Raw genomic sequence first — 71,933 nt, forward strand, 5'->3', positions numbered from 1 at the left:
AAATCTGACCATTATTCTATCCTCCTGTACCAGAGTCTCGCTCAATACAGAAGTGGTCAGATGACGCGGATGCTACGCTACAGAACTGTTTTGATAACACAGACTGGAATATGTTCCGGGATTCATCCAATGGCATTGAGGAGTATACCACCTCAGTCAACGGCTTCATCAATAAGTTAATTGATGATGTCGTCCCCACAGTGACCGTACGTACATTTCCCAACCAGAAGCCATGGATTACAGGCAACATCCGCATCGACCTAAAGGCTAGAGCTGCCACTTTCAAGGAGCGGGACACTAATTATAAGACATCCCACTATGCCCTCAGACGAACCATCAAACAGGCAAAAGCTTCAATACAGGAATAAGATTGAATCCTACTACTCCAGCTTTGACGATCGTCGGATGTGGCAGGGCTTGAAAACTATTACAGACTAATCCAGCCGCGAGCTGCCCATTGACGCGAGCGTACCAGACGAGCTAAAAGCCTTTTATGCTCGCTTTGAGTCCAAAAACACTGAAGCATACATGAGAGCCCCATCTGTTCCGGATGACTGTGTGATCATGCACTCCGTAACCGATGTGAGCAAGACCTTTAAACAGGTCAACATTCACAAGGCTGCGGGGCCAGATGGATTAATAGGACGTGTACTCAAAGCATGCGCTGACCAACTCGCAAGTGTTCTTATTGACATTTTCAACCACTCTCTGACCGAGTGTGTAATACCTACATGTTTCAAACAGACCACCATAGTCCCTGTGCCCAAGAAAGCAAAGGTAACCGGCATAAATGATTACTGCCACGTAGCACTCACGTCGGAACTCATGAAGTGCTTTGAAAGGCTGGTCATAGCTCACATCAACAACATCATGCAGGAAACCCAAGACCCACTCCAATTCGTATACCGCCCCAACAGATCCACAGATGATGCAATCTCAATCGCACTCCACACTGCCCTTTCCCACTTGGACAGAACGGACAGAACGACAGAATGCAGTTCATTGACTACAGCTTAGTGTTCAAGACCATAGTGTCCACAAAGCTCATCACTAAGCTAAGTACACTGGGACTAAACACCTCCCTCTGCAACTGGATCCTGGACTTCCTGACAGGCTGTTTATTATCTATGCATAGTCACTTTACAAATATTCTCAGCTAACCTAGCCCATCGGCCTATTAAGATATTCTTTCAAAATGTTTGCCCAATTTCTCTCTTATACTAATCTACAATGAGCCATTGGCTGATCTGTGGGCAATGGCCGGCTCCCCCCTACCAAGATGGGCCGGCCCGGTTTTCTGATCGACCGAGTTGAGATCAAACTCAGTAACTCACATTGACCAGCAAAGAGACCTGCCCCGACTCTGAAATCAGTTAGGCAGACAAGATCATGGATCGTAAAAAAGGGAAAGGGTGCCTATAAAATGTAGAAAGAGCTCATTCTACATTGTCACCTCACTCAAAATGTCCTAATTTTGGGGGCGGCTAAAACCATGATTTGGTCAAACATTAAAATGCATTATCCTCATGATTCCTGTAATGAAAGTGTGCCCTGCACCTGCCCCTGTCTCCCTGTCTCAAAATGTGATCTGATTGTATAACATAAAAACATTGCAATTGCAAGAAACACAGCTTTGGAAGCTTTGCCCCCTTGTCCCTGTTGAGGAATGGAGGGTCTCAGCTTTCTGTAGGCATCTTTTATATTTCTCAACTTTCAATATTCAGCTCATTAGCAACTATTTTACAACCAAGATATTGGATATGGCTTTGAGCTATGGGGCTCTATTTTCAGGCAGCACTGATAGGGATATTTAAGACCAATCAAAAGCTGGTTTTAGCGGTAACGCAGTTGGTTATGGCATGCATTATGACAGTAGAAACGCAGCCTATCCAGCCGTGATGCACATTGCCCATGGAACAACAGTAGACTAATGTGCTTTTAATGTTTAGAAACATTTTAAAAATGGTTTTCTTTCCCCATTTTGTTTTATTTTATTAAAAACCAAGCATAGCCTCCCCTCCTCTCAATAAAGGCTTTTTTTTGTCTGCCCAATGCAATTGCGAAGTAGTCAAGACTGTTGATAAAGGGTTTAGCTCCTGAGACCGCTTGGATAAAAATCTTAATCACCAAAGCTTTATTAAACTATCAAGTTTGAGAGGAGTAAAACAGTGAGCTGACATTCCCTTTTTATCTATGCATTGTAGGCAGGCCCACATTATTTTAGCAATACAGGTCCCGTTTTGGATGTGTGTAAAACCCTCCACAGTCTGCGTTGTTTTAATATTATATGCCCACAGGGAGAAATGATGGTGTCTTTAAATGTGACATAACTTATTTAAAACAAGTTGTTGTTTTGTTTAGAATTTGATTATAATTATTTGTTCTCTTTTTAGGCCTTATCAATAATGAATTTAATCTTGCTTATTGACAATGTTTGGCATGTCCATGCTCAGCAATAATGCAATTTACAGTAGGCCTGGCCCCTATATCTGTGTGAATGCCATGCAATTACTTAGAACAATGTTGACCGCAAATGGGTTCAAGTTAGCCTATTTAGCAAAGATGGGATAGTTCTACATTTTGTTATTTTGTTTCTGTTAGCCAATGAACAAACTATACCTGACTAACATTGGAATTGACGTTGATTCCAAGGCAATACCTAAAAGTTTGAAAATACACAACCTGAAGCAACCACATATTTCACCATAGAGAACGTTCTGATTGGCCAGTGAGGGGCCAAGCCTCGACACGCCCACAACTTGTTTGTTCATCAAAACCCAGCCCTTTTGCACCAACGCCAGCAAGTGTGCCAATAATTGATGGTGAAAATAGTATAAATATGTTTGATACACCCCTGAACCTATAGCGCTACTGCATGCACTTAGATTCACCATTGTGTTAGGTTTGTTCAAATAGAGCCCATGGAGCGGCACGTGCCCGAAATGCGCACTGGCCATTGCAAGGTCTCATGGCTAGTAGCCTACAACTGTAAAGTTATTTTGGGACATTACATTTACTGTTGGATCAATACATGGCTACTACCAGAGTGTATTATATTTAGTGTTAGCAATCCAGTTAAAACCTCTCAAGGATCGGACCCTTTTTTTTAATTTTCGCCTAAAATGACATACCCAAATGTATCTGCCTGTAGTTCAGGACCTGAAGCAAGGATATGCATATTCTTGATACCATTTGAAAGAAAACACTTTGACGTTTGAGGAAATGTGAAATGACTGTAGGAGAATATAACACATTAGATCTGGTAAAAGATAATACAAACCAAAAAAACGCATTTTCTTTTTTTTCATCATCTTTGAAATGCAAGAGAAAGGCCATAATATTGCAGTTAAGGCGCTATTTAGATTTTGGCCACTAGATGCAGCGTGTGTGCAAAGTTCAGATTGAGCCAATGAAGCACTGCAATACTGCACAGTATTTTGAATCAAGTCTGCCCAAATGTGCCGAATTGGTCAGTTGATACATTTTCAACTACATAAATATAGAGAACTTACATTTTGTATTACCATATCATTTTTGTAAGTTTACATACCCAGGAATGTCATACATGATGGATCATTTAGCTTATACACTAACTTTCACACATCTAGATGGCCGGGCGGGGTGGGTGTGGAGCCAGAGACAGCAGGGGTTCAAACTACAGAACCCACTTCCTACATTTGAATATAAAAATGGATTTTATCAAACAAAACTATGCTACATTTTTTTCTCTGGGACCCTCAGGATGACAAATTAGAGCAAGTAGAATGTAAGTACATTATTTACCTTCAGAGGTGAATGTATCAAACCAGTTGCTGTGATAAAAGTTTTTTGTTGTTGTGCACTCTTCTCAAACAATAGCATGGTATTTTTTCACTGTAATAGCTACTGTAAATTGGACAGTGCAGTTAGATTAACAAGAATTTAAGCTTTCTGCCCATATAAGACGTCTATGTCCTGGAAAGTTTGCTGTTACTTACATCATTCTAGTCACATTAGCGCATGTTAGCCTCAACTGTCCCACTATAGGGACACCGATCCCATAGAGGTTGTGTTTTAAGTTTCCACTTCCTCAGGTGTTGAACCCCAAATTAATTAGCCTATGTTTGTAGTTAGTTCACATAAAGATGTATGTAATTCATCTCTATTGAAAAAGTTCTATATATTTTATTTTTTACCCCAAATCGGGAATTAGTTTTGTCTCATTGCTGCAACTGCGATATGGACTCCGGAGCGGTGAAGGTTGAAAGCCATGCATCAAAACACAACCCTGCCAAGCCGCACTGAAGGAGGAAACACCGTACAACTGGTGACTGAAGTCAGCATGCATGTGCCCGGCCTCTCATAAGGAGTCGCTAGAGTGCAATGGGACAAGGACATCCCAGCCGGCTTAACCCTCCCCTTACCCAGACAACACTGGGTCAATTGTGTGCCACCTCGTCAGTCTCCCGGTCTCGGCTGGCTGCGACACAGCCTGGGAATGAACCTGGGTCTGTAGTGCCCCCTTTAGCACTGTGATGCAGTGCCTTAGACTGCTGCGCCACTCAGGAGGCACTGGAGTTCTATTTTGACAGTGGAGTCTAGCAACTATAGTCTAACAAAATTCATGACAATCACTGGATTATGTTGCACAAAATATCTTGAGTCATGCATTCCTGCTTGGATGCGTTAGATGAAACAACTTATTACACTTCTTAATAAACCACTATGAATGACTTTTTGAGATGATTACTCATGATCTAGGTCCTACCAAATCATGGGCTGGTGCCACCAACTGTAACTGGGGGTGAGTTGGCAGTGCTTGCAGTGATGTGGGCTGGTGTGGAAAAAATGCTAGGGTCGAATTCTTGTCCCTGTCCGCCACTGGCAGAGCCCGTTGAGGAGGAGTCTCAGAGTGGCTGTGTTTGTCTCACGTCTCTTCCTGAGCCCAAGAAGCTGCTCCAGAACATTGACCTATAGTCCAGGATGTTGGTCCAAATGTTCACGTTCTCCCCACGGCCACCGACTGCTCTGGTTCTGCTGTCCAGAGCTATGTGAGTGTCAAGAAGGGCAAAGAATCCTCAGAAAAAGGTGTCCATTGAGCCTCTACTCGGTGCCACTCTGACACAGTTTCCTCAAGACCCAAGTTGGCTAACGTCATATCTGCCTGATGGTCCGGGCTATATTGTGATGGGGAGTCAGTAATCCGAGCACACTCCTCCTCTAAACGTGTGAATTGAATGTCCCTGTATGTTTTGAATAATGTATCTACAGTCCTGGAAAGAAGAATAACACATAGACAGTCAGACAGAGGTCATAGCCAGCCACCACGTTATGTAAGATGTTATTGTGTTTGAGTACAACATTTATAATCAGTGCAGGCTGTCATTAATTGTGTTATATTATCATGTCAAGAGGATGAAGGGAGGAAAATAGTTGTGTACCTGTGTTGTATGTCAATGATTCCCTTCTATATATTTTAGTCTACGGGGAGGGACAGACAGACATATTTATGAACATTTTCAACATTATGAACATTATGAAATTAGTCTTGAGTCAAAGTCCCTTGTGTTGCACACATAAACGCACACACGCGCACACACACACACACACACACACACACACACACACACACACACACACACACACACTCCCAGCCTCCGCCCCTCCACACATTTCTTTGAAATCCACATTACCAAGAATTCACATTCTCAGGTTCCCAATCTGTCTCTTTCCAATAAGGACACAGATGTCACACTATTGGCATCTAATGTCTCCCCACTGGACACAGATGACAATTCAATGTCTATTCCACACTGGTTCAACATAGTTTTATTGAAATGCAGTGGAAACAATGTTGATTCAACCAGTGTGTGCCCAGTGGTTCACTACTCCTAAACCATCGACAGCCATATGTTCCGGATACTTCCCACGAAGGAGGAACCAATCAATCTATTCTGGGCATCAACTACCAGCTAAAGAGGAGTGGTGTGTCCATGTCCATGAGTGGTAGATCATCTGATATTCCCTGTACAGTCAAAATTAGTGGAAATTATGTAACAACCAATCGTATTGCAATGCATAATTTAAACCTTATAACACTACACAGATATCTTGCAGCTGTCATGTTGTACCTTTGCCTGTGGACTTGGACTGGCTGGCTGCCACAGTGGTCATGTCAGATGGCAGACCTACGTACACCCCGCCATAGTTCCTGAGAGAGGTAGTATGAAAAAAGATCCAAGGTCACATGACATCCAGACACTATACTGTGGCAGACTCTCACCAACAACAGGGTATGATCTGTGTTAGCACTGCAGTGTGTGTGTACAGTATGTAACCAAAACACATTAAGGAAGCAGCAGTGCCAGAGATGAAAAGACGTCTTTCCGGACTCAAAAATACTAATATTTTGGAAGTTGAAAACACATATTTTCCAGACGTTGAAATCAGGTGCATTTTAGGTGCTGAATGAAAGGCGAAGACATCTTTTACGGATGTAAAAAATAAACACACATATTCCAGACATTGAAAATAAGTAATTTACTTATGTTAAAAACATATTTTCTGTCATTGATTCTACAGCAAAATATCAACTGCTACCTTAGTTGAATGCACTGACTGTAAGTCACTCTGGATAAGAGCGTCTGCTGAATGACCTAAATGTAAAAACAAACACTTGCAAAGCATTCTGGGTATTATTCCAAACAAGTACAAATTTGATCGGTGCAGACCAGATCCAAATCTGAACAAATCATAGACGTCTAGGCTGTGTTTCACAAGTTTGAACAACACAGTACTGTATGGCACAGTAGAGCACAGTACAGTAGATTAGAGTACAATACAGTAGAGTTTAATTCAGTAGAGTACAGCACAGAAGAGCACAGTACAATAGAGTAGAGTATAGATGGTATAGTTTAATTCAGTAGATTAGAGTACAGTATAGTTTAACTCAGTAGAGTACAGCACAGTTTAGTTCAATAGAGTACAATATAGTACACTATACTCTACTGTATTGTACTGTATGCTTCTGTACTGTACTATACTGTACTTTTCTTTACTTTACTGTGTACTGTAATGTACTCTGCCTTGCTCTACTGTACTGTACTGTGTTGTCCAAACATATACGTCTATAATTGGTTCAGATTTGGTGCAGTCTGGACCAAATCTGAACCAATTATTGACGTATATGTTTAGGCCAAATATAGGCCCGTCCGGACCAGACAACTGTGGACGTTGAAATCAAGGCCGGACGGTATATGCTTAGTGAGATCTAATGACTGTAAGAACACACATGGTTTGGATTGTGTTTGGGCTAAACCTTTTGCAGAGGAGTAGGACGATAGGACAATCACTTACCTTCTTTTCTCATCGTCTGGTGAGGGTTCTTCTGTCCTGATTAAGACAATAATCACAGATCAGCTCACATGACCGGATAGAATGCTCAAAGCACAAACATATTGTACATAACAGCCAACACAACACAGAGAAATTATTAATATAGTTGACCTGGATAGCGAATGTGACTTGATTATGAGATGGGCAAGACTTGGGGTGGCAGGTAGCCTAGTGGTTAGAGTGTTGGACTAGTAACTGAACGGTGGCAAGATCAAATCCCTGAGCTGACAAGGTAAAAATCTGTTGTTCTGCCCCTGAACAAGGCAGTTAACCCACTGTTCCCCGGTAGGCCGTCATTGAAAATAAGAATTTCTTCTTAACTGACTTGCCTAGTTAAATAAATAAATAACTTGATATAGGTGTTCTGTGAGGCCAATGATCATAGGGAATCAACAATGTGGATGATGGTTTTCTACCTACAATGAATGCAGGTGAAATGGTTACTGGACTATGCCATGGACATTGTCATGTTTCTTCTCTGTCCACAAAAGAGGCATGAAAAAACTGCCAACTGTGTCAACTGCCAGTCAAACCGCGTGGGTGTGTGTGACAACAGGGCATAGCAGGCCTGGAGTTGTGTGACTGACTGGCTGTGGTTGGCAGTGTGCTGCTGTCAGTCCCCATGGGTTCTGGAGTTGTGTGACTGACTGGCTGTGGTTGGCAGTGTGCTGCTGTCAGTCCCCATGGGTTCTGGAGTTGTGTGACTGACTGGCTGTGGTTGGCAGTGTGCTGCTGTCAGTCCCCATGGGTTCTGGATTGAGCACTTTAACTGCTCAGATGTTTATCATAAAGCACACACACTGATTGATTTTGAAAAAATTGGGGAAATGGCTGCCTCCTCCCTCTGCCCACGTTGTGATGCTGATAGTGGCACACTGCGTCTGGTGGAGGACAGGGCAGCAGGACGTGTTGCACATATTGTTGATGTACAGTGAGTCAGTTCTTTACTGAACAAGGCTGATTCATTGTAAAACCAGTACTGGAACGTATTTTCATTTCTCTACACACTAATATTCTATACGTAAAATATTTGAAGGCCTTGATATGAAAGACTGAACAATTTACCAGAGGATTCACATTAAATGTTTGCATCATACATATACCATATTTGAAAGTAGGCATTTTGAGGTATTGCAAGGGAATATCAGTATAAGATGCATGTATGTATACATTTGATTTCAGACAGATTCTCTCTCTCTCTCTCGCACTCGCACTCTCTCGCTCTCTCTCTCGCACTCGCACTATGAAGCAGAGGTCGACCGATTATGATTTTTTTTCACCGCCGATACCGATTTATTGGAGGACCAAAACAAGCCGATACCAATTAATCAGCCGATTAATTAATTTATTTGTAATAATGACAATTACAACAATACTGAATGAACACTTATTTTAACTTAATATAATACATCAATAAAATCAATTTAGCCGCAAATAAATAATGAAACATGTTCAATTTGGTTTAAATAATGCAAAAACAAAGTGTTGGAGAAGAAAGTAAAAGTGCAATATGTGCCATGTAAGAAAGCTAACGTTTCAGTGCCTTCCTCAGAACATGGGAACATATGAAAGCTGGTGGTTCCTTTTAACATGAGTCTTCAATATTCCCAGGTAAGAAGTTTTAGGTTGTAGTTATTATAGGAATTATAGGACTATTTCTCTCTATACGATTTGTATTTCATATACCTTTGACTATTGGATGTTCTTAAAGGCACTTTAGTATTGCCAGTGTAACAGTATAGCTTCCGTCCCTCTCCTCGCTCCTACCTGGGCTCGAACCAGGAACACATCGACAACAGCCACCCTCGAAGCAGCGTTACCCAAGTAGAGCAAGGGGAACAACTACTCCAAGTCTCAGAGCGAGTGACGTTTGAAACGCTATTAGCGCGCACCCGCTAACTAGCTAGCCATTTCACATCGGTTACACCAGCCTAATCTTGGGAGTTGACAGGCTTGAAGTTATAAACAGCGCATTGCATTGCAAAGAGCTGCTGGCAAAACGCACGAAAGTGATGTTTGAATGAATGCTAACGAGCTTGCTGTTGATTACCACCGCTCAGTCAGACTGCTCTATCAAATCATAGACTTAATTATATTATAATAAACAAACAGAAATACGAGCCTTAGGTCATTAATATGGTAGAATCCGGAAACTATCATCTCGAAAACAAAACATTTTTTTATTTCGGTGAAATACGGAACCGGTCCGTATTTTATCTAACGGGTGGCATCCCTAAGTCTAAATATTCCTGTTACATTGCACAACCTTCAATGGTATGTCATAATTACGTACAATTCTGGCAAATTAGTTCGCAACGAGCCAGGCAATGAACGCAAGAGCAGTGACACAATTTCATGTTAGCAGGCAATATTAACTAAATATGCAGGTTTAAAAATATATACTTGTGTATTGATTTTAAAGAAAGGCATTGATGTTTATGGTTAGGTATATTGGTGCAACGACAGTGCTTTTTTCGCAAATGCGCTTGTTAAATCATCACCCGTTTGTCGAAGTAGGCTGTGATTCGATGAGAAATTAACAGGCACCGCATCGATTATATGCAACGCAGGACACGTTAGATAAACTAGTAATATCATCAACCATGTGTAGTTAACTAGTGATTATGTTAAGATTGATAGTTTTTTATAAGATAAGTTTAATGCTAGCTAGCAACTTACCTTGGCTTCTTGCTGCCTATCGCGTAACAGGTAGTCAGCCTGCCATGCAGGCTCCTCGTGGAGTGCAATGTAAGGCAGGTGGTTAGAGCGTTGGACTAGTAACCAGAAGGTTGCAAAAACGAATCCCCCTGAACAAGACAGTTAACCCCCGTTCCTAGGCCGTCATTGAAAAGAAGAATGTGTTCTTAATCTGACTTGCCTAGTTAAATAAAGGTGTAAAAAAAATATATATATATATATATATTATATTTATATATATATATATAAAAAAAAAATCGGCGGCCAAAAATACCGATTGCAGATTGTTATGAAAACTTGAAATCGGCCCTAATTAATCGGCCATTCCGATTAATCGGTCGACCTCTACTATGAAGGCAACACCTTGTTGAGTCTATGAAGGAGTAATCGGATGAGACAGTTGCTGTACTTACAAATCTTTGGAAGTTTCTGCAGGTCCTGTGAACTCAAGAAAAATAATATAAATACTCAACTATCATTATTTTGTTCTGGATGCTACATGACGTGTGGAATAAAATAGAAAAGTACATTTTATTTAGTAGGCTAAGTGAGGGTGCAGATTTGAGGTGATCTTGTCTCACATCAAGCCCAAATTTACCAATTCATTCGCATTGTCTATCTCTCCTCTGTGTACTGTGTGCCTGCTTTATCTATAGCAGGGCTGTTCAACGTTGGTCCTGGAGAGCCAAAACACTTCTGGTTTTCATCCTCTTCTTCTAATAAGGGACTGATTCAGACCTGGGACACCAGGTGAGTGCAATTAACCACCAGGTAGAAACAAAAAACAGAAGTGTTTCGGCCCTCCTTACCATCCACAATATCAGTAATCACAGAGCAGACAGAATCATTGACAGCTAATCACTATACCCATCTCTACAGTACCTTTCTGATGCTATCGGAAAGGAGCCATACATCACTATTAACACAACTACCTGCCTTAACAGCTCCCTTCCCACTCTTAGAAGATGTTACAGAAATCAATGCGCCACAGCTTAATGACCGCCACTTAAGGCCAACTTTAAGGGAGTGAAAGAGCACTGTGGGTGATGTTGGCTGGCTGGGCTCGTAGGGCTGTCTGTGATTTGACAGTTGTTGGTGGCTTTCAAGTGGAGTTGTTGGCGGCTTTCGAGTGGCACTCCAGAGCTCTCCTAAGGGGACTGTATGTACCAACTCCATGCCACACAGAGAGGGACCTTGATATGGATGTGTAGGACATGTAGGGCCAGAGTGAGAGACAGGTAGAGGCCTCAGCGCAGATAGGACTTGCTCTGGGAGAGAGGAGGGAGAAGGTTGGAGTGGCTCTGAGAGAGAGGAGGGAGAGAGAGGGTTGGACTGGTTCTGAGAGCGGAGGGGTAGGGAGGGTTGGACTGGCTCTGACAGAGAGGAGAGGTACGGAGGGTTGGACAGGCTCTGAGGGAGAGAGAGAGCGGGTTGGACAGGCTCAGAGAGGGGTAGGGTTGGACGGGCTCTGAGAGAGGGGTAGGGTTGGACTTGCTCTGACAGAGAGGAGGGGTATGGAGGGTTGGACTGGTTCAGAGGAAGAGAAGGGATAGAGTGGGTTGGACAGGCTCTGAGAGAGAGGATAGGCTCTGACAGAGGAGGGATAGGAACGGTTGGACTGGCTCTGAGAGAGCGGACAGGCTCTGACAGAGGAGAGATAGGAAGGGTTTGACAGGCTCTGACAGAGGGATAGGGAGGATTGGACTGGCTCTGAGAGAAAGGAGGGAGGGTTGGACTGTCTCTGACAGAAACGAGGGATAGGGAGGGTTAGACTGGCCCTGACAGGGATAGGGAGGGTTGGACTTGTTCTGATGGAGAGAGAGGAGGGATAGGGAGGGTTGGACTGGCTCTGACAGAGAGGAGGGAAAGGGAGGGTTGGACAGGCTCTGATAGAGGAGGGATAGGGAAGGTTGGATCTGTATTATGGAGGTTGTCAGAGAAATGTAGAGGTCATAACAACCTGCACTGGCTCTGGGAGACAGGAGGGATAGAAAGGGTTGGACCTTAGAAAGGGTTTGACCTGGGAGAGGGTTGGACCTTGATGGATATCAGGTATACTCTGTATCAAAGGCAGCTAACTTTGAGAAACAAGGGTCAAATAGACCAACAGCTTGCAGTGGATGTAACTGGAAAAAGTTTACAGTGGACATAGATTACAGTGGACGTAGTTTACAGTGGACGTAGTTTACAGTGGACGTAGTTTACAGTGGATGGAGATGACATTGGACATAGATTACAGTGGACGGAGATTACAGTGGACGGAGATTACAGTGGACGGAGATTGCAGTGGGCGTAGTTTACAGTGGACGGTGTTCACAGTGGACGGAGTTCAAATAGAGGGTCAAATAGACCAGTGGATGTAGTTTACAGTGGACTGAGATTACAGTGGACTGAGATTACAGTGGACGGAGATTACAGTGGACGGAGATTACAGTGGACGGAGATTACAGTGGACGGAGATTACAGTGGACGGAGATTACAGTGGACGGAGATGACAGTGGATGTAGTTTACAGTGGATGTAGTTTACAGTGGACATAGCTTATGTCAGCTCGTTTGCATCATGTAGCTATGATCATACATCATCTAGCATACTGTATGCTACACTGTATGAATTTATATTACATCACAAACTGAGTTCCAGTCCATTCAAATTGTCTTCATTCACCTTCCTCATCTGCATCTAAATTCTTAGAAACACAATGGTTTCTACTTTATTATGCAAGTAATTGAATGTTCTGTATTCACTGCTGTGTCAAAAGAATCTGTCCTTGTATCAAATGGAACATTATTTAACTTTTAATGGTAATGAAACCACCTCCCCCGTCCTCCATCTCCTCTGTTACCACACAACATGACATTGACAGAGTGTACACCTACGGAGGCCATACTTGTTAACTTTACAAAAAAGTTGTAATTTTAGTTAACGTTTAAGCGTCAGCCAATTAAAATTGTCCACGTAGTTGCTTGTGATCAAAGGCTACATGTTAACTGTTCGGGATTTGAACCATATATAATCATGGCCACCTGGTGAGGTTAGCATAGGGCAAAATGTGCCATGTTATGTAATAGGAACAGCTAAAATGTAGCCTCAACTACGTCGACAATTTTAATTGGCTGATGCTTAAACTTTTTCTCATGTTTACAAGTATGGCCCCGTCGTGTCCCAATGCTATTCTAAAATGTTGACATCTACTAATACTTATGTTATTTGTATTTAAATATGAAATGTGCATCTTCCAGTTCACAACAAACACCACCATTTTATCCTCATCTATAGAAGAGGAGACCAAAGCCTTTATACAGTAACAATGCAAGTGGAGAAGACAGAGTGGCCATTTCACAAGCCTTAGAAAATGGTATTCATTATTAAGGGGACTCAGATCTGGTTTCACAAGAGGAGGGATGAGAAGCACCATATCCAGTACATTTAGGAGGTCACTGTCCTATTTAGCTGGACAAACACATGGGTGTGGAATAAAAACGGAGTGGGAATCGAAACTTCCCTTACCTGATCATTATAAAGATAAACCATTAGACAACAGGTTAACCAGACTCACATATAGAGTACAACTGGTAATTTGACCTCACAGCTGTGTTGTGCAACACTGCTGATATGATCACATTTAGTCTACAATACTAACGATTCCGATACTGTTACGGATGGGTGTAGGGTCATTTTAGCATTGGCCAAATTTAGGTTGCCAATAGGCTATGGAAAATCCCCTAGACCTTTGTAATGAATAATGACAGACATCTGTGACAAAAAAAAGGCAGCCTCTACCACACACTCATCATAATGACATTGTCACATGTCTTCACATCCTTGTCCCTGAGCTGGAGATTGACCTCTAACTGTGGGCTTAAAGATCCTTCACAGAGAATCTCACACGTTTCCATTGTATAACATACATAATCATAATTCTCACGTCAAGTTCACATTATTTTCCTCTGGGGACTCCTTACCATGAACTAGGGTAGATTCAGAGAAGAGAAAACATGAAGCTGTTTGTCCCATTAGCTTCCTGTGGTTCTGTTAGACAAGGAGCCTGTCTGGTCTTTGCTGATTAGATAGATATATATATAAACACATACATACATACATACATCTTTAAAGCGTTTCAGCTTTAAATTCCTAAAGACACTTTGCTGTCTCCTGGCCACCAGGGGTCAAAGTCTGAGCTAAAGACTAAAGGCTGCTGTTAACCCTTGAGACCACCATACAAAATTCAGCAAACAACTGTATAAGCATACACACACACACACACACACAGGCACACACAGGCACACATGCACACACACACATGCAGAAAGAACAAGAATGACCCTAACACACGATCCACACAACATCACCTCCCTTGGGCATGAACCCCCCCCCGTCACACACACACAAACACACACTGTAAGTTATGGAACAAGAACACTCACCCCCTCCTGACGTGCTGGCGGCTGAGGAATTGCCACAACCCATTCTGCATGGATGCAGCTATCGTCCAAGAAAACGAGAGGAGCTCAAAGAGGAGGGAAAGGAGAAAAGAGCAACAGCCATGTGGAGATGGAAACAGATGAAAGAGGGATGAAAGAAGGAGTTGTTTTATGTCTCTGTCACACTGATTTCCTATTTGTTGGTAGGCTCCTGCGCTCTGTGTCCATCCCCTCTGCAGAACTGAACTGAGTGGTGTGTGAAAGCATGGAGATGCTGTTTTATACACAGAGGGAGGGAGAGAGAGAGAAAAACAGAGAGAGGGAGACAGACAGAGAGAGATGCTCTGCCCTCATATGATTTTCTCTTTTTCTCCAACCTGACAGGGTTGCCCAGGAAACGGGGGAATGGGGAGGAGGGTGTGGAGCAAGCAGGCCAATGGAGCTCCCAGTTTGGTAAGGAACACATTATGTATTAAAAAGGGGACATTATAAATGTTCCAGCTTGTATGTGTGACTTTCCAAATCCTGATGTGGTAACATGCATGTTAAAATACACAGCTGAAAAGCATACTCCATTGACACTCAAAGCCCGAAAGCCTTTGAGAAGCCTGACATATCTCACAAATAATATTTTCTTCAAAACCTTCAACTAGGGTCAAACTAAGTTCAGCGTTGTGTGATCCTCTTATAAAGCACAACAGCTCCACTAGCCTTTCCTTCTCTGAATGTTTTATTATGTTTCACAAGCCATTTTGGTAACAAGACCTGAGTTTGGAATGCTTGCTGTGTACTACTAGCCTACTAGACTTACTCTCAAGGCTCAAATTCCATGGAACCCGCATTGTAGTATTTACGCAATAGCTCCTTTCCCTATGGTCAAATAAACACTATACAAAAAACTAGCTACCACTATCAGATAGACTTTCCTCACAGGTAAATGCATCTAGTTTTCACAATAACAAGTGTGTGCATTGGCAGTAGTTTGTAGGCATAGTAAACCAAAAGAACCTGTGTAAGCTACTCATCCCCCTTAAGATAATGGTTCTTATGGTTTCCCGTAGCAACAATGTTCTATGGTCACATGATGTTTCAGGTGTTGATGATACAGTGTTTTGTAATGTCTGGAGTCCATGCTTAAAATGAGCTGGAGCTATGTAGTCCAATTCCTTAATAAATACAGATGTCCTCTGTCCTCTCCAAACCCTGAGGGTAGAACTTTCATTAACTCTGGGTACACACACACACACACACACACAGGAGCTGCAGTCATGAGAATTAAGCTGAATATGCATTGACTGTGAGTGAAGATAAACCCATTATGTCCACATCACCAATGAACGAACTATCATGGTTCAAACACACCAAGCCAGTCGTGAAGAGGGCAGGAGACTGAAAAGATTTGGCATGGGCCCTCAGATCCTCAAAAGGTTCTACAGCTGAACCATCAAGAGCATCCTGACTGGTTGCATCACCTCCTGGTATGGCAACTGCTCGGCCTCCGACCGCAAGGCGTTACAGAGGATAGCGCATACGGCCCAGTACATCATTGGGGCCAAGCTTCCTGCCATCCAGGACCTCTATACCAGTTGGTGTCAGAGGATGGTCCTAAAATGACCAAAAACTCCAGCTACCCTAGTCATAGACTGTTCTCCGGCAAGCGGTACTGGAGCGCCAAGTCTAGGTCCAAAAGCCTTCTTAACAGCTTCTACTCCAAGCCACAAGACTCCTGAACAGCTAATCAAATGGCTACCCGGAGTATTTGCATTGACCCCCCCCCCCCACCCCCATTTTTATGTTGCTGCTACTCTCTGTTTATTATCTATGCATAGTTACTTTGCCTTTACCTACATGTACATATTACCTGTGCCCCCGCACATTGACTCTGTAGCCTTGATACTGTTTTTATTGTTGCTCTTTAATTATTTGTTATTTTTCTATTTTCTTATTTTTTATTTACATTTTTTATTTATTCATTTTTTGCTTCAGTTTATTTTAGTAAATATTTTCTTAACACTTGTTTTTCTTAAAACTGCATTGTTGGTTAAGGGCTTGTAGGTAAGCATTTCACTGTAAGGTCTACACCTGTTGTATTCGGCAAATGTCACAAATACAATTTGATTTGACTTGATTTGAACAGCTCGTCTCAATCCTCACCTTTGTGAAATATTATAAATAGACTGCAAGGATGATTAGAGAGCTAGATTACTTTACAAGTTTGCAATTTCAGGAGCCATGACCTTTTTTTTATCTCAACGTGTTTTCGAATGACTCATCGCTCAATGTTCTTTTTTGTCGTTTTTGGTGTTCATTTCATAAGCCACTGAACAGAGTTCAACGGAAGTGTTGGGATATAATTGCTACAACTGAATCAAATCAAAGTGTATTTGTCACATGCACCGAATACAACCGGTGTAGACCTTACAGTGAAATGTTTACTTACAGGCTCTAACCAATAGTGCGAAAAAAAAAGGTGTGTGTGTGTGTGTGTGTGTGTGTGTGTGTGTGTGTGTGTGTGTGTAAGTAAAGAAATAAAACAACAGTAAAAAGACATTTGAAAATAACAGTAGCGAGGCTACATACAGACACCGATTAGTCAGGCTGATTGAGGTAGTATGTACATGTAGATATGGTTAAAGTGACTATGCATATATGATGAACAGAGAGTAGCAGTAGCGTAAAAAGAGGGGTTGGTAGGTGGGACACAATGCAGACAGCCCGGTTAGCCAATGTGCGGGAGCACTGGTTGGTCGGGCCAATTGAGGTAGTATGTACATGAATGTATAGTTAAAGTGACTATGCATATAAGATAAATAGAGAGTAGCGGGGGCACACAATGCTAATAGTCCGGGTAACCATTTGGTTACCTGTTCAGGAGTCTTATGGCTTGGGGGTAAAAACTGTTGAGAAGCCTTTTTGTCCTAGACTTGGCACTCTGGTACTGCTTGCCATGCGGTAGTAGAGAGAACAGTCTATGACTGGGGTGGCTGGAGTCTTTGACAATTTTCAGGGCCTTCCTCTGACACCGCCTGGTGTAGAGGTCCCTTCAAACTGAATAGTCCCTCAAAATGAGGTCATATTCAGGCACTTTTTATGATTTGATTGGCACTAATTGATTACAGTAAATGTAATTACCCATGCATCCAGGGGGGGACACTGTTGTCTTGTTTCTCATCCCATTGACAGTGAGCCTACAGGCTACAGAGAAAGCCTAGAACAGCTAACAGGAGTTCAACATTCAAAGACAGCTCGTTTTCAGGACAACAATATTCTTGTAACTTGGATTGCGGGTGGCCTTAAGTACGCGTGTCTGATTCTGAATTGTGTCAGTGGTCAGAGCAGAATGCTTGCACGACTGCTCACTGGTTGCTCTAAGACTGGCTGGCCAAGGACCGCCTGCAAATGACACGTGTCACCCACATCCGCAGACAAAGCTCTCTGGGAAAGAGAGTCCACGCACTAAATAATTTAAGTCCGTTCTCTTCGCTGTGAACAAGATGCCAGCCGTCCATACGTTGCTTTTAGAAGAGGCTTTGCAGGACAGTCCTCAGGTGGGTCGATACTATGTTTATGTTATATGCCATTATTGAGAGGAAAGGTCTTGTAGGAGATGTGAAATTGGCTAAAACAGATCCACTGTTGTAGGCTATTTACTCAACTCGAAGATGACAGCTTTGAATTGGCTCATTGTTTTGGAAATGTACACTATTCCGCAGTTGCACGCTAGCGCATTGGCTATGTATCCGATACAAAGTTGATACAATGTGTCACAAGTCGTACCTAATTCCTATCAGAAACAAATGTCGCCTATAATTTGCATATTGCTCGAGATTCGAGAATGCCTTACCCTTTCTAGTGTGAGTAGTGAGGTGATGAGTTGCGCATCGCCCGGCCTGTAGTTGGCTGTTGATAAAACAGTGTGCCTCAGAACAACGACTGGTTGTTTATTGTGACAGACAGTCTTCTGTAGTGTAGACCATTATGTTTTGCGAATTACATGGATGATTTGTTTGACGGAAGTGTTCATGCATGTTGTTTTTTTAAAAGCCCCCGAGTTGGGGCCTCGGCCTATTTTACGGGCTAGGTAGGGGTTTCTCAGTATGGGAATCCATTGGAATTGGTCAATAGCCTAAACTTCCCAGCTATGGGTCTGCAATCTGAAATATCTTTCAGTCAGGATTTGAGGCACTGACTAAACCTAATTGTCCCCAATAGCTTTGGTGGTGCGGGAATGTAATTCAGTTAATATTTGTAGCTGACTGTTATTAATCAAACTCGTAATCAAACTGTATAACGCTGTCTTAATTACACGTATTCTAATACTACATAATAACAGTTAGGCAAAGAGTCTTGATATTTTCCACTTGCATATACAACCAAATTTAGGCTACATTTCTTTAGGCTAGTCTTCACTGGCATTTATGCTATAATAGGCTGTGTCAGAAAAATCAAGCATATTACATGCACTTAAATTATGTTGTCTTCTTAAATATGTATGTTGCTTTCGACTGGGTCCTTAAGTTCAACATACAGTACCAGTCAAAAGTTTGGACACGGCTACTCATTCAAAGGTTTTTCTTTATTTGTACTATTTTCTACATTGTAGAATAATAGTGAAGACATCGAAACTATGACATAACACATGGAATCATGTAGTAACCCAAAAATAGTAAAACAAGTCAAAATATATTTTATATTTGAGATTCTTCAAAGTAGCCACTTTTTGCTTTGACACTCTTGGCATTCTGTCAACCATCTTCACCTGGAATGTTTTTCCAACAGTCTTGAAAGAGTTCCCACATATGTTTAACACTTGTTGGCTGCTTTTCCTTCACTCTGCGGTCCAACTCATCCCAAACAATTGGGTTGAGGTCGGGTGATTGGGGAGGCCAAGTCATCTGATGCAGCACTTCCTCACTCTCCTTCTTGGTGGAGGTGTGTTGGGTCATTGTCCTGTTGAAAAACAAATGATACTCCCACTAAGTGCAAACCAGATGGGATGGCGTATCGCTGCAGAATGCTGTGTGAATTGTCCATTGCAATGTCCATTGCTCGTGTTTCTTGGCCCAAGCAAGTCTCTTCTTATTATTGGTGTCCTTTAGTAGTGGTTTCTTTGCAGAAATGTGACTTTGAAGGCCTGATTCACGCAACCTCCTCTGAACAGTTGATGTTGAGATGGGTCTGTTACTTGAACTGAAGTATTTATTTGGGCTGCAATCTGAGGTGCAGTTAACGCTAATGAACTTATCCTCTGCAGCAGAGGTAACTCTGGGTCTTCCATTCCTGTGGCGGTCCTCATGGGAGACAGTTTCATCATAGTGCTTGACGGTTTTTGCGGCTGCACTTGAAGAAACTTTCAATGTTCTTGACATTTTCCGGATTGACTGACCTTCATGTCTTAAAGTAATGATGGACTGTTGTTTCTCTTTGCTTATTTTAGCTGTTCTTGCCATAATATGGACTTGGTATTTTACCAAATAGGGCTATATTCTGTATACCACCCCTACCTTAAATAAAGGTTAAATAAAAACCTTGTCACAACACAACTGATTGCCTCAAACACATTAAGAAGGAAAGAAATTCCACAAATTAACGTTTTAACAAGGCACACCTGTTAATTGAAATGCATTCCAGGTGACTACCTCATAAAGCTGGTTGAGAGAATGCCAAGAGAGTGCAAAGCTGTCATCAAGGCAAAGGGTGGCTACTTTGAAGAATCTGAAATATAAAATATATTTAGATTTAACACTTTTTTTTGGTTCCTAAATTATTCCATGTGTGTTATTTCATAGTTTTGTTGTCTTCACTATTATTCTACAACGTAGAAAATAATACAAATAAAGAAAAAGTAGGTATCCAAACTTTTGACTGGTACTGTATGCCTGTGGCTTGCTCTGCATATTTCAGACTAGTTCTTCCTATTCAAATCATGGAATCAATTTGAGTGAGTTAGGGACTAGAAAGTCACATTTCAAATCAGCATATTTATGAATAAAGGGGATAGGCCTACAAATTCCCTGTCTTAGGTCAGTTAGGATCACCACTTTATTTTGAGAATGTGAAATGTCAGAATAATATTAGAGAATTATTTATTTCAGATTTGATTTCATCATATTCCCAGTGGGTCAGAAGTTTACATACACTCAATTAGTATTTGGTAGCATTGCCTTTAAATTGTTTAACTTGGGTCAACAGTTTCAGGTAGCATTCCACAAGCTTCCCACAATAAGTTGGGTGAATTTTGGCCCATTCCTCCTGACAGAGCTGGTGAAACTAAGTCAGGTTTGTAGGCCTCCTTGCTCGCACACGCCTTTTCAGTTCTGCCCACAAATTGTCTGTACGGTTGTGGTCAGGGCTTTGTGATGGCCACTCCAATACCTTGACTTTGTTGTCCTTAAGCCATTTTTCCAGATCTTTGGAAGTATGCTTGGGGTCATTGTCCATTTGGAAGACCCATTTGCAACCAAGCTTTAACTTCCTGACCGATGTCTTGAGTGTTGCTTTAATATATCCACATAATTTTCCTACCTCATGATGCCATCTATTTTCTGAAGTGCACCAGTCCCACCTGCAGCAAAGCACCCCCACAACATGATGCTGCCACCCCTATGCCTCACAATTGAGATGTTCTTCAGCTTGCAAGCCTCCCCCTTTTTCCTCCAAACATAACGATGGTCATTATGGCCAAACAGTTCTATTTTTGTTACATCAGACCAGAGGACATTTCTCCAAAAAGTGTGATCTTTGTCCCCATGTGCAGTTGTAAACCTTAGTCTGGCTTTTTAATGGCGGTTTTGGAGCAGTGGCTTCTTCCTTGCTGAGTGGCCTTTCAGGTTATGTCGATATAGGACTCGTTTTACTGTGGATATAGACACTTTTGTACCTGTTTCCTACAGCATCTTCACAAGGTCCTTTGCTGTTGTTCTGGGATTGATTTGCACTTTTCGCACCAAAGTATGTTCATCTCTAGGAGACAGAAGGCGTCTCCTTCCTGAGCAGTATGACGGCTGCGTGGTCCCATGGTGTTTATACTTGCGTACTATTGTTTGTACAGATGAACGTGGTACCTTCAGGCGTTTGGAAATTGCTCCCAAGGATGAATCAGACGTGTGGAGGTTTCCAATTTTTTTCTGAGGTCTTGGCTGATTTCTTTTGATTTTCCCATGATGTCAAGTAAGGGACACAGAGTTTGAAGGTAGGCCTTGAAATACAGGTACACCTCCAATTGACTCAAATTATGTCAATTCGCCTATCAGAAGCTTCTAAAGCCATGACATCATTTTCTGGAATTTTCCAAGCTGTTTAAAGGCACAGTCAACTTAATGTATGTAAACTTCTGACCCACTGGAATTGTGATACAGTGAATTATAAGTGAAATAGTCTGTCTGTAAGCAATTGTTGGAAAAATGACTTGTCATTCACAAAGTAGATGTCCTTACCGACTTGCCAAAACTATAGTTTGTTAGCAAGAAATTTGTGGAGTGGTTGAAAAACAAGTTTTAATGACTCCAACCTCAGTGTATGTAAACTTCCGACTTCAACAGTATAAATCATTAAATAAAGGTGTGACTCTTTGCCGCACCCATACCAGCTTACCACACTGCGCCGGTCTCCATACAATTACAGGCTGAAGGTCTTAAAAGCTTATCCCTCATTTGGTCTATGTCAGCATTTTTCAATCTGTCTAGTGTCTGGCTGGCTGTCTGTCTGGCTGCCTCCCTGGCTGGCTGCCTCCCTTCTGCCTGCCTGTCTGTCTGCCACTTGTCATAGGTTTCTGTGTGTCCCTCTCTTCTACAGACTCGCTCCTTGCTCAGTGTGTTTGAGGAAGATGCAGGGACGCTCACAGACTACACCAACCAGCTGCTTCAGTCCATGCAGAGGGTGTATGGAGCCCAGGTAACACGCACGCATGCGCACGCATGCACACACATGCAATCTAGGGTTGGGCGGTATCCAGATTTTCATATTGTCATACCATCGTTCTCTCACCCTGGTGTTTACGGTATTACAGGCTTAGTACACAAGGGGGAGCCAAAATAGTGCGTTGGCCGTCTATTACCAGAACAATAACAAAATTAGTAATAGATCATTTCCATGGAGGTTGCTCACTAATATATGCTAACAATCCCAAACGAAATAAACAAATTGCAAAGATGGGCAATCCAGCTCTTAAATTATACATATATTGGTAGGAGCTACCGAATGTCATTTTTGGTGAGTTTGTACATTTTCAAGCGAATGTGAACGAGAGACATTGTGCAAATGAACAAAGTTTTGACTCATTCAGTACTAGCTCTGGAGCAGCGTGTGTTCACACTGTGTCTGTGTGGAGTCTGGAGTCGCTAGGGCAACGAGCCTGCCTGCTCAGAGAAGATGGGGGAGGAGAAGACAGTTGAGAGCAGAAAAAACAAGGAATTCAAGATAGCAGTGGCAGCTGTACAGAACTCATCCAAAGGGCTTTGACTTGTCAAACACAGCAGAAAGCTAACACGATATGATGCCTGTCACCTTATTATTTCAGCCACTTACTAAGATGGCAAGTTAAAGTAGGGGTCATGTTAACGCATAATTCTGAGTTTCATGCAGAAAAAAATAATACAACGCATAAGAAATATCTTCTTGCATTTTGTAAACTCATATCTAAAATGCTTGTTATTGTAATTTCTGCTTGGCATCAGACTAATTTTGTGCTTCAGTTGCACTTCTTAACTCGTATGAGAATTCACAAACGGGCATTGTATCAACAGACAGCTCTCCAGCTGATGTGTAGCTTCTTTTCTCCACTACTTTTCTTGGTATAGCCAGCCTATTTTTCTCAGTTAAAATGCAAGATTAACTTTAGGCAAAACATTAGGAAATGTAGCTGACTACATTATTTCTATGATGGGCCTAAACATTAGAAATATGATGGCCATGCATCGTTTTTGCCAATAATACCTTGCATTTTCATTGGAAGCGCATTTACTTGTGTGGCTGCCAGACAAATAGCGTTGTCATTTGATGAAAAATATTTTTCCGTCGAATGTGTTGCACTAATGTATTTTCTTTGAAGGAAAACTATATTTGCACATCCCTGATCACTCTTGAAGCAAAAAAACACACTGACTTCCAATAAAACGCGACCCCTGTCAATACACAGCTGAACTCACCCGCTCCCACTTTCTCCTGTTGTGCTATTTACAAACAAAGGTGTGACTGGCTCAACTGTGCTGAGGAAAAAAAGTCAGCTTCATAATGTGACCGGTGAAATAAGAATGTGATCTGCTTTATCTCCTAACACATTGCACCAGTTGACTGCAGGTATTTACTTAAAAAATACCTACAAATATGACAATTTATTGAAAAACTTCAAATAAATGGTTTCTAGGGTATTGACAGTATTGGAAAAACCATCCCATGGCTATTTCCAAGTACCCCGGTATACGGTTTATATGGTATACCGCCCAAGCTTAGTCCAATCCAATTTGAAGTCATTGATTCTTTATGTGAGGATACAATAGCTTAGTTTGCATGATGTGTGTAGTTTCTGAGTTAGTTTCCTGTAAGACGGGTCATCCAGAGGATAAACTGCTAATGACATCACTTCCTGTGTTCTTCAGAGTGAGATGGGATTGGCTACAGAACAGCTGTCCAGACAGCTACTGGAGTATGAGAAGCAAGTATGTCTCATTGAGAATATTGGACAATGCTCATGTACTTAACTGCAGTGTATTGCGATATACCTGTTACCTGGCATTATTTCAGAAAGCATAAGACTTTAAATGTATCTAGTGCTGTCCTTGTCTATTAATGTTCTGTATTATGTCATTTTTTTACGTTTTGTGTGGACCCCAGGTAGAGTAGCTGCTGCAATAGCAACAGCTAATGGGGATCTAATAACTAAATAAGACTTCTACCATTGGATTTGTTAGCATATTGTCCCTTTACAGGAGAGAGCAGCATGCCAGCAATTTGATGGGAATTTAGAATTTCTAACATCATAGCCTCAATGTTTATTTGGAATGTGATAAATTCAGTGTTTTATGACATTTTTAAGTCCCGTATTGTTTTCTTCAGAATTTTGCCCTTGGTAAAGGTGACGAGGAGGTGATCAGAACACTACAGCAATTTGCAGAAACTGTGGGGGAGGTGAGGCTAGTGCATCTGTGTGTGTTTGCGTTACTGGGTTTGTGAGCATGCTGTTTACACAGGGAGTGTTTGTGTGCATATAGGAGTTTCTGGTCTGAGAAGAGTGAGTGTCAACGACAGTGTGTGGATGTGTGCAACAGTCATAAATATATGGAGGTGGTAAAAATATTCCCCAAATACCCTGTCACAATTGTATGCATTGGAAGTTGAATTATAGACTTTCCCTTGTCATTACAACTGACACGTTTCAACATTAGAGCATCCACCAGCTCTCTGTAGAGGCTATGGCCTCCAGGATGAGGTAGAGAGACCAGTTGCGGTACAGCCAGGTAGATAATCACTCTGGCTTTCCTGGAGGTGGATGTGTAGTCTAGTGGTTAAGAGCATTGGGCCAGTAACTGAAAGGTCGAATCCCCGAGCCGACTGTGAAAAAAAACTGTCAATGTGCCCTTGCGCAAGGCACTTAACCCTAATTGCTCCTGTAAATCGCTCTGGAGAAGAGTTTCTGCTGAAATGTAAAAAACTGTTACTTTAGACAGATGGATTGAGCCATAGGGGGTCTGTGGGCCTGGCTGGCTAGCCTGTGCTGGAGAGGCATTAGAGCAGTCATTGTTTGCCCTTCTGGCCTAACTACACAGGCCTAAAGAATGCATCCATCTTCCTGCAGATTACACCTAATCCTGCTCTGACTTTAGGTTCACACTACTGCAGGTGTTATACACCACTGTGTGTTTACTTGGTAGATGGTTTAGCACTTATCTGAATTTGGCTTCTTTGAATATGACTTGATAGTGAAATGAACCAGTCCAAGTTGAGGATAGCTGCATAGGGTATATTCTTTATATTGGTAAGAAATTACAGGATGAAATTCATCTTTAGACCAAGAAAATGTGTTTTGACTGGTTGTCAATTACACAATAGGGATTTGGCTGTGTGATGATCAGTAATTTGAATTAACTGCTTTTCAACTTTCTTTTCAACCACAATCAATCAACCCCTGCTGTTTTCAGGGTGCCTCTGGGTAATTTAGTTCTCTCTCCTCCCCAGCTGAATACACTACACTCAGAGCTGGCCACTCAGATGGCTGACAGGATGATCTTTCCCATGATCCAGTTCAGAGAGAAGGACCTTACAGGTAGACACAAACACTTCCTCATCAGCCTGTTGCTTTCATTCATTTAGAATATAATCTGTATGTGATTGATTTTGGTTTTGCGATTTGTCATGGTTTTTGACACTGAATTTGTATTTGACTTCTCAGAGATAAGCACATTGAGAGAAATATTTGGCATCGCCTCTGATGGTATGTATGGGTTTCTCAAATTTGATATGATTTTGTTTTGGAGTTGGTATAACACAGTAGCTGATCGTCTCAGCTCATGTCCACTCCTTCCCCCTCACAGAGCATGAGGCTGCCATGGTCAAGTACAGCAGACTGCCCAAGAAGAAGGAGAATGAGAAGGTAGTGATGGGGACTGTATGAGAAATGTACTAGCCAAACCTCTAACAGTACAACAACGCACTGGTAGTACCTGTTAAACTGGTCCAATAGATAACATTGCCTCAATAGTTGAGAGGTCATGACATACGTTAGTTTAGAGATTGTGTTGCTCTACTTGGCTCTCCCTCTAATTAGCTGGGTATATGTGGGCGGACAGGTAGCCTAGAGGTTAAGAGTGTTGGGCCATTAACCGAAAGGTCACAATCTCTCTGTGCCCTTGAGCAAGGCACTTAACCCTAATCGCTCCTGTAAGTCGCACCGGATAAGAGCGTCTGCTAAATGACTAGTGTGTGTGATTAACCACTGTGTTATGGTGCAGGTGAAAGCCGAATTGGTGGGGGAGGTGGCCTACTCCAGGAGGAAGCAGCACCAGGCCTCCATGCAGTATTATTGTGCCCTCAACGCCCTGCAGTACCGCAAGAGAGTGGCCATGCTGGAGCCCATGCTTGGTTACACACAGGCCCAGGTACCAACACACACCCAAATCCACATTGCAAGTCGTTAACCCAATATCAACACACTCTTTACTCCTACCGCAATAAACCAGGACACCACACACTGCTGTGGTCCTACAGCAAGTCAGAACTGGAGAAGCAATGAATGTCTTCTCTCTTTGTGTCCCTCTCAGATCAACTTCTATAAGAAAGGCATAGATCTAGTTTCAAAGAAAATGGACAGCTTCCTGGGGTCAGTGTCCAGCATGACACAAAATATCCAGGCTCAGTTGGACTCAGAGGCTGAGGCCATGCGTATGACCCAGAGAGAGCTGCTCTCCATGGAGGACACGGTCTACATGCCTGACCGCGACACCGCCCCTGTCAACCGCACTCTCATACAGAAGGCAGGCTACCTCAACATCAGGAAGTAAGGCTCTGTTTGATTAAGTTCAATTCAGTCTTCCAATATCTTGCATTCAAGGGTGATTTGATTTCACTCAGTCCTTTATTCAATGCTCTTTTTTTTTTAATTTGGTGTGTCAGTGTTCAATGTCTTCTCCTTGTTTGATGTTTTCAGGCTATAGCTGGATGTGTTAAATTGTGAACGATTGTGACACTATTGTCTGCAGGCCTTGTTTTTATTCCGTATCAAAGGAAACATTAATGAATGTGTCAAACTACAATTACAAGTTGTCTCAAAGTTACACTCTTTGTACTTCAGTGAATACAATTTGTCAGCTCTGGCAAGGTGGGCCGTCATCTACAATTATAGCTAAATATAAGAAGAAAAACTTGGCTTGAGGTAGAATTGCAGAACTAACGTTGTGATTTAGTAAAGTGTCAGAGCTGTCAAATAGTATTTTTCTCATAGACCATCGCCAGTCTTTGACAAATGTCTGCAGCACAAAATAAAAGGTTCTGCAGAATGCCATTTTATTTAATGACACATCTGTCTCAAATGCTTGTCAAGCGCAGCTATGCCAAAAGATAATTAGTTCTCCGGTATTTTTTTATGGACAGATCTGAGTCATACAAAAAGTTTTGCGATTTGAGCTGTCAGCACTTTCTGATTGCTTTTAGATTTCCGATTGAGATGCTTAGTTCTAATAGCTGAGTCATGGAGATGGCAACTGCTCCAACACTGTGAACTGGGTGGTGTTCACTAGGAACGAAATGGAAGCAAATGGGGAAAGGACTACCTGAATGATTGTTTTCATTTTACGTTGCAGAAGTTTTACCTATTTAAATTTTTTTTAAATATATTCTATGGTCTGCAGTAATGAATACAACCCTTTTCTGCTCTCCACAGTAAGACGGGCCTAGTCACCACAGCCTGGGACCGGCTTTACTTCTTCACCCAGGGAGGGAACCTCATGTGCCAGCCGCGAGGGGCAGTGGCAGGGGGCATGGTGCTAGACCTGGATAACAGCTCTGTCATGGCCGTAGAGTGCGAGGACAGACGCTACTGTTTTCAGATCACCTCCCCCAATGGTAAAACGTATGTACGCTAAGTATTCACACTTCCTCCTCACCAAGACGCACAGATTTGTGAGGAAGACTTCTTATGAGCCTACAAACAGTGTTGTGTTTTAATTTTGTTATTGGGATTTTGCAGGTCAATGATTTTACAAGCAGAGAGCAAAAGGGAATATGAGGAAGTATGTATCATACCAGTCAAATCTTTTGTACCTGTTTGTTTCATAGGTTTCTTTCATCCATGTGTTAAAAGCCATTGTTACGTTTTCATTCATGAAAGTTCTTCTTGCCTGCCTGTCACAAGCTGCATTAGAGGAGCTATTTGAAGTCTCGGATGTTTGTTGAGCAATGGCTGTGAGTCTAATACTTTCCTCCGTTTCTCATCTCCAGTGGATTTGCACTTTGAACAATATCTCCAGACAGATCTACCTGACTGACAACCCTGAGGTACAGTGTATATATACTCTCTCTAATCAATACAGTGCGATAAGTAGTAAATCAGTAGTATTTCATAGCACTTGAAAGAAGTCACAATGAATAAATCAATATTTTGTTGTGATAAGGCGAAGACAGACATTTTTACACCAAGCCCATTCTATATGTGTAGCAGCAGGGCACTGTGAGTGACTGATACAGGACAGGAGGTTTCTAGAGGCCAGTATAGCGCTAGAGACTTTGCAGGGGGCTGATTATGCTCTGGTCTAGTTTTAAGCAGATTTCCTGATTGTTTTAGAGATGATTGTGCTCCCATGGGAAATCTCTAAACTGGGATATGGTGTTTTACAGATGAAAGATCTTAATTTGATCACGCTTTTGTTACTTTGTATTTTACTGCATAGCAGGACATGACAACTTGTGATGTATTTCAGTTTTTAAAAGGTTTGCAATTTTCACTTTGAAAATTCAGACTTTATTTGCCCTAAAGAAAAATGTATCAACCACTACAAAAATGTACATGAATTATAATCCACATAATAATTCACATTTCCTGTTGCGTCAGGATTATTTTCCTGTTGTAGCAAACTGGGCCAAATTAGATCCTACATCTGGATGGCACCATTATCAGAGGCTGCTGATTCCACCCAGTTGAACTTAAACCCATTCTCTATGCACATAACAAGACAGACTAAGAGGCTCTATCTATACTGTGTGTGCATGCTTGTGCGTGCATATGTGTGCGTGCACCAGCGGGTTCTGCATGTTCAGAAGTATGCTTTGCCTTAATTTGTACACATAAACAAATGCATCGTATGTTCTGTTACTTCGTCTCTGACCTCATGGCTCCCTAGTGCCCGTGGGTAATTTGTTTATTCCAAACAAACCAGGAAGCAACTCTGGCAAGATACAAACAACTGATGGGTTAGTGTAAGGTCAAGTACTGCTTCCAATTGATACTTTTCATAGGCCTATATGGTGTACATAGCCTGTTATGTATTACGTAAGTCTTATAATACTCTATTGATGACAGTGAAGAAGGTTGGTTTGATGCCAGACTATTTCTATACCTGCCTCAAACTAAATAATGTTCCCAGTATAATTAACCAAACTATGCCCTCTTGTGGCACCATGTGTTAGTCACAGAGCATAATGTTAGGACTTTTATCATTATTACATTGTAATGACAGAACCTGCACCCTGTTCCCCTCTTTAGGCAGTGGCCATCAGACTGAACCAGACCGCCATTCAGGCGGTCACTCCCATCACCAGCTTTGAGAAGAGAGGAGAGGGCTCGCCCAACCCAGACAGGTTAGCCTCAATCATGCAGAGGAAACGCCTTGGTTTTCCTGGATTTCCCCCAGAGGAAAATAAAGAATGTATGCATGTGTTATTTCAGGAATTCTGATAGTTGACTTATTTTTCTCTTCCTCTTTCTTCATTTCCCTCCCTCTCTCTGCAGGGCTAAGCCAGGTGGGATGCAGTCCTCTAGCGGTGCGTCCCAGAAGACGTCCAGTGCTGCTGAGCCAGAGGACCTGATAGTTCCCGGGACACCCATCCAGTTTGACATCATGTTGCCTGCCTCGGAGTTCCAGGACCAGAACAGGGCCGGAGGGAGGTAAGATCCTCACCACAGGGCTGGCGTGTCAGAACCAGTTCTTGTACGCTGGTTTGTACAATAATAGCTCAACTGGGTTTAATTGTGTGCGTTTCTTCGCTGACAGGCGTACAAACCCTTTCGGAGAAACAGACGATGACTGCTCCCCTGAAAGCGACGGTAGGAGTGTCTCCATTCCAGTTTTCATTGGTACTGTGCTCTTTATGGACTACATATCCCCTGATCCTCTCTGTCTCCTGATGTGTGTGCCTGTCTGCGTGTGTGTGTAGACTCCCTGCTGCAGCAGGTGTTTGCGGTGCGGTTCCTGGGCTCCATGGCGGTGCGTTCGGGACAATCCCAGGAGGTGATCTATGAGGCCATGAGACAGGTGCTGGCAGCTCGAGCCATCCACAACATCTTCAGAACCACAGAGTCCCATCTCATGGTCACGAGCAGCTGTCTCAGGTACAGTAACCGGTCAAACAGCAGACCCATGAAAGTGCTTACAGAGTTTAACCTTGCCACTGTGCTTCTGCCAGCTATGTTGATTCATTGTTATCTTTTTTGTTATCTTTACCACAGGTTGATTGACCCCCAGACACAAGTCACAAGAATCGGTGTAAGGGCCTGAAAAATGTAACCTTAGTAGGCTGTGTTTACACATGCAGCCCAATTCTGATCTTTTTTCCACTAACTGGTCTTTGACCAATCAGATCAGCTCTGAAAAAGATCTGATGTGATTGGTCAAAAGAACAATTAGTGGAAAAAATATCAGAATTGGTCTGCCTGTGTAAACGCAGCAGTATACTGTGGTTATCAGTGTAATGTTGTCTGTTCACTAGTGCTTCACTCCTGGCGATAGCACTAAGGTTTCAGTATGAATTAATCACTATTGGTCCTGCTCTCTCTCCTCTTCCTCCCTCACAGTTCCAGCTACAGGAGGTGACCCAGTTTGTGGCCCACCAGGAGAACGGCAGGCTGATGGGCTTTGTGGTGGAGGGGCGAGACTGGAGCAAGGAGGGCGAGGAGGGAGAGCCCTCCTTTAGTGCGTTTGTTTTTGAGAGCAACACAGAGGGGGAGAAGGTAAGGCATCTTAACACACATTCATGTGCTGGACTCACTATGGCACAGAGCCTTCAGTCAGTGAATTTACTTGTCTATTACTTGTCATGGGTTCATCTGTTTCACAATGTAATTTGTGTCATATCTTCATTCACAGATATGTTACACGATAAGCTTGGGGAAGGATATTATGGAGGCAAAGAAGGTATGTTTTTAAATCAATCTCAATTTATTCATTCTCAATCTAACCCACTAATATGTGTGTGTGTGTGTAAAGGACCCAGAGGCTCTAGTCCAGCTGTTGAAGAACAAGCCTCTGACCAACGAGGGCAAGTTCCTCCTGCTGGACAGCGAGACAGGCAGCACGGCTAACGGAGGAGCGCCGGATGAGGAGTCTGAGGCCTAGCCAGGCCCAGGGGAGGGTCTGAGGTTCCCCCAACAAACACCTCCTCACATGGGGTTTCGGTGTTCTCATGAGCGCTACCCCTGGCTCTAATCTGGTACTACCTGTTGACCACTTGACCAGGAAAAACCCCTGGGTCTATATGGAGTATCCATTATGACCACAAGAGTGACGTACAGGTACTTATACAAAGGGACAATGTGTAGGTTTACTATTTACGTTATTTCACTCCTTTTCACTGGTGGAATGAATATCCTCAGCCACCCTGTCAGTTTAAACTGGAACCTCCAACACTAATACACTTACATTGGTACCATTGTGTCTGTGCTGCAGTAGAAGTATTGTGTAGAGATGGATGGCCATGACATCTTACTCTTCAGCAGCACTTAATATGCATCTATCATTCCTATAGGACAATATTGCACTTCCAAGGTTTCTATTTAATCAAAGGCTTGATGTCTGTAGTAGAATGCACTAACTTCATATGTTGTCTGGCAGCATTCTAAAGTAAGGAAAAGGAAAGGGTTTTAGGCCAATCGGATTGAGTGTTAACCCACGATGGCCGACATCCACATAGCATGTTAGATAACTTGTAACGCGGCTGCATGGGATTTGTCAGATATAAAGTTGGGTGTGACTTCGTTGCATTCCATGGCAGTGTCTGCGATAAGGTAATGCAAGGAGCCGCATGTGGATTTGAGAGCTGCAACGCAGTTCCACCTCCGACACTGTCAAAACAACTGCTGTTCGGATGTCGGCTAGCGCAGATCTGATAGAATCTAGCCCTTAATTCTATCGGCTTCATAGAATCTGAAAATCGAAACAAAACATTAATGGAAAAGGGGAAATCACTGATGCATTGCATTTTCTTTCGATCGGGCATTGCATTCCTGCGTGTATATTCTCTTAGCCCTGATTAACCTGCAATACCAAACGTCATGTATGTTTCTGAATGTAAGATGTTTTTGTAGTGTGGAATAATAATGACAATAGGTCAAAGCTCGACTTTGCGTGGACCGCGAGATCATTCAGTGTTGACCAAGGTGTTTGCTTGCATGCTGAGATGATTGGCAACTTTAAAACAGCTTTTACAGAGTTTTGTCTGAGTGTAGGTGTTTTTCTTAGTCGGTCATATTGTAAGGCCCAACATGCCGACCAGACCACTTGCGCGCATGTTGATTTTGACCACCCACACCAGACTCGATCAGGACACGCTGGTTGAAATATCAAAACAAACTCTGAACCGACTATATTAACTTGGGGACAGGTTGAAAAGCATTAAACATTTATGGCAATTTAGCTAGATAGCTTGTTGCTAGCTAATTTGTCTGGGGATATAAACATTGTTATTTTACCTGAAATGCACAAGGTCCTCTACTCCAACAATGAATCCACAGATAAAAGGCTAAACCGAGTTTGTTTCTAGTGATCTCTCCTCCTTCAGGCTTCTTCTTCTTCTTCTTTGGACTTTATATGGCGGTGGGCAACCAACTTTAACGTGCGACATGAGCAGTGTGGTCAGAATGTAACTCAGTTCCCTCCTTTTCCCTCAAGGGCTTTTATGACATTCTGTTTAAATGGCTGTCTATAGACGGAGTGGGTTTTGCATTCCTGCATTGTTTACTCATTAAACCACGAAGGAGTCATTGTAGGGTCAAATCCTAAATTGTATGTAAATCAAATTTTTACTTTGTCAAGCATTGATGTCGATGGGAGACTAAGTGAAAATTTGACTTAAACGGACATTAGGATTCTCCCCCTAGAGAGGATCCATCTTCTGTAATCCTCCTTAGTGTCTGCCCTTCATGTTGCTGCAACTCCCTTGTGTTCCCTCTGCTTTCTAAGTAAAATATACTGTCAGGGAAAATATATACAAGCCATCTGGAAAATGTACTAAAAGTGGCAAGTGCATTGTTCTCCTTTGCTGGAATTTCTCTTTTGTAAATGACCTTTGGTTGTATATGACAGTGTGTTCACTTCCCATAAGGCTTTACACTTTAGGAAACGTTAACATTCAATCTTTAATAAAAATAATAGTGACATTTTCTTACTCCTTTAAGTATTTTTTTTTTATTATTTATACACAGGGTTTGAGAAATGGGGTGGAAAGTAGGGGAGGGGCACTGGAGCTTTGGGTAGTGTTGTTACATTTGGTGTCAGTGTGTAGGGGGGTTGTAAGGTTGTAATCATTACCTTTTGATAGTGTACAGCATTGTGGACAGGGAACATCATACTGCCCGATGAGGCACATTAAAGCTGTCGAACAGGTTGTTGAGTTACATTGTACATGCATTTTAAATGTGAATAGACTCATGTCAATCCTTAAGAGGGGATATTTCCTGTCATGTTTCAAGCCACAAACATACATTAATACCACATATTGCAATGGGTGTCGGGATAGAGATGTGTATTCAAGGTATCATTAGTTTCTAAACACATGCATTACCAATTAAAGTTTGGACACACCTACTCATTGTAGGGTTTTTCTTTATTTTCACAATGTTTTACATTGTAGAATAATAGTGAAGACATCACAACTATGAAATAACACATGGAATCATGTAGAAACCAAAATATTGTTAAACAAATCAAAATGTATTTTATATTTGAGATTCTTCAAAGTAGCCACCCTTTGCTGTCATCAAGGCAATCTACTGCACACACACACATTGGCTCCCTCATACACTCCGGTCTCTGACCTTTGTAGCGTAGCTCCAGGCAGTTGAGTGTCGGGGGTGTGAGGGTGGAAGTTCTCAGGGAGGAAGCACAGGGCAAAGGTGAAGTTAGAAGCCATGGAGACTGTCTCCATGGAGACTACTGGAGAGCCTTACTCAGGACCAGAAGTCTGATGACTGCTCATCTGACAAGAGGAGAACACACACATGGGTTAGATGTGAAAACACCACTTACAAAACACAGACACACACAAAACAGGCTGACAGAAAAAGCACAGCAAATACACACCCAGGCAAAACGCACACAGGTACATAATATAAACACACCAATGTATGACAGCTGCATTTTTATTTTATCCTCAAAGATCAGGTTGCTGAGAGACTGGGCAAACTACCCATCAGCAGGAAGTGCCTGAGGGCCTTAAAGTGCCTCTCCATCCTCAGCTCTACAAGGAAGCAGTCCACCACCACCTTGTTGACCAAGGATACACTGACGGAGAGAGAGGGGGGTTAACAGGAGTGAAATAGTCAGTGCTAAGCACACAAATAGAGAGATGTTGTAGAGGAAACGGCTCACAAAAACAGACATGGTGAGATTCTACTTCAAAATATGTGTATAATACATTTCTGGTTACTTCAATAAAATAGCTTAAAAACAAATAGATGACCACTGTTTATTTCCTGGCCAACTTTAGACTGGAGTAGTCCGTTCCTGATACCGTATGATGCAATGGCCTTTTATCAATTCGATCTTGCTCACCTCCTGCATACTCTCTCCTCTGTCATCTCTCACCTCCTTTTGGAAAAGGTCAAAGTTAATCGAGGAGAGTCGGCGAGGAGCGTGAACGTGGATGAAATGAGATTGCTCAAAATGAGTCTCCTTCTCCACTCACACGTCATTAGGCTAATTACGTTTCCAGGGCTGGATCCCAAAATAAATGTGTAAAGTGCTCAAAACAAATGAAATCAGTTGTGCTGAAAGTTGTATAGATAAAACAATAAGTAGCATATTGTTTTTAAACTGTGCATGTTTTTCTCTGACAAAACAAAAGCTGATTCAAAGGGGGTGTGGCAGATTTCAAAACTCTTCTGCAGTAGGATACACATGAGGATCCTTGATGAAAGGTGGCTATCGAGGAGGGGAGGGAACTTTCATTTGCCTATTAATGAATTGACACACTTCTCGACCACTTATTGGTTTCCAGGTCACGGAGGACAGAGGACTGTCTTTTGCCCAAACGAGAATCTCCCAGTGACTTGGGACTGTCATGAATGTGTGCAGTATACCAGCCTTTCTTAAGTCTCTCCCCAGGAAACTACAGCCATTCCACGTGTTTGATCTATTCCAGAGATGGCACACCTGATTCAACTTGTCAGCTAAGCATCAAGCCCTTATGTAGTGAATCAGTGGAACTAGTTCAGAGCTACAAGAAAATTGTGAAACACCTGGGAGTCCCGGAGGAGAGGTTTGAGAAGCACTGCACTATACTACAACAGTTTGTGTGAAGTGCACTAATCAGGAGTTGACTGCATAACCTATACATTATTTGTACATGTAGGCATATATGGATTTCACAGGCGGCTGGTGCCTCCTTAATTGGGGAGGAACGAATAGATGGAGTGGTATCAAACATATGGTTTCACTGTGTTTGATACCATTCCATTGACTGCATTCCAAACATTATTGTGAGCCGTCCTCCCCTCAGCAGCCTCTAGTGGTGTATTTGACTTACTCATGAGACTATAGCAGTCTTCATACTGCTCCACCAGGTACTGAGCAGCCAGGGAGTGGAGGTACTCCCTCTCTGAACTCTCTCCAGGGGACAGAGCCAAGCCCGCTGCCCAGGACAAGATGCCCTCAGCCAGCTGCTGCTGCTCCAGGGGTTGTATTCGTTACCAGTCTCCATCACCACACAGCCCACTCTCAAGGCAGAGTCTGAGCTGTGTCCGTAGGTACTGCCAGGGATGGGGGAGGGTAGAGGATTTACACATGACAGCACACAGCCCATGCCCAGGGTGGAGTCGGAGGATTGTCCAAAGTTGCTGCCAGGAAGAGGAGCTCGAAGGGGTTCAATCCCAGATAGCATGCACCCTCTGCCCATGGCTGAATCTGAAGAGTGTCCATAGTCACTTCCTGGTATCGGGGAAGGAAGGTTTACATTTTACATTTTAGTCATTTAGCAGACACTCTTATCCAGAGCGACTTACAGTAGTGAATGCATACATTTTTTTCTCCGTACTGGTCCCCCTGTGGGAATCAAACCCACAACCCTGGCGTTGCAAACACCATGCTCTACCAACTGAGCCACACGTTTACCATTCCTGACACCACACAGCTGACTCCTCTACTTGGAAGTGACTTTGGACACTCCTCAGATTCAACCCTGGGTGGAGGAGCATGAAGGGGTTCAGCCCCAGAGACTACACACCCTCCTCCCAAGGTGGAGTCTGAAGAATGATTGTAGGTACTTCCCTCCCTGACACAACACATCCTAGAGTAGACTCAGGGGGATATAGGGGTGGAGGTGAGCCACATCAGGCTGTACTTCAGGTCCCCAGCGAGGTCTAGCCAGGTCCAGGACTGTTGTCGTCACTTCCTCAAAGAGACTGTAAGGGGGCCATAGCCTATAGGTTTCAGAGGAGCGGGAGCTTCAGGGAGGTAGGACCCAATCTCCTGCAGGGTTGGTCCACCTGCTGGCTTTTGGGCGGCTTGGGCAGGAAGTCATTGAAGTCGATATCCTCTGAGATGAGGGGGGGGGTCGAGGGTCGTAGAGGGGGAGTTTAGGGGAGAGGATTGGTGGAGAGGGGCCTGGGTTGGTTCCACTGACTGATGCTCACAGGGCTATGTCCAAGACAGGGATGGGAACAGTGAGGTAAGGGCAGAGAGCAGAGATCACACACACTCAGTCAAGCTTACACTTCTATGAGTTTTAAGCAGTCTGCATATGGGTTAACTTCTATGTGATGCCATTCTACACACATACCTGTGCTGATGGTTGAGTGGTCTGAGCTGGTGTTGGCTGTATTATTTCCATAGGGGGTCTCTGCCCTCCTAGAGGATACTTCTCAAGAATAGCCTGGGGGTTTAGATAAGCACTGTATCTAATAGTAATGTATCCTCATCATCAGCCATCACCATCATCATCACCATCTTTAACAGGATTCTTATAGCCCCTTTCCCCAGTGTGTATGAGAGAGAGTACATACCTTAGTCAGCTGCTGGTCTTGCAGTAGTAACTGTGCCTGGGAACAATCCAGTCTCATTCACTGAACCCTCCATCTCCTTTGATAGGTGGCTGTACTGGGCAATCAGCTCCTTCCTGAGGACCAGGATGCATTGTTTCTCAGGTTATTTATATGTTCACCCTAATCAGGCTTGTCTTAAAGATCAAGATATGATTTGATTATGAGATTAGTGCAACTCTGACCTTTATCATAATAACCTATAACCATTATTCATGCTTTATTATCTTTGGACACTTTGTAAATAAATATAGCTCCAATTAATGCTTTTAAAAAGTATTTGCTCTAAAGGAATGAGTGTGCTGTGTGTGTGTGTGTGTGTGTGTGTGTGTGTGTGTGTGTGTGTGTGTGTGTGTGTGTGTGTGTGTGTGTGTGTGTGTGTGTGTGTGTGTGTGTGTGTGTGTGTGTGTGTGTGTGTGTATGGTGGCGCCCCCTAGTAGCCAGACCTGGCTCTGTGTGTGTAACATGTGCATGGTGTGGTGGTGGGCAGATCAGCTGTTTGTTCACCCACAGCCGCCAGCAATTGCTATATCACTATATGTGGTAAAGTGAAAATTTGAAGTCCCCACCCTACCCCAAAGTTCTAATATAGAAAATGCGCTGTAGGCTACAGTCAGAGGCTGCGGAACAATTTTTTGACAGGGGATGCAGGATATTTTTTTGCCTGATTTAGGTAGGTTTCTACTTATAATTTCAGACATTTTGGTAGGCTATTTGTTAGTCAACTTGTCTATAATTAGATACGTGCAGCGTCTCTTCTGTCATTATATGTTGCCCTTAAAGACTAAATAAACTCTTGCTCAACAGAATAATGTCATGCATCTCTGCTTCTATCACTGATCAAAGACGTTTAGGGACCGGGGAGAAAATGCAATAACAAAAAAAACTGGAAATATTTTCTGTGCAACATTTCCAAATGGCATCAGTTTGATCAGTTGAAAGCAAATAGAAAGCTGTGAAAATGACCCAACACGATGATAAAGATAGCATGTCTACAGAAGGTATCCTACTGCCATTCGTATTCTCTCAAGATGCTGAAAGAAATAAATCACATTTCTCCACTCCTGTTCCCAAGTAAAAATGTTGCCTACATATGGTGTATCATTTTACTGCAAGAAATGCTTAATTTTGAAGGAGTTGTGAGAGGTTATAGACCTACAGTCAGTGTCCAGATTTCAGTTTCCATGTAACCCATCTGAACAGGCTACAGTTCCCTTGATGTGCCATAGGCCTATTTGAGGTCCCAGTCTCGTGACTGTCAAATTTGTATAGTGCCTCACAATTACCACACATAACACTGCTATCATCCTCTTTTTCCACTTAACCAAATCTTTCCCAAACATTACTTTTCTGACCCTCCCTTCTCCTTTCGCAGCTTTTCTCTTATTGAATTAAACTTCCATATTGTCCTTTTTGCTTCCATGGATTGACGTTAACTTTTTCTGCTCGTTCCCAAAAGCATTTGGCAATTGGTGTGTTGGCTTTTTGGCGTGAGTACAGTTAGGACATAAAGCTTAGGCTTACACACTAATGACAGCCTAAAATAATATAAGAAAAACCTCAAAGATATAAATTGCATAGAAATTCAACATGCCCACCCGTCACCCGCCCTTCATCCACACAATATTAAATTACCCTAAACCCGCCCGCCCTGCGGATATAACTGCGGGTTAGGAGACAAACCCATGCATCACTAGTGTGGTGGCACCCCCTAGTGGCCAGGCCTGGCTCTGTGTGTACAACACGTGTGTAGGGTGTGGTGGTGCCCCCTAGTGGCCAGGCCTGGCTCTGTGTGTACAACATGTGTGTAGGGTGTAGTGGTGCCCCCTAGTGGCCAGGCCTGGCTCTGTGTGTACAACACGTGTGTAGGGTGTGGTGGTGCCCCCTAGTGGCCAGGCCTGGCTCTGTGTGTACAACACGTGTGTAGGGTGTGGTGGTGCCCCCTAGTGGCCAGGCCTGGCTCTGTGTGTACAACATGTGTGTAGGGTGTGGTGGTGCCCCCTAGTGGCCAGGCCTGGCTCTGTGTGTACAACACGTGTGTAGGGTGTAGTGGTGCCCCCTAGTGGCCAGGCCTGGCTCTGTGTGTACAACACGTGTGTAGGGTGTGGTGGTGCCCCCTAGTGGCCAGGCCTGGCTCTGTGTGTACAACACGTGTGTAGGGTGTGGTGGTGCCCCCTAGTGGCCAGGCATGGCTCTGTGTGTCACATGTGTATGGTGTGGTTGCTCCCCCTAGTGGCCAGGCATGGCTCTGTGTGTCACATGTGTATGGTGTGGTTGCTCCCCCTAGTGGCCAGGCATGGCTCTGTGTGTACAACGTGTGTTTGGTGTGGTGGCGCACCCCTAGTGGCCAGGCATGGCTTCGTGTGTACAACAAGTGTTTGGTGTGGTGGTGCCCCCTAGTGGCCAGGCATGGCTTCGTGTGTACAACGTGAGTTTGGAGTGGTGGCGCACCCCTAGTAGCAAGGCATGGCTCTATGTGTCACGTGTGTTTGGTGTGGTGGCGCCCCCTAGTGGCCAGGCATGGCTACATGTGTACAACGTGAGTTTGGTGTGGTGGCACCCCCTAGTGGCAAGGCATGGCTCTATGTGTCACGTGTGTTTGGTGACGCCCCCTAGTGAACAGACCTGGCTCTGATCTCTAGCTGCTGCTCCAGGCCCTGTAGTTTCTTCTTTCTGCCAAAGCTGTAGTCATCCTCCTGCTCATTTCTCCTGGCTGCACTGTGCAACAACACAACACACACACACACACACACACACACACACACACACACACACACACACAAACACAGGTTACACCCACACTACAGCTGAGGCAAGACAACAGTAACACTGAAGATTTAAGAACAGTGTTTTGTTCCTAGCAAGTGTTTATATGATTCAAGATCAAAAAGGAGTTACAGAGTAAGTGTGTTTGTGTCTCTCTCTCTCTCTCTCTCTCTCTCTCTCTCTCTCTCTCTCTCTCTCTCTAAGATATGAATGCCAAAAAGGTTGTCATTCTTTCTCTGTCGATGTCACATTCTCTCAAGCTAGTTAAAATATAAAGAGTTCAAAGGGAAAGTTGAAAGTAAAGTGCAACGCTCTCTCTCTGGCTTCCCTTCTCTGTGTCTGTCCCACCTCTTGTTCCTGCTCCAGGTGCAGTCTCAGGTCCTCATAGCGCTCCCTCTTCAGCCAGACGCTGTGAAACCTGGCCCCCTGCAGGGGGCAAGAGAGAGCAGCAGGCCGGTTACCCCCTTACACACACACACACACACACACACACACACACACACACACACACACACACACACACACACACACACACACACACACACACACACACACACACACACACACACACACACACACACACACACACACACACACACACACACACACACACAGCAGTACTTGGCCCTAGCTTCATTCACTTCTCTCTGCACATCTTTGAAGTAATAAATTATATGAGCAGTTCCCTAAACTATGTGAGCGATGATTAGATTTTCCACCCTGCAGTGCTGGAAGCTGTTCAAAGCCTTTTCTCATTCATATCAGCCCGCCTTCTCTCTTTCGTCTCTGTGAGGAATCCTTAGGGTTATAGAGAGCTCTTAGAGGGATGTGCCAATAACTCTTTTGGGGTGTAATCAGTTTTGTGAGCAATGTTGTAAAGGTATAATCAGTGTTGTAGCAAGGTGTGTGTGTGCGCGTGTGCATGTGTCTAAGTGTGTGTCTACCGGTGTGTATGATACTGTGTGTATGGTCCCTCTCACCACAGATGCTTTCCAGGGTCTTGGCGGGCCGACTCTGACCTGATTGATCAGTTCCTGGCGTGCCTGCTCTCTGCACAGGACCTAGCAACAAAGACAGAGAACAGAGACAGACCCTCATTAGCAGAGATCTATCTACTGCCCTCTGGCTTACCTCTCCCCTGTTCTGTTCTCCCCTACCCTCTGGCTTACCTCTCCCCTGTTCTGTTCTCCCCTGCCCTCTGGCTTACCTCTCCCCTGTTCTGTTCTCCCCTACCCTCTGGCTTACCTCTCCCCTGTTCTGTTCTCCCCTACCCTCTGGCTTACCTCTCCCCTGTTCTGTTCTCCCCTGCCCTCTGGCTTATCTCTCCCCTGTTCTGTTCTCCCCTGCCCTCTGGCTTATCTCTCCCCTGTTCTGTTCTCCCCTGCCCTTTGGCTTATCTCTCCCCTGTTCTGTTCTCCCCTGCCCTCTGGCTTACCTCTCCCCTGTTCTGTTCTCTCCTGCCCTCTGGCTTATCTCTCCCCTGTTCTGTTCTCCCCTGCCCTCTGGCTTACCTCTCCCCTGTTCTGTTCTCCCCTGCCCTCTGGCTTACCTCTCCCCTGTTCTGTTCTCCCCTGCCCTCTGGCTTACCTCTCCCCTGTTCTGTTCTCCCCTGCCCTCTGGCTTATCTCGCCCCTGTTCTGTTCTCCCCTGCCCTCTGGCTTACCTTTCCCCTGTTCTGTTCTCCCCTGCCCTCTGGTTTATCTCTCCCCTGTTCTGTTCTCCCCTGCCCTCTGGCTTATCTCTCCCCTGTTCTGTTCTCCCCTGCCCTTTGGCTTACCTCTCCCCTGTTCTGTTCTCCTCTGCCCTCTGGCTTACCTCTCCCCTGTTCTGTTCTCCCCTGCCCTCTGTTCTAGCTGAAAGATAGGCCATGGATTTGTACTGTAGATCATGCAGGGTTTCAAGTTGCGGGGTTTCAAGTTGCGTATCTGTACATCAGTTTAATGGGCCATTACTGTTGCTTTCCCTCTCTTGCTCTCTCTTCTCCTTACATCTTTCTAATTAACATTACTGCACAACACTTTAAAGCATCTTTGGCTTTAGAAAAGTGCTATAAAATCCTATGTATTATTTATTAATGCCTGGTTTTCATGGCAGTTTTGAGTTTCATGCATTTCTAAGGATGCATCTTCAGTACACAGCACATCTCTGCCTGCAGGGAGAAGGTGACAGCGATGCGAGGGAAGCTCCGACTCCGAGCTCCAACATAGGACCGCTGAGCTGATCTGGTAGAAGATACTTAGGTACAGATCTAGGATCAACTTAGCACTCTCACAGTCTAACCTTAACCATGGGTCAGTATCTTTATTATTTATTCATTTTATTTAACTAGGCAAGCCAGATAAAACAAATTCTTATTTACAATGACAGCCTATCCCGGCCAAACCCTAACCGAGATGACACTTGGTCAATTGTGGGACTCCCATTCACGGGCGGTAGTGATACAGCCTGGAATCGAACCAGGGTTTGTAGTGACTCCTCTAGCCCTGAGATGCAGTGCCTTAGACCGCTGTGCCACTCTGTGTAATTTCTTCCTAGTAATCGCTGACCCTTGGACATAATATGAGACTGTATGGCTGTGAAAATGAATTATTACTACTGACCTGGGGACAGTAGATCTTGATGGTTAATGGTCTTCCCATAGACGTCATTGACAATGTGTCAGAGAGGACAGGCACGCAGTCCTCGAAGTCAGGGGAGATCAGGGTGTAGCCCTGCACCCAGAAGTGCTTGTCTAGGGGGAGAGAGGTGATGGGAGAGAGGAGACGGGAGACTATGAGGCACAGAAATAATGACTACGCAATGAGTTTTTCCTGACCCTACTACAGTGGGGCCAGGAGTTTTTCCAACTGGGTTTTTCCTGGCTCTACTATAGAAATAAAAACTGAGCAGGTTAATCTGGTGTACCCTACTACAGGCACTGGGGGGTGTGAATTCACCAGGTTTCATATTATAGTTCTTTACATGAAGATGTGATCCTAAACCTTCCTGAGTTTTTCCAAACAAGTTTCACTGACTGCTTCGCTAACTGACTCATTTGGAGTAAAGCAAATAGTATCCATTATATTGACAAGATAGTCAAGTGACCGCTCCAACAATGGAAATACATGTACTCAAAGATGGGAGCAAGAAGGCGAGATCAGGTGGGATCATTCTAGCCAATGAGAGGGCAGATACTCGTGTGAACAACAGACCCAACCAAGTTGTTTTCTCAAAGTTGCCGGAGTGCCACGTGCATCCACTTATAGCAGTACATTTGTAGCAGTCTAAACATTATGAAACTTCTTTTCGATCAAATAAGCCTCACGTAATTCGACACTCTCTCATAGACCTCCATACAAATAATCCCCACTTGGTCTGCTTATCTCATGCGGACAGATTTTGAGCGGAGTAAATTCTCTCGCTTCGCCTCTTTCTCTCTGAGTAAAGTCATTGACATGAGTGTGTCCTCTAAAACATTAGTGAGGAACCCCAGGTTGGTCCCTGCAGGAGTTGAGGAGTAGCAGATCAGCTAATGATCCTCTAAACAACAAACAAATCTAAAGGTGATACTGTCCTTGAATGTGGTAACGAAATCCATATTTGTTAACAGGCTGTATCAATAGCTCTCGTTACTACAAGAGGCTTAAACTGCTTGATGCAGGTCGCTGGGTGCTGTACCAAGGTCACTACAGTCACTAGTGTACTAACAGGTTACTCTTACTGGCAGTGAATTGTATGTTCTGACCTCTGAAGCTGAGGTAGTCCTCGTTGACCTCGATCATGAACTCTCTGTTCACGTCCCGGACCACTTTGCTGTACACCCAGTCTGACACAAATCTACAGACAGCACAAACACAGGGAACAGGATCGATCAGGCACATAACCATGCTTACACACACAGGTTGTTTAAAAGCATCTTTAAAGCATTTTGATGATGCAGTCATGCAGGTTAGCATGAATTCCATGTGGGATGTGTGGGACAGATCAGTACATGTTGTGTGTGTGTCAGACTGGGGTGACTGACCATGTGTAGGGCTCACAGCTGCTCTTGAGCAGGGACAGCAGCACGGTGTAGTTTGCATTGCTGCAGTTGCTCTGTGCCTCGTTGTACAGGTAGGAGAGCAGCTTCACACCCTGAAGAACAGAAGATATTGGTTGTGTTAAGCTATTGAGTTAATTCACTCCTAATGTCTGCGAGACAGACAGAGATAGACAGACAGAGCGAGAGAAAGAAGGGCGGAGAATAGGAGGGGTGTAATGTAACTTACCACAGGGAAGGCAGCCTGGCCCACACCAAAAGCCCCATCGACACAGCACAGCTCTGACAGATACCTACAACACAGAAAAAACAGGTCCCTGACTGCCTGTGGGACACTACACAGCGTAACACTGCATCAATTCTAATAGGTATGAAATATCGTTATTTGTTGAAAAAATATGAACTATCCTAAGCAATGCACAGGCAATTGGTTGGAATCACATTTAGTGACTACATACAGACTTGTAGGAATTCAGTGATAGTTAGAGCATCAAGTTTAGGGAAGTTTCTCTCTCCACTAAAATCTTATTTCTCTCAAAGTTCATGCACAAATTTGTTTACTCAATTGCACCTTGTGCTGGGAATAATAAAAGGCCACTCTAAAATGTGCAGTTTTGTCACACAACACAGTGCCACAGATGTCTCAAGTTTTGAGGGAGTGTGCAATTGGCATGCTGACTGCAGGAATGCCCACCAGAACAGTTGCCATTTAATGTTCATTTCTCTACCATAAGCCGCCTCCAATGTCATTTTACAGATTTTGGCAGTATGTCCAACTGGCCTCACAACCGCAGACCACGTGATCTCCACATCCGGCTCAGAACCTCCACATCAGGCTTCTTCACCTGCGAGATCGTTCTGAGGAGTATTTAATCATTTTTAAATCTGATTGGCTGGGCCTGGCTCCGAGAACTTCCGAAATGTCCGGTGTGTGAGAGGCAGGTTGAGTTTTTCAGGGTTACAGTAGTGCAGAAGTTGTCGTATGCTGTAACACCATTGTAAATACAACCCATATTTGCATTTATTTATTTTCCCTTTTGTACAACACTGTATATATCCATAATATGACATTTGAAATGTCTCTATTCCTTTGGAACTTTTGTGAGAGTAATGTTTACTGTTCATTTCGTTTATTTAAATTTCACTTGCTTTAGCAATGTAAACAGATGTTTCCCATGCCAATAAAGCCGTTTTGAATTGCTGGGGCAGTGAAGAAAGTAGAGGAAGATGGGTAAGCCTCCGAAGTGGTCTAAGACACTGCATCACAGTGCTAGCATCACAGTGCTAGCTGTGGACCTAGAGATGTTGAGTTTGAGTTCAGGCTCTGTCGCAGCCGGCCGTGACCGGGAGACTCATGGTGCGGCGCACAATTGGCCCAGCGTCGTCCGGGTTAGGGGAGGTTTTGGCCGGCAGGGATGTCCTTGTCCCATCACGCACTAGCGACTCCTGTGGTGGGCCGGGTGCAGTGCACGCTGACACGGTCGCCAGGTGTACTGTGTTTCCTCTGACACATTGGTGCGGCTGGCTTCCAGGTTAAGTGGGCATTGTGTCGGAGGATGCACGGCTCTCGACATTCGCCTCTCCCGATTCCGGACGGGAGTTGCAGCGATGAGACAAGACTGTAACTACCAATTGGATACCACGAAGTTAGAGAGAAAATCTGTACCAGTACAGAGGGATAGGCCAACAAGTTATATATGCTTCATATTCTAACCCTATTACAGGGGCTGAGTCACTGGCGTACTGGTGTTCTTCCATGGCGTCCATGGGAGGGGTGCGTCACTTGAGTGGAATGAGTCACTGACGTGGTCTTCCTGTCTGGGTTGGCGCCCCCCCCCCCCTTGGGTTGTGCCGTGGCGGAGATCTTTGTGGGCTATACTCGGCCTTGTCTTAGGACGGTAAGTTGGTGGTTGGAGACATCCCTCTAGTGGTGTGGGGGCTGTGCTTTGGCAAAGTGGGTGGGGTTATATCCTGCCTGTTTGGCCCTGTCCGGGGGTTTCATCGGATGGGGCCACAGTGTCTCCTGATCCCTCCTGTCTCAGCCTCCAGTATTTATGCTGCGGTAGTTTATGTGTCGGGGGGCTAGGGTCAGTCTGTTACATCTGGAGTATTTCTCTTGTCTTATCCGGTGTCCTGTGTGAATTTAAATATGCTCTCTCTAATTCTCTCTTTCTTTCTCTCGGAGGACCTGAGCCCTAGGACCATGCCTCAGGACTACCTGGCATGATGACTCCTTGCTGTCCCCAGTCCACCTGGCCGTGCTGCTGCTCCAGTTTCAACTGTTCTGCCTGCGGCTATGGAACCCTGACCTGTTCACCGGACGTGCTTGTTGCACCCTCGACAACTACTATGATTATTATTATTTGACCATGCTGGACATTTATGAACATTTTAACATCTTGACCATGTTCTGTTATAATATCCACCCGGCACAGCCAGAAGAGGACTGACCACCCCTCATAGCCTGGTTCCTCTCTAGGTTTCTTCCTAGGTTTTTGGCCTTTCTAGGGAGTTTTTCCTACGGAGTTTTTCCTAGCTACCGTGCTTCTTTCACATGCAATGCTTGCTGTTTGGGGTTTTAGGCTGGGTTTCTGTACAGCACTTTGAGATATCAGCTGATGTACGAAGGGCTATATAAATAAATTTGATTTGATTTGATTTCATTAAGAACAGATTTATAGCAATGATTGTCAACCGTACTGCAGGATGCAACGTAAGTTGTAGAAATTGAAGTTGTGGTAGCAGCTGCAGAGAGGTATTTGGGTGTGCGAGACTTAACGTCAGAAGAGTTACAAGGTGTGTTGAGTTGTGGTGTTGGCCTGAGGTAGGACTAGATATATTTAAATAGGGTGGTGGGTTTTTAGTGAGGGTAGGGTTAGATAGTAGGGTGTTGGTTGATTTATTTGTATTTAGCAAAGTATAAGCGAGGTATACTCTATTCTAGTATGTGGCAGTAATGCAACATTTATTGGATGCCAACCGCTGTTAAACCTCATCGAAGAAGAACACTGCGTCCATACATTTCTGCAGCCAGTAAAGACTGGTGGTTGAGCTGTGTAGAAAGAGAGAGCTGAAGGTTTTCCGCCGCGACAGGAGTAAAACAGAGTTGAGTTTGGGGGTCATTTTTCAGTGTGTGGCCACTGCTCATGTTCTCAAAGTGTTGGCGTCCGGAGAAGACATGTTTCCAAGGTGAGCAGGACAATTATGAGATGGAGTTACGTTGTGATGCCACCGAGGCGCAAGCAAAGTCAGGAGACGAGGTTTGGGGTAGCCAAGATGGCGTCGCTGTGAGAGAGAGTGTTTTCACACTTGTCCAAGCAAGATTTTGTTCAGGAAACATATTAGTATGAAAGTGACTTGAAGTCACAATGCGGAGACATGGCCCATCTCAGTCATGGATCAAACCATTCTGCTGGTGTTTTGACGCTTATTCACAAGTTTAAAGGAGATTTTTCATAGTAACTGTTAAACTTGACAATGCTATTTTCATCATTTGTAATGTGTATAGACATAACTCACATGCTCCAAATAAGACCCCTTTTGACCCAACTTACCAGAAAATTACAGTATTTATGCAACAAATACTCAGAGGCTCTTCTAATTCTTTCAGGGGTTTTTAAAGAAGCACCTAATGACTGCTGGTCATTTTTCCTCATAGAATGAGTCAAATCTCTCAAAATAGCAATATCATCACAACATTATGCAAGGATCCCTCTGTTGATTTTGCCTGCCGTTATTTGGATGTAAAGGGGTATACATAGACCAACAAAACTATGTAATGAAAATATAGAATAGATTTATTCCTAATTTCCCCTTTGTTACAATTTGTTATATATGTAGATCATCAATTGGCTTCCTTTTCTGAGCGTCATTTGATTTCCCTGAATCTACAAGCTGCTAAAAAATTGAAGGGTATTCAAGGCTATTGGAAATGAAATACACTTCTTAAAGATGCTATTGTCATTGTAAACATCAAATCGTTAGCCAAAATATTTTTTTGCAAGAAAAGACTTCGGTCGTGGAGGTTGATGGGAATTATTCAAATATAAAGTCAGAGTTGTAGCTATTAAACGTGCCAAAGAGCTGAAGCACCTTAGCGAGAGAAAAAAATTATGAGCAATCTTGACCGTTTTCTAAAGAATTATAATACAGGGTGCCTTTGTCAGATAAAGAGTGAAATGGATTGAAGAGGGGGAAAGAAACACCAGTTATTTTTTTGCACTTGGAAAGATAACTACAAAAGAAAATCTACAATGGCAAAATTAAAATGAATGATTTATTGTGCAAAGATCCCATTACAATATCAACATTTGTCAATTGCTTTTATTAAAATCACAATTTTAGGAAAATAGTTGCGAAAGCTACCTTCGCCACATTCAGAATTATGTCACTGTGATTGAGGATGATTTCCACTCAGTTTGCGAATCACCTGTGTCAATCGAGGAAATTAGAGAGGCTTTGAATTCAATGAAAAAGGGAAATCACCTGCCCTGATGGTCTCAGTTGAACTCTATAGGCAGTTTTGGGAGTTATAGAAGACCCTATTTTTTTTTAAATGTGTTTCAAGATTGCATTGAAATGGTAAAATAGTTTCCACTATGAATCAGGGCCTTATTTCACTGATTCTGAAGCCTGATAAAGACCCTTCTCTCATTGACAATTGGAGACCAATCACTTTATTAAATATTTATTTCAAATTGATTGCTCTGGTTTATGCCAAAATATTAAAGAAAGGAATAGATTACAATATAAATGAGACTCAAACAGGCTTTATGAAGGGCCGTCACAAGTTCCAACATTTGTTTCGTCTTTGACCTTATGGATCATTCAGATGCAATTGACTCAGATGCTGTTATTTTATTTTTTGAATTTTGGAAAGCCTTTCACACAATTGAACATGAATATCTCTTTCGGTGAACATTTGATCAAAGGAACATTTGATCAAAGGAATTTGCATGTTTTACAAAGATATAAATAGTTCTGTGATACTAAACCTTTAACGATTCCATATCATCAGAAGTGTACAACAGGGATGCCCAATTTCGCATTTTTTTTTCATTTTGGTAGTTGAAATTCTATCTCTAGATATTCTGAATATTGCAAATTGGCATGGCTTATCCATTTTTGATTTCTCTATTGCATCTGGATTAAAACCTAATGTTTCTAAATGTGAAATCTTATGTTAATATGACTGATGATAAAGAAATTGAAAATATTCCTATAAAGGACTGTGTTAAGTATTTAGGTATACATCTATCTAAGTCACTTAGTCAGACAACATATGAATTTGTCTCTTAAAATGAAGAAAACCAAGAATATATTTAATAATTGGCTACAAAAGGATCTATACATGGGAGAGTGCTTCTGTCCAAGGCAGAGCGACTGTTTCGCTTCGTGTACCCCTCATTGTCTTTATTTGTAAATCCCTCTACCTGTAAATTGATCAACAAGACCTTCCTTTACTTAATCTGGAAAAATGTCTCACAAACTGAAAGTCAGTCCTCTCAAATAAAAGATCTGAAGGAGGTCTGGGAGTGTTGGATTTTGTTGACATAAATAACACTTTCCAGATCAGTTGGTTGAAAATATGTTTGGTCAATACAGAATCAATTTGGTATTTAATTCCAAACAATGTGTTTAATTAGTTGGGAGGTCTTCCATTTTTACTGAAATGTAATTATCTTCTTGGAAGATTACCTGCTACATTGGCTAGGTTTCACCAACAAGCTTTAATGTCCTGGAAAATATGTTTTCTCCAAACGTTCCCTGCATAAGACTCTTTTGTGGAATAATTCAGACATAACTGTAAGGAATAAGTCATTGTTCTACCCTAACTGACCTGAAAGGAATGTTAACTCTGTTCTTGATGTGTTTGACAACAGGGGTAATATTCTTTCATATAAACAATTTATAACATTGAATGAGTTTCCAATACTTTTCAGAGTTTTCAGTGCCATTCCCAGTGGTCTAACTACACTAATGAAAAACTCACCTTAACTTTGGTGATGATCACAGAATTTATCCAGAACTCAGCGTGGGATGCGTGGGCTTTCTTGAGAAATATTATTGTAAAATCATTAGACAATTTATGCCTTGAGGTAAACATTTTTGGTTTTCCTGACATTGTCTGTAAAAAGCTTGGTTGATGCCTTACAAATACTGCATACCATACAAATTTAATGAAGTGCACTTTAAGATTCTACATAAGATACACCAATGTAATTCTATATTGGCCAAATTTGTGGATATTGATATCTGCGTTTTCTGCGAAAAAAGTGAAATACTTGTTCTATGAATGTAAATCTGTGATAGATTTTTGGGGAAACCTTACAGAATACATATTTAGCTTTTTGAACACTACCCATGTTTTTGACATGAAGGATATAATGTTACTATTGCAATGATAACAAGACCATTGAAATTGTGATTTTTTTTCTATACCAAAATTACAAATATTTCTAATGTAATTGAATCATCTTGTTAAGACATTATCCATAGATAATAACAAAAATAATAACATCTTGAATCATTATGAGATTTTTTCAGGGTGAATACAATTGCTCTTGTTTTCTTGTTTTTACCTGTATTTTGTTTTGTGTTAGACATGTTTGATGTAGTGATGTAAGTTGTTGATTGCTGATAATTTGTATAACGAATGCAAATTAAAAGTCAGGAGAAGAGGAATATTGGGACAGGGACACAGAAAGCTTGATTTCTGAGGATTTCTAAGGGGAAAAAAGAGGAAGAAGAGGTCGAAGAAAATGAGGAAAGCAGAGGTTGGATTTGAATTTGAGGAAGATGGCGCTAAAAATGGAGATGGGGTGCTGAAGAAGATTGTCAAGTGATCCCAGTGAGCCGTGAGAATTGTATTTGTCCAGCTCTCCTTAAATTCCACCAACAGACTCAGAGAAAGGTGAAGACCTTCCACTGCTCTCAGTGTGGGAAACGTTTCAGCCGGGCAGAGAACCAAAAGAGACATCAGTGAATACACACAGGAGAGAAGCCTTACCACTGCTCCCTTTGTGGGAAGAGTTTTAGCCACGCACATGACCTAAATATACACAACTGTGTGAAACCAATTTGGAGAAAAAAGATCAGAATTGGGCTGCCTGTGTAAACGCAGCCTAATTAACTTCAAGGAAGCTGCATCTCACATATTGTACCATTCACAAAACAGATACAGCACTTGAACAGGTAAGACGTAACAAAATACACTTTCTGACTCAATTCCACATTGTTTCCATTCTCACCTCATAGGCACTGTCTCTCTATACATCATCATCCCACAACATCTGGTCAGCACCTGGTCCTGCATCATTCATCACCACAACTGTGTGAAACCTACTTCTTCACACAGTATTATTGTTTGTTTTCATTTTCACCAAAGTCTCTTCCTCCACATTAGGCCAGGGGTGGGCTGTGATATCCACTCCTCCCCTAGGTGATGGAAATCAAAGCCTCAAATCATTACAAGCTATGGAACATGTGGAGGTGAAACATGCATGACTGCTGGTAGACATACAATGGCCTGTTGAGCCGAGGGAGGGACTGGCACGGCTCACTGCCCGTGCCGTGCCGTGCCGTGCCGTGCTGTGGAGGCAGGAGCAGAGACCAGGGGCATGCAGATTTTAACCCAATTTCTGCTCTGGAAGAAAACACCCTGCAAAGAGGCAAACTGATCATTCTAATTATTTCATAGCCAAACATGATGTGTGTGTTATATCATACTGGCTGCTAGAAGTGCACTGGGGGTACATAATAACTCCACATCTTATCAACAAGATACTTCCCAAATAATATTGGCTACATATTTTATCTATCAGCAGATTTTTCAGTACACGTCTTTAACAAGTGGGAGATATTATCAGTTAGAGTGGGTACTAGTGTGTGTAGGATGTTAGGGGTTGACATAATGAAATATAATCGCTCTTGATGAGGCAGCAGCCATGAAGTTGTTCTCTGTGAGTGTATATCTTCTTCTGAGATCTCTGCAATCACATAGCCCAATTCTGATATTTATTTCAACTAATTGGTCTTTTGACCAATCACATCAGCTCGTTTCATATCTGCTTTTTCAGAGCTGATCTAATTGGTCAAAAGACCAATTAGTGAAACAAATATCAGAATTGGGCTGCCTGTGTGAACTCCATGGGAGTCAGTCTCTTTTGCTATCCCCACCACTGCTTAGAGGTTTGTCAGGCAACTAAGATGAGCCAAGTTTCTTCTTTCATCTTTTTCTCGCCCCAAATTCATTCTTAGCTGTTAGTGCTTTAATTAATGTTTTTACAGCCATTATTATGTAAGGCCATCACTGGAGGCTTTATGATAATATGTGACTGTTGGCATTATAAACACGTGGTACCCAGCCGCCCTGTGTGATTCAGTCTTAAGCTTGGCCCGAGGCTCTAGTACCTACATGATGCTGCCCGGGAGGTAGACTCAGATCACTTTGGGTGATTGCGTTCAGGGGATGCAAAAATGAACAGGGAGGACGGTAGTTGCGTTGACAGGTAGGGGTTGAAATTGTAAAAAAAAAAGATATAGTTTACAAGGGGGTCATTTTTGGGTAACACTTTATTTGGATAGTCCATCTGGTGATGCTCTACAGACTATCAGTAACATTTCAACTATCTACTAGCACCACAGGAGGTTGGTGGCACCTTAATTGGGGAGGAGGGGCTCGTGGTAACGACCTGAGCAGAATCAGTGGAATGGTATCAAATACATCAAACACATATTTTCAATGTGTTTGATGCCATTCCATGCACTCCGTTCCGGCCATTAATATGAGCCGTCCTCCCCTCAGCAGCCTCCACTGACTAGCCCTAACCTTAACCCTTATCCTAACCCTAACCCTAGCTAGCAGTTGCTTATCAACAGATAGTTTGTTGAAGGTATGACCATCTGTAGAGCATCTACAGATGGAAGATCCAAATAAAGTGACTATTTTTTGTTAACAAGGGGGATATCATCACCCCACATCGCCCCCCTCAATTTGACCCAATTGCATCAGTATGTCTATGGTTTGGGTGTGGATGCAAGTAGAGGATAAAATGTGATCAATAGGTTGTGGAACATGTCCATCCACACATAAAGGTCATGAAGGGTAATAAAGAAAGCCAAGACACCAAGGACATGGAGGTGTCAGTTTATTAATGGAGGAGTGCATGATGCAATCTGTATGTAATTGCTTCTTCCACACAAGCCTCTGAGAAGTGAATAACCCATTACAAACAGATCAGGTACTGGATCGATGTCTTCTGAGCTGCCTTGAATGAGAAAAATGTTGGCTTTCATTAAGGTCCCGCACTAATTTACTGTCCCATTTTTCTTATGTCACGGCACATTCACAAGTAAAGGAAAGATCTCGACGACAGCACAACAAACCAGGACTCAATGCATAGGGTTATACAGTTAGAATACAGTATTTCAACATGTTTTTTTTTTTTACAAAGCTATGTATATGTTATAGGAAACAGGAAATAAAAATAACTGCACAGCAGTAAGAAAGGTAATTGTCGAGTATAGATACAGTCGTTTTTCATACACAGAATCACGGGGCAAAAAACACCATTGGAACAAATTGCGCTATACTCAATACTCTACATTTGTCACTTTGTCTCAGGACTAGTTTAGGAACGCCAGACATTTTAGGGGAAAACCGTCTCAGGTTGGCCACTGCTTTACATTTGTTTATTTGGGCTGTTGCCATAGCCACCATAGTCCTACTATAAGCATACAACACAGACACCCAAAATAATTGCACACATTAAATCTGCAACCATAGAAATGATTCTGAAATGTGTTTAGCCTGTTGACACGCAATGGCAGCCGCAGAGTTCTAGCATTTGACAGCATATACATATCACACTCGCAAATACATTGCTGTGTCTTCTATAACTATAATCGTTTCGTTATACTCACCAATAGAACAATAAAAATTATATCATCGTCATATAAGGCACATGTTAGTTAAAGAAAGGCTTGCACTAAGCGTTTTCATCACTCTAGCAGACGTGGAATCTGCTATGGTAAACAACAACAGCGTTAGAGGAGGATGCAGTCTGCAGTCTGCATGCAATTAAGATCAAAAACATCTCCCGCTGATGCCATTATGCAAAGTGACACTCCGTTCTGTGCTGAGTGGGCAGTGCCAAGTGCAGCTTGGCCAGGTTGCCCGCTAGCTGCTTTGTACAAACATCCCTCTACCAAAGGCAGGAATATCATTAACATTCTGGGATCGGGAATGCAAACATCTAATCTGACATTTGACCACACACTGACTGACGGTCAAATTCAGGGAGCTTGTAAATAAAAAAATCTGTAGTCAATGGTGTAAGAGGAGAATTAAAACCACCCCAAACAAGGTGCAGGGTAACAAGTTTGATTTGGCAGAAATTATCCAATAAAACAATGATAAAATCAGACCAGGCAGCAACTCAACTATGGGCTATAGAATGCCATATCAATGTGTATTGCAATTCATTATTATGTACAGTACCAGTCAAAAGTATGAACAAGGGTTTTCCTTTTTTTGTATTTTTTTTTAAACTATTTTCTACATTGTAGAATAATAGTGAAGACATCAAAACTATGAAATAACACATATGGAATCACATATTAACCAAAAAAATGTTAAACAAATCAAAATATATTTTATATTTGAGATTCTTCAAAGTAGCCACCCTTTCCCTTGACAGCTTTGCACACTCTTGGCATTCTCTCAACCAGCTTCACCCGGAATGCTTTTCCAACAGACTCACTGCAGAATGCTGTGGTAGCCATGCTGGTTAAGTGTGCCTTAAATTCTAAATAAATCACTGACAGTGTCACCAGCAAAGCACTCCCACACCATCACACCTCCTCCTCCATGCTTCACGGTGGGAACTACACATGTAGAGATCATCTGTTCACCTACTCTGTGTCTCACAAAAACACGTCAGTTGGAACCAAAAATCTCAAATCTGGACTCATCAGACCAAAGGACAGATTCCCACCGGTCTAATGTCCATTGCTTGTGTTTCTTGGGCCAAGCAAGTCTCTTCTTCTTATTGGTGTCCTTTAGTAGTGGTTTCTTTGCAGCAATTAGACCATGAAGGCCTGATTCATGCAGTCTCCTCTGAACAATTGATGTTGAGATGTGTCTGTTACTTGGACTCTGTGAAGCATTTATTTGGGCTGCAATTTCTGGGGCTGGTAACTGTAATGAACTCATCCTCTGCAGCAGAGGTAACTATGGGTCTTCCTTTCCTGTGGTCGGTCCTCATGAGAGCCAGTTTCATCATAGCACTTCATGGTTTTGCACTAGAAGGAACTTTCCAAGTTCTTGAAATGTTCCAGATTGACTGAACTTCATGTCTTAAAGTAATGATGGACTGTCATTTCTCTTTGCTTATTTGAGCTGTTCTTGCCATAATATGGACTTGGTATTTTACCAAATAGGTCTATCTTCACAACACAACTGATTGGCTCAAAGGAGAGAAATTCCACAAATGAACTTTTAACAATGCACAGCTGTTAATTTAAATGTTTAACACTTTTGTAGTTACTACATGATTCCATATATGTTATTTCATAGTTTTGATGTCTTCACTATTATTCTACAATGTAGAAAATAGTAAAAATAAAGAAAAACCCTGGAATGAGTAGGTGTGTCCAAACTTTTGACTGGCACTATACATAAATTAACCTGACTTGTGACACATCACACCAACGATGGCGCATGTTGTAAAAACCCATTATTAATTTAAAAGTGTACGATTAAAATTTAGTAGAAGCTTACAAAATGGGATATTAATAGTAATTTGGCATAGATTAAGGATCCACAAAACACTATGAACAACTTGTAACATCATGGTCATATTACTTAGTAAGTTAGCTACTATAATATATCTGCTGTCATATTATTTATATTTCCTTCTCAGTATATTTTCACTCAAGTACTAAAGTATTGCTGCTTCACTACTGTAGATGAAATGGTAAACAACAAATTCTATATTCTATAAAGTAAAACACATCAATCGGAGATTAATGATATCCCAATGTCTCGTGTCTAAAAAATTTTATGTTATTGCAGGATGTATGCTTGACTGGCTACAGAGTAAAATGTAATTCACCTGACTTAAAATGTAATTTAATGCTATTCAAAATATATTAAATGATTTGGGAGATATTTAGCTATAAAAAAATAAAACATAAACTGGAGGTCAAAACTAACTGAGGTTCCAGTGGAATATGTGAGAATGTACTCCAACAAGGGGAAACAGCTTTGTTATGGATCTTTGAGTGTGAGGGCGAATTGGCAACCAAACCCTGCTATCGAGCTATGAAGCATGTGAATCAAAATCAAAATACAATTAAAACTGATAATTTGGAAAATCACTAGTCGGCCTGTCACAAGTCAACCTGTCACAAGTCGGCCTGTCACTAGTCGGCCTGTCACTAGTCGGCCTGTCACTAGTCGGCCTGTCACAAGTCGGCCTGTCACTAGTCGGCCTGTCACTAGTCGGCCTGTCACTAGTCGGCCTGTCACAAGTCAACCTGTCACTAGTCGGCCTGTCACTAGTCGGCCTGTCACTAGTCGGCCTGTCACTAGTCGGCCTGTCACTAGTCGGCCTGTCACAAGTCGGCCTGTCACTAGTCGGCCTGTCACTAGTCGGCCTGTCACTAGTCGGCCTGTCACTAGTCGGCCTGTCACTAGTCGGCCTGTCACAAGTCAACCTGTCACTAGTCGGCCTGTCACTAGTCGGCCTGTCACTAGTCGGTCTGTCACTAGTCGGCCTGTCACAAGTCAACCTGTCAATAGTCAGTCAGTCACTAGTCGGCCTGTCACAAGTCAACCTGTCAATAGTCGGTCTGTCACTAGTCGGCCTGTCATTTCCAAGAAGAGCCTGTGTATAGTTAGCCTGACCGTTTGGTCTGTGTAGAGGAGCTCAGTGGGAGAACGGGCTCCTGTGTGTCAGTGACTAGTGGAGATTAACATAACAGATATGGCATCCACCCTCTGGCCTGACAGTGGGCATTCCGTTCACACACACGCACACGCACACACATCCACACCCACATCCACACACTGGCTATAGAAACACAATACACACCACAAGGCAGTCCATTTTAAAAGATCATTTCTCCTTATAAAGCTTTCCGCATAAAGACTGCACAATAAAAAAAATATAATACAATTCTTACAACTTTTCTAGACAGGATGAAATTGAACATCTGATTATCTCTTTGTGCCAAGCAGTGTTCAACGCAGGGGCTTATTTCCCGGGGCTGGCCCCCTGTTGCATTGTGGGAACAGCCAGAGTGAGTGTTAAGGACCAATTATTTCAGTTTGGCAAGTGGACTTAATTTAAGGCGTTCCTACAGTATGATGAGATGTGTAACCCATCATCATCTCTCTGTCTTTGCTTCATTGGTCCTATTCTGTTCCACTCTGCAGACTCTGATCTGTCCCACATTCTGTGCCTGCTGGGTTGAAGGTGTCAACATCAAGGCCTTGCGGGACCCCTTTCTCTGTTTCTTTCTCCTCCGCCAGGATAAATAAGCCCCTGTGGACACTGGTGGCACGGTACCATCTCCCTCCATCCCTCCCTCTCCGTCTCCCTGGCTCCTCCAGTGGGTTAGAGGTCTGTCACTTTGTTTTCAAGGGCGGCTGCTATCCGCTGAAGCCGCAGGGTGAGCTGTTTACTCTGGGCTGCCGGGTCCTCATCTAGGGACTGGATGATCTGTAGAGAGATGGGGAGAGAGGGAGGGGGGAGGGAGAGACAGAAAAAGATTGAGATAGGGGGAGAAGAGACAGAGAGGTAGAGAGAAAGAGGTAGAGAGAGCGGGAGACAGAGAGAGAGAGAGGGATACAGAGCGAGAGAGAGAGAGAGAGAGAGAGAGAGAGAGCACTGTCATTAGATCAGCAGTCAGGGCATACTGGACCACTGTTGGAACGACCACTCTAAGAAAAACAACCATTGCATGGCTTCAAGTACTAAGGGAGGAAGCTTAAAAAATCAATTCCCTGAGCAATTTGCCATTTGAAGTAAACTACCACAGAACTACTTTCAATTAAAAGTCCTTGTAATTGCGCTAACGATTAGAAAATATGACCCAGCAGTGCTGTGGGAGCACTTCTGCCTGGAATGTAAAGTGAATGGCCTCACCCCGTCGTAATATTTGCTGGCGTACTGGTAGAGCTGATGCAGAGCCACTTGTGTGTTGAGTTTGTCTGTATGAGTCTGGAGGACACAACATAGGATTCAGAGATTCTTACAGACAGGCTTGAGTCCCACAATCTTAGAGCAGAATGAACCAAGTCTATGACTAACTTTATAAAATGTTACCTTCACTAACATTTCAAATGGTGCACCACTAAGATAGATTAAGAGACCACTGCAAAATTATCAGTTTCTCTGGTTTTACTATTTATAGGTATGAGTTTGGGGAAAATGAACATTTTTGTGCAATTCTACAAATGACTGACAACATTTCTCCCAAATTCCAAATAAAAATATTGTCATTTAGAGCATTTATTTGCAGAAAATGACAACTGGTGAAAATAACTAAAAAGATGCAGTGTAACGGAAAAAGGTTGGGAACCACGGCTCTACATGGTACACTACTTTTGACCAGTGCTCTATGGGCCCTGGTCAAAAGTAGTGCACTACATAGGGAATAGGGTGCCAATTGGGATGCCGCCATAGATCGAGGGCAGAGAGAAAGGTTTTCCTTACCCGAGACACCTCTGCCAGATGAGTGTTCATGTCCTGGTCGCTGACTGATACCATCTGTCTGATGCCCTTGTAGTAACTAAACACAGACAGATAGAGATAAGATCATAATCACTATACATTACATATTGACAGGCCTCTGCCGACAATGTACCAGCATTGTAGGCAAGAATCAAAATACATTGATCAGGTCATTGGGAACTTCTGACGATACGTACTCATCGACCATCTTCTTGTAGGTGGAGATCTCCTTTGCATAGAGTAGTTTGTTACTTGGAGAGTCCTGGTAGAGATAGGAGAGAATAGACAATATGATAATTATAATACTGTTCTCTTATCTGTTACCTTACAGAGGTAAACAACTATCAATAGATTTTGACCTCCTCATCACCTGCCTCCTCCCGCTCCCTCTCCTCCTCCTTCGGCTCCCTCTTCCTCCCTGTCTCCTCCTCCTCCCTCCTCCTCCTCCCTTTCTCTTCATCCTCCCTATCTCCTCCTCCTTTCCTCCTCCCTTTCCTCTTCCTTCTGCTCCCTCCTCCTCCCTCTCTCTTCCTCCTCCTCCCCCCTCCTCCTCCTCCTCCTGGACTCACTCGGCTGAGTTTGTGCTCTGTCTTGGTGCAGGCGTCCATGAAGGTCTGAGCGATGACGGACAGCGAGGCATCCACCACCTCTGTCACGTGGACGTCGAAGGTGAAGTGAGGGTTCTTCAGGATGTTCACCCAGAACCTCAGAGGCAAGCTGGTGGAGGAGACAATAATTACTATCAGCTATCTATCTACTACAGTGTCAACACATCTGTCACACCAAATAATTCATTCATTTGTGATTGAATGTCATGTTTAGTATCACCAAGGTACTATTAGTGGTACATGTACAGCACTAGTAGTAGTTCTATTAGTGGTACATGTACAGCACTAGTTGTACTTCTATTAGTGGGACATGTCAGGTTGACAACTCCTGACGGTTGACTTTCATATTTTCACCATTCAGTGGAACACATGCATCGGGCATGCCAAACTCATGGCAAAACTTTCCACTTTCGAATACTCGGTAGCTTCAAAACATAAGTAAACTAATAAGTCCATACAAATCCTCCAATAAAAGGTTGGTCCTGAATATCAAACAAGTCTAAAATAGGTTCAGAGTACTTCTCTGATTAGTTTAAAAGCTGGGCTGATTGAGACAGACTAACATATTAATTCATATTGGCTTGCAACACCTCCCGGGAGATTGAGAAAACAACGGCAAAAAAAACACCAACAACAATGTGATATAATAGTACAATTAAATTAGCTGGGGACGTAATTACCATGTTTGTTTGTTGTTATGGTTGATACACACATTCATATTTAATCCAAGAGGCCTCGGTTGGTTTGATAAACAAAACAAGCCCATGCCGACTGACAGTGGTATAGCAAAATGAAATAGCTCATCCCCTTCCTCTCATTCTCACATCACCACGTCAATCACTGACATCTATATGCAACACGCTGTGTTGAATACTTGAGCTTTAACCAACTTGAAGTTAATTTATGTACTTAAATGCCAAGGGAGCACTCAGATTGAGAATACAGAGGGGATAGAAGTACTTTTATATTTGCATTCCGTATACTGATTACTTAGTCAGTGTGTTTCTTAGAGTGTCATCTCAGGATGTGGGTTTGGGTTTGTGTGTGTGTGTGTGTGTGTGTGTGTGTACTTACTTGCGTGTGCGTGTGTGCTTGCACATGTAGAAGTGTGTGTGGTTGTGTGATTGTGTGTGTGGTTGTGTGGTTGTGTGGTTGTGTGATTGTGTGTGTGTGTGGTTGTGTGTGTGTGTGTGTGTGTGTGTGTGTGTGTGTGTGTGTGTGTGTGTGTGTGTGTGTGTGTGTGTGTGTGTGTGTGTGTGTGTGTGTGTGTGTGTGTGTGTGTGTGTGTGTGTGTGTGTGTGTGTGTGTACCTGTTGGTCTTCCAGATGTGTACGGTCTCCTCATCCACATTGTCATGTTTGAGCGCCTGCTCGTCCAGGAAGTCAAAGAAGTACTTGATGGCGGGTGGCACCACCGACCCTGAACACAAAACGCTGCGGAAGAAGTCATCCACAAACTGTTGCAGGGTTCCCTGGAATAACAGACACACCAACAGAAACACAGTGTGAGGCAGGGCAGAGAGGTAGAGAGACGTCAAGTACCACAGACCTGCGACCCAGTCAATAACACACTATGAAGACTGAATCTATCACATATTAGCCCATAGCCATCCTCAAATAGATTTTCTTACAGAATGAATCTCAAAGATGAATTTCTTTACTGAATGAAATGTAAAGGCTCGCACACATCGCAGCAAATGTGGATCTAGCGTCTGTCTGCCGATCGTTCAGCGTGCTGTGTTTCAGGGACCAACAGCTGTAGACGTCTGAGTGCCAACATTTAGGCAAATTGGTTGCCAAATTACGGGCGGCACTTTGTTCAAATGTGCTAAGTACTCTCGTCCAGCAAACGCTGTTAGTGTGTCTGAGCCCTAACTATAGTAAAACGTGGCAGGCCCACCTTGACAGAGAGCAGTCGTGTGAGATAGATCTCAGTGATGGCTTTGGTCATGGACTTGTCCTTCATGCCCCTCTTGGACTTCATCTCATCCAGCTCATCAGGCCGAACCAGATGGAACACCTTGTCATCCTCCAACAGGGCGTTTCCTAGTGGAGAGAGGAGACAAATTAACTTTTCAGTAACACGTTTCTTAAAGCCTGCAGGTATAGGTTATAATGCATTGTGAGACTTGTCATACGCATAATGTCTTATTATCATTTCCATGGTGAAGACTTACTCTCCTCTTGGTTATCCTGGTTCTGGTCGTAGTTCTGTTGAGTGTGAAGAACCATGGACAGGACTAGAGTAGCATTGTCTCGCACCTGAACCCCACACAAACACACACACACACACACACACACACAGGTCATCTGATTGGCAACGGGTCTCAGGACCTAATTCAGAATCCATGCCATTGATTAGACAGTGCCATTGATTAGACAGTGCCATTGATTAGACAGTGCCATTGATTAGACAGTGCCATTGATTAGACAGTGGCATTGACACATTTCTTGGGGCCTTTATTCGGCATTGTCTGTGGCATTCTTTCATTATTGATCCCGTAAATTAAAGTGGGGTTTTAGGGTGGGGCTCTGTTGGAGCAGGGGGGTTGGGGTGGGGCTCTGTTGGAGCAGGGGGTTGGGTGGGGGTCTGTTGGAGCAGGGGGTTGGGGTTGGGGCTATGTTGAAGCAGGGGGGTTGGGGTGGGGCTCTGTTGGAGCAGGGGGGTTGGGGTGGGGCTATGTTGAAGCAGGGGGTTGGGGTGGGGCTCTGTTGGAGCAGGGGGGTTGGGGTGGGGCTCTGTTGAAGCAGGGGGGTTGGGTGGGGGTCTGTTGGAGCAGGGGGTTGGGGTGGGGCTCTGTTGAAGCAGGGGGTTGGGGTGGGGCTCTGTTGGAGCAGGGGGTTGGGGTGGGGCTATGTTGAAGCAGGGGGGTTGGGGTGGGGCTCTGTTGGAGCAGGGGGGTTGGGGTGGGGCTCTGTTGGAGCAGGGGGTTGGGGTGGGGCTCTGTTGGAGCAGGGGGGTTGGGGTGGGGCTCTGTTGAAGCAGGGGTTGGGATGGGGCTCTGTTGAAGCAGGGGGTTGGGATGGGGCTCTGTTGGAGCAGGGGGTTGGGGTGGGGCTCTGTTGGAGCAGGGGGTTGGGGTGGGGCTCTGTTGGAGCAGGGGGGTTGGGGTGGGGTTGATGCGGTAGGGGATCAGCCCTCTCTCTACCTGTTTGTCTGTATAATCTTTAAAGTGCTCAATAAAAAACATTGACCCAAAAATGATATTAAATTAGTAAAGAGCAGCATTAGGGCTTCTCTCTGTGACATCTAATAGATGAATCTGTGGAGGAACATCACTCACATTGTAGTGGGCCAGCGTGTTGATGCGCCTCCACCTGCCCTCCTTCTGGGACGTCAGGTCCAGGTCTGACAGGATCTGCCCTGTGGAACCAGGACGCCACTCTGTGGCATAGGCAACAACAGCAGCTCAGACCACCAGCCAACATGACTCACATACAAATTCACATCCACCACCACTTAATTTACTAGTAGATGGTGCCAATTGTTTCAGGCTTGCTGATGTTAATGTATTCAAATGCAGTATCTTCACAACACATGGTTTGGAATACTGACGATGTGTGTGTGTGTGAGTGTGTTCTCCTCTCACCCAGACTGACGCTGTCCACTTTGGGTCTCTGTGAGTAGGGCAGGTTCCTGTACACCGCCTCAATGATCTTCTCCTTCACCTGGGACACCGTGTCACAGTTCAACACCTTGACGGGCGTCACATCTGGCCCCTCCCCGTGCACCAGCACCTGCAGAGTCTGAGAGGAGGAACAGAGCCAACACCGTGAGGTCAGCCTGCTGAGGCAGCATTACAGCGGCAACTACTGTAGGCAAGTGGTACTCTTTGACACCTGACAGGTGCTGTCACCCCGTCCTGGGCTGACTATCGAGCAGCCACCGGCAGGGGACTCACTCCCCTCACTCTGACCAGGTGACACAGATCAGTCAATTCAGACTAAATCCAAACAACTGACCACTAGATAGGGAGACAATACATTATACAAAGGATTTACTTGTAATTGAAGACTGTGTAATTTTGTTTTGTCATTCTTCTTTAACAGAACCACAGGACATGAGCTATTGCAACTGTAAATGTGTATCATTTGATATTGTCCTTGGAAAATGAATTACCACAGGGTTTCTCTATATAGAGAGACTTAAAAGAAAATAGCTGAGATTTTATTATCTGGCATTAGCAAAATGATACAGTTAAACACTTCTGACTAAGGTAGACTATACGTATACAGTGAGTCAGAACTTGAATTGCGTCAGTGTAGGTAGGAACATTATAAAATGACAGAAAGGTATTGAATTGCTAGTGAAGGCGTAGCATAAAAAGATAAAAATGGTTCATGGAAGCGACACATAATTGAGATCAGGGCAGTCAGTGAAAAGTCTGTCTGAACAGACTCAGAAGAACTCAATAGCGCAATAGCAGCAGCTGTCAGCGCGGTGAGATGCCAGCGAGTTTGCGTGCTGGAGTAACCGTGGTAACGGGTTGGTGTAACTCACCAAGACGCAGTACTCCACATCGTCTCCAAGCAGGCCCGTATCGTTCAGGGTGTACTTGGCCTTCTTCACTCTGGCGTCTACTGGACCCTTCTCTGTCTGATGCTTGATGGCCCTGAACAGTTTGTACAGGGGTTCCCCTGCTGAGTCCTGACGACCACACACAGAGACAAAGTACAGTCAGAACCCTCTGGCACTCTACTTTGACCTTGGCCATGCTGTAGTTCAAATATATAGGCTATGAAATGTCAACAAAATATTGCTTCTCTTAACTCAGGTAGGCTCCTTGAACACATGCATGCACATACCCTTACGGAAAGATAACATGCATTGTTCCAAAAACACATGTTTTCATGGGATCACGTGATCTTATGTGAAGTTAATATGATAACGCGACAACTATGTAAAGCAACGTGATAACATGAAACTACATGTGAAAACGTGATCATGTAAAGTGTTCCAAAATCCCGTTTTCACATGATTTCACATGACATCGTGATTTTTCTGTAGTGGCACACATAAATGTGCCAAACGTCCTTTCAAATACGCTTTAACAATGTATGTGACATATCAAAAACATATTGAATCAAAGAGTGTCATATCATCACCTTGAGGAACTGGTAAAGACAGATGGACATCCAGTTACACAGCATCCTCTCCACCACTGTCTCTGACCTACAGAAGACAAAACACAGGAGTGACTGACACATCTCAACATACTGTCTCTGACCTACAGAAGACAAAACACAGGAGTGACTGACACATCTCAACATACTGTCTCTGACCTACAGAAGACAAAACACAGGAGTGACTGACATCTCAACATACTGTCTCAGGCCTACAGTTCAAATCTCACAATACTAATACAAAGCAAAATTTAGCATGAACTACTGTAGAACTCCTCTCCATTCACAGGGCCCATTGTTAGACATTAGCACATCCAACTAACAGTCATGTGAATGTGGATGTTAGCACAATGGACTAATCCACATAATGAGCTCCTCTATAGGGAATAATTACACACATTTTACTGTAGAACAGCCCATCGAACACTGCTGAGCACAATTGACAGTTCACATTACACAACCACTCAGTGGGAATAGACAACTGAGCTCTGTTCAGGAACCTGTCTCTAATGTGGACTGGAGATAGCCAACAATACCAGTCACTTTAAGAGTGGGAGACATTGAAAAGACACAGGTTAGTTAGAGTAATGGATTACAGGCAAAATCTGCACCGAGCTAAAGGCTAGAGCTGCCGCTTTCAAGGAGCAGGACACTAATCCGGATGCTTATAAGGAATCCCGTTATGCCCTCAGACGAACCATCAAACAGCCAAAGCGCCAATATAGGACTAAGATTGAATCCTACTATACCGGCTCCGAAGCTCGTCAGATGTGGCAGGGCTTGCAAACTATTACGATCTACAAAGGGAAACGCAACCACGAGCTGCCCAGTGACGCGAGCCTACCAGACGGGCTAAATACCTTTTATGCTCGCTTTGAGGCAAGCAACACTGAAGCATGCATGAGAGCACCAGCTGTTCTGGACGACTGTGTGATCACACTCTCCGTAGCCAATGTGAGCAAGATCTTTAAACAGGTCAACATTCACAAGGCCGTGGGGCCAGACGGATTACCAGGGCGTGTACTCAGAGCATGCGCAGACCAACTGGCAAGCACCTCCACTGACATGTTCAACCTCTCCCTGACCGAGTCTGTAATACCTACGGTGGGCTCCAAAATTACTGGCACCCCTGACTGGCAATGCACAAACAACACTTTAAAATATGAAAACAATATAATTATGGAGATAAACTCAAAATACCAACATGTGAGAAATACTGTACTTTATCAATGTTTCAATGGAACACACCAAAATCAATGAAATTGTTTTATACAAAATACATTTCACCAAAATCAAGGTTTCATAATTATTGGCACTCCACATTTAGTACTTAGTGCAACCACCACTGGCAAGGATAAAAGCATGTTTTTTCCCCTGTAACGTTTGACAAGGTTAAGGAACACGTTTGGAGGGATTTTGGACCATTCCTCTATGCAGATCCTTTCAAGATTCTTCACATTCTTGGGTTTGCGCTTATCAACTGCCCTCTTCAACTCAGCCCACAGGTTTTCGATTGGATTGAGGTCCGGCGACTGAGATGGCCATGGCAGAACATTGATTTTGTTGTCACAGAACCATTTCTGTGTGGATCTTGAGGTATGTTTTCGGTCATTGTCTTGTTGGAAAGTCCACATATGGCCAAGTCCCAGCATTCTGGCAGAGGCAACCAGATTGTCAGCCAAAATTGCCTGATACTTGGTGGAATTCATTATGCCATCAATCTTAACCAGTGCCTCTGGACCGTGGGTATGAGGTGCCTCTCCTTGTATGCATCTCTGTTTTGACGCCAAACATGCCAATGCTGTATCTGACCAAAATGTTCAATTTTGGTCTCATCTGACCAGAGCACCTTCTTCCAATCATAATTTAAATGACGTTTGGCAAACTCCAAGCGCTTGCGTCTGTGTCTTGGGGTCATTAAAGGCTTTGTTCTGGCAACCCTTCCAAAGAGCCTGTGGTTGTGGAGGTGGCGTCTGGTGGTGCTTTTTTAAACCTGGTGACCCCAAGACGCCACCAAGGCCTGCAATTCTTTCACAGTGATTCTTGGGGATTTTGTTGCTTCTCTCACAATCCTCCTCCCTATCCTGAAGGGCAAAATTTTTATACCCTAGTGAAAAAGGAAGTGATGTAATGGCTCAATATACCGTAATTTCCGGACTATTAAGCGCACCTGAATATAAGCCGCACCCACCAAAAAATATTATTTTGAACATAAATAAGGCGCACATGTCTATAAGCCGCAGGTGCCTACCGGTACATTGAAACAAATGAACTTTACACAGGCTTTAACGAAACACGGCTTGTAACAAAAATAAATAGGCTTTAACGAAGCACAGCTTGTAACAAAAATAAATAGGCTTTAACGAAACACGGCTTGTAACAAAAATAAATAGGCTTTAACGAAACACGGCTTGTAACAAAAACAAATAGGCTTTAACGAAACACGGCTTGTAACAAAAACAAATAGGCTTTAACGAAGCACGGCTTGTAACAAAAACAAATAGGCTTTAACGAAACACGGCTTGTAACAAAAATAAATAGGCTTTAACGAAACACGGCTTGTAACAAAAATAAATAGGCTTTAACGAAACACGGCTTGTAACAAAAAATAAAAAATTAGCAGTAAACAGTAGCCTACCAAGAAAGTCATTGGTCACTATCTTCCTCCTCCTGTGCACTGAAACAAACCATCTCCTTTGGTGTCGGAGTTGAATAGCCTCAGAATTGCTTCATCCGATATTGGATCGTTTTCATTGTCACTCTCGTCACTTTCATCCGGAGGCAAATCCCCCGCTGAGCCCTCTTCAACACGCAGCAGTCTAGCCTTTCGAAACCCGTTGATGATAGTGGATTTTTTGACAACGCTCCACGCTGTCAGGACCCACAAATTTGAAAGTGGGAAAAATCCATCTATTAGCCGCGTCATTGTTTAAGCCGCAAAGTTCAAAACGTGGGAAAAAAGTTGCGGCTTATAGTCCGGAATTTACGGTAGTTCCTTAACACTTAGATAAACTTAAATAAGTGGAATTTAATTCCTGGTTTAATTTTGGTAGATGTTATTTACAATAATATTTAAGGGTGCCATTAATTGTGAAACCTTGATTTGGAGGACAGAGATTTTTTATTAAATCAATGAATTATTTTGGTGGGTTCCATTGAAACATTAATAAAGTACAGTATTTTTCACGTTGGTATTTTGAGTTTATCTCTATAATTATATTGTTTATATTTTTTTAAGTATTGTATGTGCATTGCCAGTCAGGGGTGACAGTAATTTTGGAGCCCACTGTACATGTTTCAAGCAGACCACCATAGTCTATGTGCCCAAGAATGCCAAGGAAAAATGTCTAAAGGACAACTGCCCCATAGCACTCACGTCGGCAGCCATGAAGTGCTTTGAAAGGCTGGTCATGGCTCACATCAACACCATCATCCCGGAAACCCTAGACCCACTCCAATTTGCATACCATCCCAACAGATCCAAAGATGACGCAATCTCAATTGCACTCCACACTGCCCTTTCCCACCTGGAAAAAAGGAACACTTATGTGAGAATGCTGTTCATTGACTACAGCTCAGCTCATCACTAAGCTAAGGACCCTGGGACTAAACACCTCCCTCTGCAACTGGATCCTGGACTTCCTGACGGGCCGCCCCCAGGTGATAAGGGTAGGCAACAACAGATCTGCCACGCTAATCCTCAACACGGGGGCCCCTCAGGGGTGCATGCTTAGTCTCCTCCTGTACTCCCTGTTCACCCACGACTGTGTGGCCAAGCACTACTCCAACACCATCATTAAGTTTGCTGACGACACAACGTTGGTAGGCCTGATTACCGAAAATAATGAGACAGCGTATAAGGAGGAGGTCAGAGACCTGGCAGTGTGGTGCCAGGACAACAACCTCTCCCTCAACATGAGCAAGACAAAGGAGCTGATCGTGGACTACAAGAAAAGGAGGGCCGAACACATTCACATCGACGGGGCTGTAGTGGTTCAAGTTCCTTGGTGTCCACATCACCAACAAACTATCATGGTCCAAACACACCAACAAAGTTGTGAAGAGGGCACAACAACACCTATTCCCCCTCAGGAGACTAAAAAGGTTTGGCATGGATCCTCAGATCCTCAAAAAGTTCTACAGCTGCACCATCGAGAGCATCCTGACCAATTGCATCATCGCCTGGAATGGTAACTGCTCGGCATCTGACCGCAAGGCGCTACAGAGGATAGTGCGTACAGCACAGTACATCACCTCTATACTAGGTGGTGTCAGAGGAAGGCGCAAAAATTGTGAAAGACTCCAGTTATCCAAGTCATACTGTTCTCTCTGCTACCGCATGGCAAGTGGTACCGGAGCGCCAAGTCTTGGTCCAAAAGGCTCTTTAACAGCTTCTACCCCCAAGGCATAAGACTGCTGAACAATTAATCAAATGTCTACCCGGACTATGTGCATTGACCACCCCCCCTTTTTTTTTTACACTGCTGCTACTCGCTGTTTATTATCTATGCATAGCCACTTTACCCCTATATGTACACTACCAGTCAAAAGTTTTAGAGCACCTACTCTTTCAATGGTTTTTCGTAATTTTTACAATTTTCTACATTGTAGAATAATAGTGAAGCTATCAAAACTATTAAATAATACATATGGAATCATGTAGTAACCAAAAAAGTGTTAAACAAATCTAAATGTATTTTATATTTGAGATTCCTCAAATAGCCATGCTTTGCCTTGATGACAGCTTTGCACACTCTTGGTATTCTCTCAACCAGCTTCATGAGGTAGTCACCTGGAATGCATTTAATTTAACAGGTGTGACTTGTTAAAAGTTAATTTGTGGAATTTCTTTCCTTCTTAATGCGTTTGAGCCAATCGTTGTGTTGTGACAAGGTAGGGGGCGTATACAGAAGTTGGACCTATTTGGTAAAAGACCACATCCATATTTTGGCAAGAACAGCTCAAATAAGCAAAGAGAAATGACAGTCCATCATTACTTTAAGACATTAAGGTCAGTCAATCCAAAACGTTTCAAGAACTTTGAAAGTTTCTTCAAGTGCAGTCGCAAAAACAATCAAGCGCTATAATGAAACTGGCTATCATGAGGACCGCCACAGGAATTGAAGACCCAGAATTACCTCTGCTGCAGAGGATAAGTTCTTTAGTGTAACCAGCCTCAAAAATTGCAGCCCAAATAAATGCTTCACAGAGTTCAAGTAACAGACACATCTCAACATCAACTGTTCAGAGGAGACTGGATGAATCAGGCTTTCATGGTCGAATTGCTGCTAAGAAACTAAAGGACCCCAATAAGAAGAACAGACTTGCTTTGGCCAAGAAACACAAGAAATGGACATTAGACCAGTGGAAATTTGTCCTTTGGTCTGGAATCCAAATTGGAAATTTTTGGTTCCAACCGCTGTGTCTTTGTGAGATGCGGTGTGGGTGAACAGATGATCTCCCACCGTGAAGCATGGAGGAGGAGGTGTGATGGTGTGGGGGTGCTTTGCTTGTGACATTGTCTGTGATTTATTTCTAATTCAAGCAACACCTAATCAGCATGGCTACCACAGCATTCTGCAGCGATACGCCATCCCATCTGGTTTGGGCTTAGTGGGACTATCATTTGTTTTTCAACAGGACAATGACCCAACACACCTCTAGGCTATGTAAGGGCTATTTGACCAAGAAGGAGAGTGATGGAGTGCTGCATGGCCTTCATAATCTCCTGACCTCAACCAAATTGAGATGGTTTGGGATGAGTCGGACCGCAGAGTGAAGGAAAAGTAGCCAACAAGTGTTCAGCATATCTGGGAACTCCTTCAAGACTGTTGGAAAAGCATTCCTCATGAAGCTGGTTGAGAGAATGCCAAGAGTGTGCAAAGCTGTCAAGGCAAATGTTGGCTATTTGAAGAATCTCAAATATAAAATATGTTTTGATTTGTTTAACACTTTTTTGGTTACTACATGATTCCATATGTGTTATTTCATAGTTTTGATGTCTTCACTATTATTCTACAATGTAGAAAATAAAGAAAAACCCTTGAATGAGTAGGTGTTGTAAAAATGTTGACTGGTCGTGTACATATTACCTCAATTACCTCAACTAACCTGTACCCCCCCACACCCTGTATATAGCCTTGTTATTGTTATTTTATTGTGTTACTTTTTTAAAACTTTAGTTAATTTAGTAAATATTTTCTTAACTTTAATTTGTGGGCTTGTAAGTAAGCATTTCATGGTAAGGTCTACACCTGTTGTATACCTATCTTGATCTACGATAGGTAGAGCTACCAGAACTAAAACTAAGACAGGTAGAGCTACCAGAACTAAATCTAAGATGGGTAGAATGACCAGAACTAAATCTACAATCGGTAGAGCTACCTGAACTAAAATCTGCGATAGGTAGAGCTACCAGAACTAAATCTAAGATAAGTAGAGCTACCAGAACTAAATCTAAGATAGGTAGAATGACCATAACTAAATCTAAGATAGGTAGAGCTACCATAACTAAATCTAAGATAGGTAGAGCTACCAGAACTAAATCTAAGATAGGTAGAATGATCAGAACTAAATCTACAATCGTGAGAGTTACCTGAACTAAATCTACAATAGGTAGAGCTACCAGAACTAAATCTAAGATAAGTAGAGCTACCAGAACTAAATCTAAGATAAGTAGAGCTACCAGAACTAAATCTAAGATAGGTAGAGCTACCAGAACTAAATCTAAGATAGGTAGAATGACCAGAACTAAATCTACAATCGTTAGAGCTACCTGAACTAAATCTACGATAGGTAGAACTACCAGAACTAAATCTAAGATAAGTAGAATGACCAGAACTAAATCTACAATCGTTAGAGCTACCTGAACTAAATCTACAATAGGTAGAACTACCAGAACTAAATCTAAGATAGGTAGAATGAGCAGCACTAAATCTACAATCTTTAGAGCTACCTGAACTAAATCTAAGATAGGTAGAATGACCAGAACTAAATCTACAATCGTTAGAGCTACCTGAACTAAATCTATGATAGGTAGAGCTACCAGAACTAAATCTAAGATAGGTAGAATGACCAGAACTAAATCTACAATCGTTAGAGCTACCTGAACTAAATCACGATAGGTAGAACTACCAGAACTACTTTGAGGAATGGTAGCTCCTGTAAGGGACAGCGGTTGGTGGTCCCGACCTGCGCAGCATGAGTTTGGGGTTCTTGCTGTCGACGTA

General features: G+C 43.1%; 3 protein-coding genes across 5 annotated transcripts in view; 1 reads left to right on the top strand and 2 right to left on the bottom strand.

Moving 5' to 3' along the window:
* Positions 1–5,624: 5,624 nt before the first annotated feature.
* Positions 5,625–14,985, bottom strand: LOC106584477 (overexpressed in colon carcinoma 1 protein homolog). The gene is made up of 5 exons (XM_014169845.2): positions 14,498–14,985; positions 10,485–10,509; positions 7,336–7,371; positions 6,111–6,190; positions 5,625–6,004 (listed from the first exon to the last, which is right to left on the bottom strand). Exons 1-5 carry the CDS (start codon positions 14,538–14,540, stop codon positions 5,991–5,993), a joined length of 198 nt encoding a protein of 65 aa, XP_014025320.1. The 5' UTR covers positions 14,541–14,985; the 3' UTR covers positions 5,625–5,990.
* Positions 14,986–17,885: 2,900 nt separating this feature from the next.
* On the top strand, positions 17,886–33,575 carry LOC106584475 (DCC-interacting protein 13-beta). Of its 2 annotated transcripts, none has more exons than XM_014169844.2 (20): positions 17,886–18,042; positions 22,289–22,387; positions 24,091–24,150; positions 24,548–24,619; positions 25,667–25,754; positions 25,881–25,922; positions 26,023–26,081; positions 26,440–26,586; positions 26,749–26,984; positions 27,867–28,055; positions 28,173–28,215; positions 28,424–28,480; positions 29,685–29,779; positions 29,931–30,086; positions 30,193–30,245; positions 30,356–30,530; positions 30,648–30,684; positions 30,993–31,148; positions 31,285–31,332; positions 31,405–33,575. In XM_014169844.2, exons 1-20 carry the CDS (start codon positions 17,989–17,991, stop codon positions 31,531–31,533), a joined length of 1,995 nt encoding a protein of 664 aa, XP_014025319.1. In that variant the 5' UTR covers positions 17,886–17,988; the 3' UTR covers positions 31,534–33,575. The 2 variants fall into 2 exon arrangements, with proteins under 2 accessions (XP_014025319.1, XP_045561953.1); XM_045705997.1 differs by lacking the exon at positions 17,886–18,042 and adding an exon at positions 23,681–23,791.
* Positions 33,576–55,283: 21,708 nt separating this feature from the next.
* The window catches only part of LOC106584474 (plexin-B2), a 202,571-nt gene continuing 185,921 nt past the window's right edge, over positions 55,284–71,933 (bottom strand). For both annotated transcript variants that reach the window (XM_014169842.2, XM_045705970.1), the window contains 13 exons: positions 71,896–71,933; positions 64,687–64,753; positions 64,082–64,228; positions 63,171–63,327; positions 62,865–62,965; positions 61,758–61,842; positions 61,481–61,626; positions 60,892–61,052; positions 59,543–59,690; positions 59,171–59,235; positions 58,956–59,031; positions 58,386–58,460; positions 55,284–57,959 (listed from right to left, as the gene is read on the bottom strand). The exon at positions 71,896–71,933 is cut by the window's right edge and continues 144 nt beyond it. In XM_014169842.2, coding sequence (XP_014025317.1) covers positions 57,855–57,959; positions 58,386–58,460; positions 58,956–59,031; positions 59,171–59,235; positions 59,543–59,690; positions 60,892–61,052; positions 61,481–61,626; positions 61,758–61,842; positions 62,865–62,965; positions 63,171–63,327; positions 64,082–64,228; positions 64,687–64,753; positions 71,896–71,933 — 1,371 coding nt within the window. In that variant the 3' untranslated portion in view covers positions 55,284–57,854. The remainder of the gene's footprint in view (positions 57,960–58,385; positions 58,461–58,955; positions 59,032–59,170; positions 59,236–59,542; positions 59,691–60,891; positions 61,053–61,480; positions 61,627–61,757; positions 61,843–62,864; positions 62,966–63,170; positions 63,328–64,081; positions 64,229–64,686; positions 64,754–71,895) is intronic.

The sequence above is a fragment of the Salmo salar genome, chromosome ssa23 (assembly GCF_905237065.1).
Source record: "Salmo salar chromosome ssa23, Ssal_v3.1, whole genome shotgun sequence".
Classification (NCBI taxonomy): Eukaryota; Metazoa; Chordata; class Actinopteri; order Salmoniformes; family Salmonidae; genus Salmo; species Salmo salar.

What these genes read in the sequence shown, in the direction of transcription:
- LOC106584475 (XM_014169844.2), top strand. Translation starts at nt 17,989, where the DNA reads ATGCCAGCCGTCCATACGTTGCTTTTAGAAGAGGCTTTGCAGGACAGT. An exon ending in AGAAGAAGGAGAATGAGAAG is followed by an intron (nt 26,082 to 26,439) that starts GTAGTGATGGGG and finishes GTTATGGTGCAG; the next exon opens with GTGAAAGCCGAATTGGTGGG. An exon ending in GCAAAAGGGAATATGAGGAA is followed by an intron (nt 28,216 to 28,423) that starts GTATGTATCATA and finishes TCTCATCTCCAG; the next exon opens with TGGATTTGCACTTTGAACAA.
- LOC106584477 (XM_014169845.2), bottom strand. Translation starts at nt 14,540, where the DNA reads ATGGGTTGTGGCAATTCCTCAGCCGCCAGCACGTCAGGAGGGG. An exon ending in GCAGAAACTTCCAAAGATTT is followed by an intron (nt 7,372 to 10,484) that starts GTAAGTACAGCA and finishes TGTCTTAATCAG; the next exon opens with GACAGAAGAACCCTCACCAG. An exon ending in CCAGACGATGAGAAAAGAAG is followed by an intron (nt 6,191 to 7,335) that starts GTAAGTGATTGT and finishes TACCTCTCTCAG; the next exon opens with GAACTATGGCGGGGTGTACG.